At 44.7% G+C, this 72,089-nt stretch overlaps 1 pseudogene; it reads left to right on the top strand.

Moving 5' to 3' along the window:
- Nucleotides 1–16,509: 16,509 nt before the first annotated feature.
- Nucleotides 16,510–45,733, top strand: LOC146180171 (luciferin 4-monooxygenase-like; annotated as a pseudogene).
- The last annotated feature ends 26,356 nt before the right edge of the window (nucleotides 45,734–72,089 follow it).

The following is a 72,089-nucleotide window of genomic DNA, read 5'->3' as shown; positions in this document are numbered from 1 at the left end:
TTCACCCATTGTCGGCGATACTGCTGGTATAGACGGCGATTGTTGCAAAAATGCGAAATGTGGCCTATCATTCCACAAGCATAACACACCGGCGGCTCACATTCACGCGATGAATAAGGCCCATCGTCGCATGGGTTAGACTCTTCATTGTCTGGATATTGACGATGAGGACGAGCTTGCCCGCTGTTGTAGGCGTTGATGGCGGGAGGCTGGATGTTCTGGTCATGAGCAGCAGAGCAACGGATGTCCTGAGGAGATGTATCACAGGGAGCATAACAGGCAGAAGATGGACGATCGTCTGCCGAAGAGATTCCACTGTAGACAGGTCTGACGTGGCCCCCAACATCGTGATGCCTCTGAAGCTCATCGCGGACAATTTGTCGAATTGTATCTGTCATGCTAGTCACCTCAGGTTCATCTACACTGCGACAGTTGTTACATTCGGCAACCTGCCAAACTCCGAGATGATACGACGTCGCTTCAAACCTTCAAACGTGCGGCAGTGTCGTGTTCCATCAGCTTTGATATTGAAATCGTCCTTGCAGATGAGAAAGCTGTACACGTCTCCCGCTATTCCTTTCGGAAGGTGGCCTACTTTGTTTTCCTCAGTCATTTGAGCACCAACAATTCTGCACAGCTTGAGGACGTCTATGTAAGTTGTGCAGGTCTCCCCCGGTACTTGAGTTCTCTGAGCCACAGCCTGTTCTGCGCTCTTTTTTCGAGCATCGACATTGCCAAACCCCGCTCTCATTTCTTCCATGAGGCGATCCCAGGTGGTAATGGATGCTTCATGATTGTCAAACCAGGTTAGCGCCGTTTCTTCAAGAAAGAATAACAGATTCGCCAACTTGGTCTTCGCATCCCAGCTGTTGTATTTGCTCACTCGATTGTAATGGGTGAGCCAGTCATCCACATCTTTACCGCGCTTGCCACAAACGTGCCGGGGTTCCCGATAGCTGTGTGGTGGTCGGTTGAGCTGCCGGCATTGGCTGCGTTGGAACATCTGCTCGCGCTATCTCCGCCCGTAGAGGGGGTAGCCCGGCTATTCTTCGGCTTTGTCGGTGTAGGAGAGGTTCCTTGGTGATGAATACCCAGCACCTGCACCACTTTTGTTACGTGGTTTATTTGCACGGAGGGTGTTAGTGGCGCTTGACGTTAGCACACCCAGAGTGGAACAACCCAGCTTCCTCTTCCTCTTCAGCTTCTCCCGTCACACCTCATCTTCCTCCAATACAGGAGTGGGGGACGTGCGTGACAATATATTACAGTTAGAAAAGCCTACGTTGCCCAAATGACAGCCCACACCTGAGGCCAGTGAGAAATTAGGAATGCTTCAGCCCTGCCCGACAGCGTAAGGTGCAGCATTAAAATGAAATATTGTATTTTCCATTTCGGGCTTCTTGCGTAGTAAACACTAAATTCATTGGCATATCGTGTTGCTTACACTTGTCCACATTTTATGTAGGAAAGGTCACCTTGTACAGAAGGCTTCACATTGAGACCGGTATCACTGCCCTTGCATAAACAAGTTGAATAAAACATATAATTGTAACATATACTGCATATTTTGTTCATAAAATTTAATGAGGTGGAACATTAAGCTTACTTTCGATCCGATTTATACACATACGTTCACGAAGTTTCGATGATATGGAAGCTTGCTGATTTTATTTCACGCATGTGTATTAAAAAGAAAAACGGGAACACCCATTACAATTTTTCCTTCACAGCAACTAATGCTGTTGCATAACGGTGGTGACAATGAAAGTAGACTTAGTTCTCTAGTGAAAGTCGGGAGAAATCCTTAGACCCGGTTCCTGACGACTGGCGATTCTGCATTTTCGCTGGATCAGTGATTCTTGGTCGCTCGGAGTATAGAGGGATATGAATGTTCAGGTAATTGCTGGACGAAGGCCGAAGTCAAGAAAGCATTAGAAACTATGAAATTGGGGAAATCAGCTGAAGAGGATCAGATAACTACAGATTTGTTAAAGGACGGAGAGGATATCGTGCTACAAAAACTGGCCACCCTGTATTCGCCGTGCCTGGTGTCATCGACGGTACCGGAACCATGGAAGAATACAAACCTTGTCCTCATATATAAGAAAGGGACTCTAAGGACCTTAAAAATTACAGAGCAATCAGCTTACTGTCTGTTACGTATAAGGTATTTACTAAGGTAATCGCTAATAGGATCAGGACAACCTTAGACTGCAATAAAGCAAAGGATCAAGCAGGTTTTCGGAAACGGTACTCTAGTATCGATCATATCCATACCATCAATCAGGAGATAGAAAAATGCTCGGAATATAACCAGCCCTTATACACAGCATTCATTGATTACGAAAAAGCATTTGACTGAGTTGAAACCTCGGCGGTGATGCAGGCATTGCGAAATCAGGGGGTAGACGAGCCGTACACGAAAGTGTTGGAAGATATATATAGTCGCTGCACAGCAACCATAGTTCTGCATAAAGAAAGTAACAAAATTCCCTTAAAGAAAGGTGTTAGGCAAGGAGACATGATCTCCCCAGTACTATTCACAGCTTGCTTAGAGGCAGTATTCAGAAACTTGGAATGGGAGCAGTAAGGGTAAGGGTAGATGGAGAATACCTCAGTAATTTGCCATTTGCTGTTTACATTGGCTTGCTAAGTAACTCGGGGTATGAACTGCAAATAATGATTGATGACCTAGACAGGAAAAGTAGAAAATGTGGGCTTAAAAATAAATATGCAGAAGACTCAGGTAATGTTCAACAGCCTCGGGAAGGAACAGCAGTTTACGTTAGGTAGGGAAGCACTGGAAGTAGTAGGCGAATATGTTTACTTAGGACAGGTAGTAACCGCAGATCCGGACCATGAAAAGAAAAATATCAAGAAGAATAAGATTGGGATAGAGCGCATTTGGTAAGCACTCGCAGATATGACTAGCAGCTTACCGGTATCGCTCAAGATGAAAGTATACAACAGTTGCGTCTTACCTGTACTCACCTATGGGGCCGAAACGTGGAGGCTAACCAAGAGGGTTGTGCTTAAGTTGAGGACAACCCAGAGGGCTATGGAACGAAAAATGGTAGGGGTAACATTAAGAGATAGGAAGCGTGCAGATTGGGTCAGAGAAATAACTCAAGTTACCGGCATTCTAGTGGAAATTAAGAAGAAGAAATGGGCATGGGCAGGACATGTAGTGCGAGGAGAGGATAATCGACGGTCGCTTAGTGTAACAAACTGGATTCCAAGGGAAGGAAAGTGTAGCAGGGGGCGGCAGAAAGTTAGGTGGGCGGATGAGGTTAAGAAGTTCGCAGGGGTGAAGTGGATGCAGCTAGCACAGAACCAGGTTAATTGGAGAAATATGGGAGTTACCTTCGCCCTGCAGTGGGTATAGTCAGGCTGATGATGATTATGATTACAATTTTGTCCTGTTGAGGCATAAAAGCATTGGAGAACAAAGGCAGTCTGGCGACGATAAGAGTAAAAATAGATAAAACAAGGTGCTTTGTTTAAGACCTGATATTCATAGACATGCGCTCTCTTAGGGTTTATGGAGGTTGCCGTCGCAATGTAATGATGGCTATGAGGGACGTTGTAGTGGATACTTCTGGAAGTCTGAACCACCTGGGGTTGTTTACTACGCACTGTCATCGTACGGTTAACGGGCACCTTGTTTTTAGCCTTGATTTAAATGTACCCACCACTGTCTGGATTGCGTCAACAAGATTTGCATTGATGCCCGTCACCCTAACGGTCAAGCTGTTGCGCAAAGATGTGCTATACTAGCTCGTATCCGTGAGATTTTGTTTTTCACACAAAACAACTATTACCTGAATTTTTCAAGTAATGAAAGTACACGTATTTGTAAGCGGTATATTGTGTATTGTGTACGTTGTAAAAATGTAGAGGCGTACTGTTGTGTCACCTTAGCTTGCGTGTTTGATCTCATCTTTACAGGACATCATTCTTACTACCGGTGATACAGAACGGCTAAGCCTATCACAACTAAAGCAATCAACTTTGGATGACCTTGACTGTGCAGAAAGTGTGTGCCCGGACACGGTGCTGGTTATAATATACTCTAGTGGAACCACGGGATTGCCTAAGGGTGTCCAGCTCACGCATCGTAATGTCATCGCTCATGTTGTAATGCACGGGTAAGAGGAAGTACACACATGAATTATAGCGCGGTCACCCCTGATGTGTCTGATCATCCAGGTTTTCGTCAAGGTTGAATACAAATCTCATCACACGACTGCTAAGGAACTGGACTATTCTATACAAGCCAGTGCGAAAGAGGCAGTTTCCTATCTCATATACCTGCCGTTCTGTCGAAATAGCAGCATTACCTTGCCGTTTTCGGTTCGCGGTCACACTATTGAGGTGGGCCTCACCCACAATCCAGGCAGCTATAATTTTTAATGGCTTTCATAATGTACAGAGTAATAAAATGTTTACGTGCTTTACTTTAGAGCAGAAATTCACCATGAAGAGAAAGGGAAGAAAACGACACATTTTATTCGAAACGTTCGTTGAGGAGAGGCGCTATGCAGTTCCGTAGGCTTTGCAGGTTAGTTCGACGACGATTTCGCGCGGTGTTGGCTAGCCTTTTTTCTGAGCTACATGGCTCTGCCGACAAGAATGCTAGTCAATATCTGCTCATTAATGCTACTACTATAATGAAATATTAAATTCCACCTATGATATTATGCAGCAAAGCGTTTTGTTGACGACTTTACAAGCATTGAGAAGGCTTTGGATATCGCATCAGTTAATATGTAACTAAATTCGGCAAACACTAAACCGAACGTTTGACGCCTACGCCCTAAAAGGAAGTCATACGCACTTCTATAAAATGACAACGTGAGTACAGTTTTATTTTTATATCTTTAGCTCACATAGTGTAATACATTTTAGTGTCTCATGTTTATAACGTACATAGGACTGTTTTATGCGAATTTGGCACATATCGGGGATGCAGTAGTTGCTTATATTCGACTGTAAATTGTCCGTTTTATTTATTTTTTGATAATTTTGAATTTTGGCCCATTTCAAAATAATATGTAGAACGAAGACACACGTCTGGATCCTCCGAATTTTGTAGAAATAACTGGTCCTGGATAATATACAGAAAACCGTTCCACCTGCAACGCTTTTATAAGTCGTGCCATTATGTAGGGCTGAATACTGACAATTTTCAAAACCAGCCTTCAGTTTTTTACTTATATTTGTAATTTTGATCTATAATGCAACGTTTTTTCAGGCCGTAATATTTCTGAGGTAATGAGAATTATTGAGTGGGATTTTCATAAAAATTGATGAGGATGTATTTTTTAAATTAGAGTCAAAGTTGCGCTGTTTTTGCTCTTTTCGAAATCTATATCCTATTTGATGCGTTGTGAAGAACGCTCCTAGCAGTCTTGCCTGAAATTAGGAAAATTATGTGAATAATAAAAGGAAACAGACGCCGCTGAAACATAACGCATTATGTCCGTACATAAGGTTGAAAATTTACTTTTTGGCAAAGCGTTACTTCTGGACCAATGTTTGCGATTTTTACTAAATAAACAGCAACAACAAAACATGAAATATCTGTAATAACTCCCATAATAGTAAACGTAGCATAGGTATTTTGGGTAGAAAAAAATATATGACAAAAATTTAGTACTCTAGCAGCACATCTCCAAACTTCCACCTGCACCGATATACGATTTTTTTTAGAAACCTACGCGGTATTCTGCAAAAACTAAAGCCATTTCTTTCAGTCGAGGCGTTTGCCCACTGCATATAAATTTTTCTATAAAAACGAAAAATCGTCATGGGACCTCAATTACCGTTCTTATCTGAACACACCCATATATGACAAAAGAAAGTTTATATGTAGCATGACACTGAAATAAGCAAATATAAGCTTATGAGCATACCACATATACCATAAGAAAAGAAGTTGTAAATATAATTCGCCCTCGTTACTGATAACTAACTGTATTTTATGTATCAATTCATTGCGACTGGTTCTGGGTCCGCAAACTATGAGCCATTGCAAACAATTAGTATATAACGCCATGCGTTTAGACATGCAAGTGACGTGCCCAGTCAGAGTATGAAGCACTGCACTTTATTGGCATTTAGAATCTGCCAGAATTCTTGAAAGATGCTAAGAGCGCCCTAGATTCTCACACTGGATATTTGGACAACACTGATAGAAACTTGTTTTACGACAGCAATATTTTGAAAAGCCAAAATGCATGCCTTTGTTCTCGCTGAAATTTTCACTCTAAGCAAGATTAGACACTTATCAGCATTGATTGTCATTTACCTAAATTTTTTTTAAACGTAATACCAGTTAGAAAAATGAAAACATTTCCCCCTTCTGATGGGAGATGTAAAGTGCCTGAACCGGCACCGCTAGAAGGCAGCCATAACTGGTACTCATGTTTCACTACTTATTTATTTGAACATACTGCTGGCCTCACATATGAGGCCGTCGCAGGAGTGTGGCATCACATACACTAGAATAACACAGGTCAAGTAAGTGCCAACACAAAGGCGATCGTAGTCCAACAAGGCAATATGCATTATACAAAAGGTAAAACAAAGGTAAAACAAAAAGTAGCATATTGAGCAACATGGTTAAAAAATATAATAAGCGAGAGCCAGATAAGAAAGTCGGGATGTCATCGTCAGCAAGGAAAAAAGAGTGTAAGAGTTAGCGCACCAGCATCGTAGTCGTTATTGCAAAATAAAGCGTGGTATGTTGGCGATGAAATCTTTGAGTGATGCGCAGTTGACAGCATCGCAAGGCAGACTATTCCACTCACGGATTGCTTGTGGGAAGAAAGAGTACCTGAATATATCGTTGTGAAATCTGTACTCGGTTAAGTGCTGTTGGTGTTTTGTTCTGGTAGTGCGCGTGTTTGACTTTATTAAGTACTTACTCGTATCGATTTTCATGCCGCCATTAAGCAGAAGGAAAAGAAACTTGAGGCGCAGTAGTCTGGCTCGGTTATGTATAGTGGGAAGGTCGGCTTGTCTTAAGAGCTGTGTAGGGGAATCATGATGGCGATATTTGTTAAAAATAAATCTGACCGCTTTTCGTTGTACGCCCTCTAATCTTTCTATGTATTGTTTGCGGAAGGGGAGCCAACATATTACTCCATAGTCCATTATGGAGCGAACAAGTGAAGTGTATGCTAAGAGCTTAGTGTCGACTGATGCGGATTTAAGCGATCGTTTAATCGAGTAGAGAGCTGCCAGTGCTTTATTAGTAATATAGGCTACCTGCTTGTTCCATTTAAGATCCGAGGAAATTATTACTCCTAAATATTTATATTCTTCTACTTTCCTTAACATCTGTCCTTGTAGATAATAAGGGAGATTTATTGCCGCTCTCTTATTTGTTACTGTCATGCAAACCGTTTTTTCTACATTAATCGTCATCTGCCATGTTTCACACCATTGTGCTATGCTTTCAAGGGCACTATATAGAATTGCTTGGTCTGCATGGCAGGTTATTTCTTTGTAAATGATGCAGTCGTCTGCAAACATTCTTACTGTTATGTTAGTACTATTATGCAGGTCGTTGATAAAAAGAAGAAAGAGGACAGGGGCCAGAACGGAGACTTGTGGCACGCCAGACATCACATCGCCGCAATCTGAAGAGTGCCCTTTGAAGTGTACATATTGGCGCCGGCCTGCAAGGTAGCCTTTCAGCCATTTGGTAATATTATTGTCACCGAGATAATGGAAAAGTTTTTGGAGGAGCTTAGGGTGGGAGACCCGATCGAAGGCTTTCGAAAAGTCTAAGAATATCATGTCTGTTTGGCCACATCTGTCTATTGTAAACGCTAGGTCGTGAATTGTCTATTAATTGAGTAGTCGTAGACAACCCTTTTCTAAAGCCATGCTGGTTAGGCACAATTATGTTATTTTTTTCTAGAAATGATAGGATATGTTTAAGAATTAAATGTTCGAGGATTTTGCATGTTGTACAAGTAAGCGAGATTGGTCAATAATTGGATGCGTTGGTAATGTTGCCCGATTTATGTATAGGAATGACCTTGGCAATTTTCCATTTCTCCGGGATTTCGCCTGTTTGCAGTGATTTTTCAAAAATAATCAGCAAGAACTTTGACATCCATTCCGCGTAACGCTTAAGAAATGCATTTGGTATGTTGTCGGGACCACCGGATTTTTTAGGGTCTATTTCAAGTAAGAGGGAAAGAATGCCCGATTCATTTATGATCAGATCATCTATTTTTGCTGTGTTACTCGGAGGATATTTTAGGTCAGGTTTTTTTCCCATTGTCGTGCGTAAATACTGATATAAAGTAATCATTGAAGTCTGTAGCCTTCGCGATAGCCTCGGCGGGTGGTGGATTACTGTCCTGACGTGAATTCGAATTGAGGTACCGCCAAAACTTGAAAGGAGATACTTTGATAAAATTACTTAGGGTGACGTTCATGTACTCATCTTTAGCCTTTTTTATAGCTGCCTTTAGTGCATGAGACTTTTCGCGTAATTTATCAGTGTAGACGGGTAGCGGCAGTTTATTCCTCAGTTTCCTATGTCTTGCAGTCTGGCGCTTTAATTGTATAATTTTGCTTGTTATCCAAGGGTTTTTCTTGTGCACCGGCTTGACCTTTGTGGGAATATATGCTGATAAGCAGTGCTGAATACTTCTTTCAAACGCTGACCATAATGTGTCTACTGAAGCTGAACTATTCATGGCGAGAGAACTAAAGGTGGAATACGATTCATCTATATAATCCAGTACACTAACGTCGTCGGCGTTTGTCCAGTCGAAAATTCGTGCACTCATCTTTACCGTAGGTGATGGCACGCCCAGCAGCAAGAAGCATTTAGCTGCTCTATGGTCTGATACGCCATCCACCACTTCCCATGAAACTCTGTCATTTGCAATGCTATCACTCACAAAAATCAAGTCGAGTACATTTCTGCTTACTGCGGTAACACGTGTAGGTTCCTGGATAAGCTGTCTAAGGCCGAAGTTAAAGCTTACATCAAGCAGTGCATCTGTATGAGCTGTATCGGCATTTTTTTTATCAAGCGTGTCCCACGTTATGCCAGCCAGGTTAAAATCTCCCGTAAGGATTATCTTAGTATTGTGGGTGAAATGACTTTCCATATAATTTGCTAGCACGTGTAAGATATCTAGGGTAGCATTAGGGGGCCCATACATAGTGCCTAAAAAAAGACGGATGTGTCTACTATGATTCTGCACCAAAGTGCTTCAGCGCCTATGATTTCTGGCATGGGTGTGACGTAAATGTATTCCCTGATCAAGATTGCCACACCACCGCCGCGAGAACACCTATCTTTGCGCATGACAGTGTAACCAGGAGGGAAGACATCACTACTTGAAATATCAGGAGAAAGCCATGTTTCTGTGATTGCGACAATATCACGAGAGTGTTCGAGAATGAATGCTTCAAGTTCTGTAGTTTTGTTGACGACACTTCTGGCGTTTATGTTCACTATGATTAAGGTGGATGGTATTACGTGCTTGATCGGTTTTTTCCCCCTTTGAATGGCTGGTTTTTTGCCACGGGTACTCTGGCTTCTTTATCGTCGTCCCAGACATAAACCTGCTCATTGATTTTAATCTTGTCGTACATAAGTGATACTTTTTCACCCCTATCTCGGTTGTCTTTGCTGCTATCCCAAAGTTTTTTTCGAATGCCACGTACAAGTAAAGAAAAATCTTCGCCAACCGAAACACCGGAATCCTTTAGTTTGTAACAATTCTTCATTATGTTTGCATTGTCTCTGAAGCTTTGCAACTTCAGAATAACTGGTCGGGTTTTGTCTTTAGCTTTGGTGCCTAGGCGGTGCATTCTCTCGATTCCCGAGATTGTGACACCAAGGGTACCGTTAATTTTTTCTGTGATTTTTGAATTCAGGTCATCTGTTTTCTCGTCTTCTTCTTCCGTAATTCCGTAAAAAATTATGTTTGATCTTCTACTTCTATTCTCAAGGTCATCAACCTGAAGAGCTAGCCTACTAATGATGTTTTCAAATGTCTCCATTTTCTCCTCAACACCTGCGATTCTGCCTTCGAGATGAGCCAACGTGTCCAGTTTCGCATGAATGCCTTCCAGAGATTCGTTTATAGCCTTGTTGTCGTTTTTTATTTCAGCTATCTCACCAGCCAATTTGCGGATTTCAGTCAGGACCTCCTGCATGTTAGGTCCGGGGTTACTTTCCACATCCCCAGCAAGCAGCAGCAAGTACCTCAAAGAGACAATGCTATCACAAATAATTGTATACACTTCGCCTGGGCAAGGCAGCACCACAAGAAAAATGTCGCTACTTCTGTAACATTTGCCAAACCGTTTTCTCACCTGGAGCAAGAAGATGAATGGATTACTCGACGTGTTCACTGCGGTGCAGCCATGCCCAATGCCGCTGTCGGTCGCACCGCGCCCTTTATAGGCCCGTGATGACGACGGCGCTGTGGAAGCCGCCGTGCCTCCGAGGGGGGCGTAGACCAGTTGATCCAGCCGTCCAAGAAATGCGCCGGGACCCAGCTCGTTCAGCGGGGCTTTGCAGCACTCGGTACAATGCGGAGCAAGCGGTGCTGATGCGGTACGGTTGATTGTCCGGGTGCCGTCCACGAAACGATCGCAAGATATGAGCAGACCAAGCGCCTGGAGCAAGAAGATGAATGGATTATTCGACATGTTCACTGCGGTGCCACCATGCCCAATGCCGCTGTCGGTCGCACCGCGCCCTTTATAGGCCCGTGATGACGACGGCGCTGTGGAAGCCGCTGTGCCTCCGAGGGGGGCGTAGACCAGTTGATCCAGCCGTCCAAGAAATGCGCCGGGACCCAACTCGTTCAGCGGGGCTTTGCAGCACTCGGTACAATGCGGAGCAAGCGGTGCTGATGCGGTACGGTTGATTGTCCGGGTGCCGTCCACGAAACGATCGCAAGAAATGAGCAGACCAAGCGCCTGGAGCAAGAAGATGAATGGATTATTCGACATGTTCACTGCGGTGCCACCATGCCCAATGCCGCTGTCGGTCGCACCGCGCCCTTTGTAGGCCCGTGATGACGATGGCGCTGTGGAAGCCGCTGTGCCTCCGAGGGGGGCGTAGACCAGTTGATCCAGCCGTCCTAAAATGCGCCGGGACCCAGCTCGTTCAGCGGGGCTTTGCAGCACTCGGTACAATGCGGAGCAAGCGGTGCGGTACGGTTGATTGTCCGGGTGCCGTCCACGAAACGATCGCAAGAAATGAGCAGACCAAGCGCCTGGAGCAAGAAGATGAATGGATTACTCGACATGTTCACTGCGGTGCCACCATGCCCCATGAAAAATCTGCAAAAGCAATAAAAGTATTGAAAGGCTTTGGCAGTACTTATTTTAAACTATAGGTATGTCCAGTACTGTGCGTACTTTGCTACATTAAAAAAAAAGACAACTTTTATGCAAAGTACTTCTAAATCCAGAAAAACAGGGGAGCATATTTGTACATTGGAGGCCTGGTTTCAAGGCCCTGTGAAACACCAGCACATGATCTGCGATCTTTCGTAGAGAGCCTGGAGTTGGTACGCACCTACAGATCATGAATATCTCTAACACAGTCGGGTCCAATTCACACCAAAAAATACAGAAAATAATACATATTGCCGCGGATCTTTCTGAACTCACGCCTAAAAACGAATTGAGCCTTGTTTCAAACTCCACAAAGAATTCAAAAGAGGCGTTATACGACCTTTCCTTGTAATACCACTGCCATAGCAGCGCTATCAATTTGACGACTCTATGATTGATGGGTGTTGAATGGTATAAAAAAAAATAATATGCAAGGTGGCTTCCACGATTTAGCCTACAAAAACTGTTAGACATATGTCTGGCGATATGCTGAGATCATCTGTTACGTAATCTCTGCAATTGGTTTTAGGCATAAGCGTCAGTTCCGATGACTGAAATGACTCAAAACCACTCTAAATTATACATGTTTCTTGAACAGTTGCAATACAATGTTGAGTAGTTTCTTCTAAAAAAGATGACAGCTTAGTTGAAACAACTGAGTACAACTTTAAGGTAATTTATCATGTTTTATCTCTGTCCTACAAAATGCATACCCCCTTATTACTTTTTTTCTCTTTGATGGTTGATGAAAGCTTGCTGTGCACTTGGAAGCCTTGTTATCATTTATTACTTTATGGTTTTGGAATGAGGATCTGTTACTGCTATTCAGTTTCAGTAAATGCCTTCTAAATACATTGTAAAGCATAAATAGCTCTACCTTTCCTGTCATGTAGGCCGATAGAATTTGCTTTAAATTTGAAGCGTGAATAATGCGAGTCACGAAGTTGTGCATTATCTTAGCGAAAAATCAATATACTTCTACTGCGCAAACTTGGAAAGCTAGAAGCCAGGGGCAAAATGCTGATGTTACTTCTTTTTATGAAAAGTAATTCATGCTTATACGTTTCGAAGCAGCTGTAAGGACGAACGTAAAGTTAAATGCCAGCACAATGTTTTTGTATACATGATTTCATGGAGTTCTGAAAATAATTCTTATGGCATTTTTTTTTTTCAGATTAAGCGACCCGTCGGCATTCAACAAAGATGACGTATTCATGAACATAGCACCCGTCAAACACGTCGGTGGGTTCACGCTAATTTTCGGACATCTAGGCCAAGGTGCTTGTGTGATTTCGGTGCACTCACTCGACCTTGCTGTGATCTTGGCTGCCATTGGGGCTCACAAGGTAAATATTGGCTACTTCCTATTTAGCCTGAAAATAGCAGTTTTGTTTAACTAATGTCGACACACTTTGCTCACTTTTCCAGAAGTTTATAAGAGCAAAAGTTGCCTTTAAATTAAGGAAGGAAATCGAAAATAAATAAACACAAATTACAGGCATATACAGGAGCCAGAATTGTTTAAGGGGTCACTACTCTGCAGAGAAACACACCTATTACTGAGCTCAAAGAAAGTGCTCGATAATTTTAACATTACAGCGGGTGATATGTATGCACATCGTTATTTTATAGCCTTCGAAAAGTATGCTAAGCGCGGTTTGCTCGAGTTGATTGTAAAGGAAGGCAGACAGTATGCACGTGGTAGTGTTGAAATTGTTATGTAACTGAAAATTACCTCATGAAATGTTTACTTTTGATTAGGAGCTACCTTTCTAATTAAAATGAAGGCAGTGAGTGAAGCAGAGTCCACTTTTAAAATTTTCTCTATCGGGAATGACTTCGCTTTGTCTATTTTTTGCCGTAGAAGTAGCGAATCCGAGCTTCGCGTCAATACCACGCTAAGCGACGCTGTTTTCAAAATGTTCAGGGAGGGAAGCAAGCTTCACTAGTTAAAATGCCAATTTTCGAAGGTAAACATTTTGAAATGCATTGCCGTGGTTTCAAACAAATTTAAGAAGAGGATTTAGCCTTCTTGTTGACGCCCTTCGTTTTCCTAATATCATGTTGCCCCTAATTAAGATCTAAAGTAACAATTTTGATGACATATTTCTAGGTAACCGGTAGTTTTATCATTACAGTCTAGCACGTAAACCACCTCCGCCAACCGCAATGACATCACTCGCAGGCTTTGAACTAACTACCTGCAAACAGCTAACAAAAACGTCATAGGAATGTGGAGCCTAAACGATATAAACGAATATGCCTTCAATTTACATTATACTAAAGCAGCTTCTGCCAGCATTTCCTGTCTTTTCTATTTTTACAGGTTATTTCTCACCAGTAAGGAGATATGCAGGTGATTACTGAAAATACGCATACACTTTAAACTTCTCCGGCGCCATAGAAGGCCCACTTCCACCAAATGAAAAACGGATATTTCTTGAGCGTAAAATAAAATAAAGACGTTGGGTTAAGCAATAGAACACTGCAACAGGCGCATTCACGTTTCACACAACTTCGTACAAGCAAATTTCTTGCAGAAAAATATTCGACGCACATTTAGCGTCCTCGCACAGAAAGATTAGGCTATCGCTTTCATTGTGAATGAAGTGGTCTTGAACAAAGGCGATAATTACTACTTGAAATAGTTAAAACTCGATATTCATTTTATGGTGATCACTACAACCGCAAGGCACAGGCAAACCTGTTGCGTCATATCAGTTTGAAGAGTGCAAATGAACGTCTTGTCTACAATATTTATTTTTGAGGGGACACTGAATAACGTTAGATAGTAGACTGTAAGGACAATTCAGGCAAACATGTTTGCAAAATAATGAATGATTGGTTCACACGAAGGGAAAGGCGCAGTATCTGTCACACTTGTTTCTGTGGACACCTGACCGCGCCGCAAAGGAAGGGAGGAAGGTGGGAGTGAAAGTGGATAGAGATAAAGAGGAGCGGTAGTGGAGGGCTACGGAGGAATTTCGAGCACCTGGGGATCTTTAACGTGCGCTGACATCGCAGGAACACGTCACCTTCAGTACAGTTCCTAACACGCGCATTTTAGAGCGTAACTGTTTCGTGCCCTTTCTTGCGTTTCGCGTCGTTGTCGGCATGGGCCTCGTAACCAGCTCCGCCCCCCTCACAGCCCCCTCTTCCTCTGTGGCGGCGATCGCGCGTGTTTTTTCCGTTCCTTTATATAAATCAGCTTCTGATTTCTGAACGCGCTCCCCAACTCCACACCCTCCTTTTCCTGTGTGGCGGTGACGGTATTATCCGGTTGCAGAAGACAATTTATCAGTGAATCACGGTTTGTGCATCCTAAGCCGAAACGCAGAGCCACGTTTCCTTGACCCGCTAGCGGTGTAAGCGGCATAGTCAGTCGCTGCTTTCCCATCTCAGCGCAACGTTGGGCCCACGCTCCGCCTCCCGCAAACTCTCGATAACTTAATTGCTCTCTTCATTTCTCCGACCACACAGCTTCCTTCATTGCATTCAAGAACCGTTAGTGGAGTGTTTCTTGAAAGAATATGTGTGAAAATTTAAAAAAGTTGCCTGTAATTGTAGATACATGTCTTGCTCAAAATATTTGCCTCAGCCTATCGGAGAAGGTGAAACAACTGATGTGCTAACACAGAGATTTCAGCTAGTTGGTGCATCTTCGATATTTTACCGGCGCAGCGACAGGGGACGAGGAACAAGAAGAGACCGAGCGCTTGTCTTGTCGTCTCTTCTTGTTCCTCGTCCCCTTTCGCCGCGCCGGTAAAATATCGAAAACTGATGTGCTGTGCTGAAATGTTTCATTAGGAAGTAACGTAATCGTCGGCAAAGTTTTTTCTCAGTGATCCCCAGATGGAGAGGAAGGAATTTTTCTCGAAGGAGCAAGAAGCTGCAACTCACTGCAAGCTATATTCAGCGGTGCTGGGCGCATTATGCAGAAGGCTTTTCAGATTTCCACTGGCCACCTTCTAGTGGTAACTGGCTGCTTGAATGAGAAATTATAATCATGTATATGCAGTCTGGTTTGACCTGCTTAAGTAGTTCTCAAAATACGCATCACAGAAGCTTCAGTAAGCAGCTTATCTTGCGTTTCTCGTTAATACAACAGTTACTAGGATTGTAAATTTATTTATGGTGACAGCATATTTTGACGTTGAAGAATTCGTCTCGCATGAAGATGTCGCCTGAGGGAGTAGGTCTACTGCTTAGGTTGTACTCAATCCATGGTAAAGCGGCTATTTTGCCTGACTGTGGCCTCAGTAGACGCGAATCTCGAGTTTCACGGCACCCTCTTCAGCTGTAAGAGTTCCAGATGGAATAGCCCGCTGTTTTCTCCCAAAACGTGCGTGTTGCGAGTGACATAGTATAGACAATGAAAACTTTTCAGACGAAGCAAGAGACAGGGTTACCCGTGAACAGACACAAATCGCGCTAGAAACTAATCTTTTAAGACGAGATAAAAGCTCGGAAATAATGAGGAGGTCTTTATTTACTTGCTTTTGCCCGTTCATTTACTGAACGTGCCTATTAAATGCTCCAATCGAACTCTTTGAAGCAGACAGGGAGTTAAGGTGAACTTCCCATCGCTAGACAGGCTCAGAAGGTAGCAACCATGGGAGTAGACGTAGGGTAGAAGGTTAAAGAACCTTATGTAGCGTGCTTAGTCATGCGGTGCGATAACCATTTTTGTGGGATTAGCTACATTTTAACCGTCTCCTTTGAGTCCGCGCCCCCTGAAGCGATGTCTAGAACACTGCGAGGCCTCGTAACATCAGAATGAAATCGCATCACCTTAGATTTGAGTATTTTATTTAATTACGCCAGTAACTGCGGACGTTTCGTTACAGAGAGAAAGCTTGAAGAGAGGAAGGCAGAAAGTGTACACGACCGCAGGCGCTGGCACGAAGTGTTAGGTCTGTAGTGTGTGCATGTGCCGCTAGGTGGCATCAATGCTTCCCTGGTGATATATATTTGCGTTCAATAAAGCCTGGGGGTCATTTGCCCGCTTAGTGGCGTTGCGCGTCGTTCGTCGTTCATGGTCGGAGTAGCACATCTCGCTACATGGTGTCAGAAGTGAGATCACGACGCCACTGCTTCGGTGATCTTTGGCTATTTGCCATGAACGACGCCACCGCCTCACTCGGGGCAGCTCAGCGCCCACCGCCACCGTTCGATTTTGACAACCTAGGTACCTGGACGGCATGGCTGCTGCAGTTCGAGGACTTCTATTGTGCAACGAGACAGTCTACTTCAGCACAGAAAGTTCAGGTGCAGTCTATACTATACAGCATAGGGCCGCAAAAGAGAACCGGTCTTGCATCGACAACGCTTGCAGAGGCCGACGTCAAGGGCCTATCAACTGTCATGAAGGCGTTCAAAGACCATTTCGTCTACCCGGTCAACGAGTTCTGTGAGTCAGCCGCTTCCACCGCCGGACGCAGAAACCTAGTGAGACCGCTGATTGATTTTTCTCCGCGCTCCCTACTATGGTCAAGCGATGCAATTACTCGTGGTCTGCTACTGAAGACGCCTGTGCGCGACCGTTTTATTGTCAGTGTCCTGGACCGCAAGCTTTCATACCTACTGTGTGGGAGTATTAAGTTAACTTTGCAAGAGGCATTGACTGACAACGAAAGCAGAATTCGTCCCTCTGTAGAGTCGCCTTCACTTGCTGTCGACGGAACGCGCATGCGTAAAGAAAAGCTGTAGCCGGTTGATAAGCCTACCCATTCTTGCTTATTCTGTGGACGTGCGTCGCATCCGCGTGCGGAATGCCCAGCTCCCCGCGTTTACATTACCGTCCGCGACAAGAGTGGCCACTTTGAAGTCCTCTGCGTCAAGAAGAAAAAAGGCGGGAAGCAGACACGGAAACCTTCGGCCAGTTCGGTGGAGCTTCACGCCGTTGCGGAAGGTCGTCGCCTTAAGGCGTTGTCCAATGAGGCGCTCGTAGATTGACGCGCCCTGTTGTTATAGGTAGACTTCGGCGCCGAAGTGTCAGATGCTCCAAGGGCATTTCCTGGCATTCCTGCCACGCTTCAGGACCCAGAGGGTAAGCTGAAGGGGCATGGTAACATGTGCTTCCAGTTCTGGGAATTTATAGCGCTACTTTTATGTATCACCACAGGTCTGTCAAACCGCAGCTTTATATTTTGGCAGCGCACACAGTCCCTCTGCTAGGTTTTCTGGCGATACAAGATCTGGGCATCTGCAAGTTTCCCGACCACGTTTCAGAAGCCTCAGAACCCTTCGGGCAGCTTCGTCTCGAACCTGGTCTTTTTGAGTCTTGAATTGCTTCGAAATGCCTACACTGTCCGACCGAAATCGAATGCTAATCCATTGTCATTAATCGTACCCAGACCTCTGGCGCTATGACTTACGAACGCGGTAGAACAGGAGCTGGGCAAAGGGGAAAGGAATTGCGTGATCCGTCCCGTCGACCCATCTAGGGAGTGGAGCGCCAGACTAGTTGTAGTCCCGAAGGCTACCGGTACCGACCGGCTTTGCGTGGATCTGACGCACCTCAAGAAGGTCATTTTACGTTAACGCTATATGTTGTCCATGTTCAGCCAATGCATTCGTTTGCTGTAGAAAGCCGCTGTTTTCTACAAGTTGGATAACCCCTCAAGCTTCCACCAAGTCAAGGTGTCTCCCGAGTCCTGAGTCGCAAGAGTGCATAACGTTCATAACTCCATTCGGGCGTTACTGTTTTCTCCTGCTCTCGTTTAGGATTCCAACTGCTCATGAGTACTTCCAGTGACAGATGTCCCGTATCCTGGAAGGCCAGTCGGGTGTTGTCAACCTGATCAACGATATTAACGTCTTTGGAAAAACGCGTGCAGAGCGTGACTGTTGATGGCAAGAAGTTCTCAATCCGCTAAAAAAGCAGGGGTCACGGTAAACCGCAAGATGTGCACTTTCGAACACAGCATCGTCAAGTGTAAGAGTGCTATTGTCAGTGCTGACGGGCCAAGACGTGGTCGGCGGCAATAAAAGCCATGCCAGTACCGCAAAACGTCACAGGTGTCTGCAGACTTCTGGGCCTTGCACTTATTGAACTTCTGGGCAGATCGGACGCTTCTTGCCTCACGTATCTGAAACGACAGCACCGATACGAAATTTGCTGCTGTAGGAGTCTGAGTGGACATGGAGCCACACGCAACAGTCTGCCTTTACCTTACTCAAGGAACTGCTCTGTTCGGACCTTTGTGTTGCTCGATACAACACTATGTACAAGACAACAGTATCAGCTGATGCAACTCCTTCGGGCTTAGTACGGCTTTGCTACAAGAGCAGCATTCCGATGAGCGTCGTTCAGTTGCCTTTGCAGCGCATTCAATCACAGCAGAGGGAGGTCGGTACAGTTAGATTGAGAAGAACACTTTGGCACCAAACTGGAGGGTGCTTCGTTTCAAAGAATATGTTCGTCGACTAAATGTTTTTCTTGAAACTTATACGTCTCTGCTGATGCTCATAGGGACCATGGATATTGACTTGCTGCTTCGGTGGGCTTAGGGCTTTCAACAGACGCTGATGCGCTTCAACACGAAGTACTGTATGCACCCGGCAAGTTGTTGGCCACTGCTGACACGCTCTCAAGTGTACCATTGGGTGGTTCACTGCCAAGGCAAGTGGATCAATTTGACCTCTTTTTTTGAACGGATTCTTCTCGCACTCCTAGACTTTGTTTCCACACCTCTAGAAGAGCTTCGTCGGGCTCAAGCCAATAATGGTGAGTGCTACCTTCTGCTTAAATACTGCACCAAAGGCTGGCCCAGATAGGCAAGGCTGCCGCTTCACGCTAATTACTGACAGCATCAGGTGAACATGTGTTTGTGAAGGGCTACTTCTGAAGGGAATCTGCATTGTTTTGCCGATGGCTCTTCGGCGGTTCATTCTTGAACTCATTCAGGACGGGCACCAAGTTATTAACCGATGCAAAGCCACTCCTCAAAAGCCACAATGGTGGCCTCGAGTTAACAACCACATCAAAACGCTCGTCTCTAGCTGCGCCAAGTGCACTGAAACGCGCGTTCAACGCGCAGAACCTATGTTGACTTTGCAGTCTCCAAGTCATCCCTAGGAAGAGGTAGCAGTAGACCGTTTCAATCTGAATGGCCGAAATTATGCGTTGCTGGTCCACTACAGGTCAAGCTTCCCTGAAGTCAGTTTGAGTTCAATAACTGCACGACAGTCATCGCACGCCACGCCATCCCAATAATCATCCGCAGCGACAACGGTCCACAATGCTCATCCAATGACGTATCTACCTTTGCATAGGCTTATAACTTCAGGAATGTCACCAGCAGCCCACGTCTTCCGCAGTCAATGGTGAGGTGGAGAGGATGGTGCAAACTATCAAGGATCTTTTGCACAAGGCTGGGGGTCCTTTCTTGGCACTGCTGGCATACATGGACACTCCTGGTATCAACGGCTGAGCCCTGCACAACTTCTCATACACAGACGGCTACAAACCAGAGTTCCTAAGACAGCACAGGAGCTAGAGCCAAGCTGTCCCTTGCACGTATTTAACATGCGTGATCGAACTAATCGGAGGACGCAGGCACGGAACTTCAACCAGATACATAGAGCTCAAGTACAGCGCCCGCTTCCGATTGGTCAGCAAGTCTGGGTGCGTGATATAAGTACGTAATGGAGACCCCGGCGCGACGGTCGTACGTAGTGGAGACCCCGAAGAGTGTCCGCCATTGTAATCGGCTACACCTTATCCAAGCCACTAACTTCCGAGGACTCTATCGAACCTATCACCAGAGGGGAGCCCGAAATGAAGCCATCTGGTAGCGAGGCCTGGAGTTTGTTATTTCTACATAGACTTCATCAGCTTCACCAAAGCCACAACCTTCAAGTGCTCCTATTCATGTGTTAAGGTTTGAAAGACCAATCCGGAGGACGAAAATACTAAAATTGTGCAGTGCTGCGCATGCTGTTCATTCCCAATTAAGGGGGATGCAGTGTGTGCCTGTGCCACTAGAAAGCACCTCTCCCATCCTAGCTATATACTTGCATTCAATGAAACCTGGAGGTCATTTACATGTTGAGTGGCGCAGAGTGTCGTTCGTCATTCGTGCTCGAAGAATCATATTCCTAAACAATGACAGTTAAGAAACAATAGTGGTTTCGAGAACATAACCATGTGCATGAGTATTATTATTGCAGACAACATAACAATGAGGGCTGACAAGGTCCAGCTCAAATGTCTAGTTCCCAACTTGATGAGAATGGTTGGGATTGATTCATGTGGTTTAACGTCCCAAAGTGACCCAGGTTGTAAGAGGGACAGTAGTGGAGAGCTCCAGAAATTTCGGTCACCTGGGTTCTTCAACATGGACTAACATAGAACAGTACACGGGCGCATTACTTCGTGCCATCATCGAAATTCAGCCGCCGCGGCTGGGATTCGATCCCGCCTTCTTAGGTACAGCAGTAAAGTGCATAAACTACAACGCCACGGCGGCAGAGCAAATACAAGAAAAGGCCGAAATACAAACGTCCGAATGGATATGTGCAATACAGCTCCCAAACTAGTGGTACATACTAAACATGTCTTGCTTATTACATACCTATATAGGAACCACGCACAAACGCCAACAGGCGCGGCAGGTAAGCTGTCACTTTAGCGCTTTGGGCGCTGGGCCTATTCTATAGGCTAAATATAGACATTTGCACGAGCCTTGGCGAAGCCGTTTTGATCGGGCTATGTGGCAGGACTGGGAGAGAGAACCCTCAGCTTTCCTGTACTACGGGTATCAATCAGTATTCAATATGGCAGCCTTTATGGCCTCATTTGGTATTTACTTATCTCCCATTTGGTAATAGGCTTCTGAACCTTCTTGGAGAGGCGAACTTTGCAGCGCCATGCACGTAACACTAAATCCAGCATCAGTCAATGATGCTAGAACTCTGAATAACTTGAATGTGTTCTAACACGTTGAAATGTTCTTAGCATTATTGTTTTAGCGACACTGATTCATTTACGTATGAGGAAATTCTGGATAACTCGAAAGAAACATTGCTGTCGTCTTTACTTTGCAGCCGACATCAACGCTACTCTTTCCAACGTTTGTGGCTAAACTTGCCGAACATCCGCTTGTCGATAAGGTGGACATGAGCAGCATAAAAAAACTGATGATAGGGGGCACCACGGCAAGTTCACTTGTTCTGCGCGGCATCACTAAAAAGCTTGGCTTGAACGGAGTGATACACGGTACGTTACAACTTTGCCAATTGTATAAACCTGTTGTTATTTACAAAATACCTTCAGTCATACACGGTTCAAGCAACCTTGGCAATAACATTGAATGCGTGATCTTGGTAGACCTTCTCAATTATACAGCCGCGCTGTGTGTAAGGATCTTGACCACTTGACCCCTGCGAACTTCTTAATCTCATCCGCCCACCTAACTTTCTGCCGCCCCCTGCTACGCTTTCCTTTCCTTGCAATGCAGTTTGTTACCCTCAGCGACCATCGGTTATCATCTCTTCGCACTACATGTCCTGCCCATGTCCATTTCTCCTTAATTTCCACTAGAATGTCGGTAACTTGAGTTATTTCTCTGACCCACTGTGCAAGCTTCCTATCTCTTAATGTTACCCCTACCATTTTTCGTTCCATAGCCCTCTGGGTTGTCCTCAACTTAAGTAGAACTCTTTTAGTTAGCCTACACGTTTCAGCCCCATAGGTGAGTACAGGCAAGATGCAGCTGTTGTATACTTTCCTCTTGAGCGATACCGGTAAGCTCCTGTCATAATCTGCGATTGCTTGCCAAATGCGCTCCATCCCAATCTTATTCTTCTTGTTAGTTCCTTTTCATGGTCCGGATCTGTGGTTACTACCTGTCCTAAGTAGACATATTCGCCTACTACTTCCAGTGCTTCGCTACCTAAAGTAAACTGCTGTTCCTTCCCGAGGCTGTTGAACATTACCTTGGTCTTCTGCATATTGATTTTCAAGCCTACCTTTCTACTTTTCCTTTCTAGGTCATCAATCATTCACTTCAGTAACTTGAGCCATTTCTTACGCGAAAAGCGGAGAGTTCCATCGGGAGAGACTGTTATGCACGGCAATAACACGGCAAAGAACACTATAGGGGCTGAAAAACCAACACAAGAGTTTTTGTAGTGACCGCTCAACCGGATGGAGGTCCCTACCCAGCAGCAGTAGCCGCCCTAATAATAGGCGGTAATACGTCTTAGGGATAATATTCATTATGCATATTTCAGATAAGGTAATATTAAACGGCCGTCACAGAAATTCGCAATCAAAACTGGCTGCTAAATAAGCGGTTGGTCGTAGTATTTTTCTAGCCTACATTCGAGTGGCCGTGGGCAACATCAACGAAAATCTCTAATTATTGGTGAAAAAAACTGTCATTCCACAACTGTTGCACTAAGCTTATACCCACAATCTTTCTATTAGAGCGAACGGTCTATTTTTCAGGCTGCAACTCCCGCGTTTATCGGCTGTCGGAGAATGACTTTCAGTGCCTCGTAAGATCAAACTCTCTTCGCTCGTAGGAAGAATTGGCACGCGCTCTTTGACCGCCGCCAGCTTTTTTTGCACCGCACGCGTCTGTGCAAGTGCATCCTTATACTGCGCTTGCGTGGCGGATAGCTTGCAGCGTTTTCCTCTTTTTCCTTCCGTATTGCTCCCTCCTCTTGCGGTGCCACTTACCGCATTTCAATCCCGCTGTTCTCTAGTCGGACACCTGCTCAAGCCGGGCGGCACCTAGCTTTCACAAATTCCCGCGTCTTTAGGCTGTGTGCGTCGGCGATCCGTCATCAGCCTCTGCACACGGCGACCAGGTGGAGCTTAAGCGTCCCCAAATTGAAACCGTTAAACCGCGCATGAGATTGCTAAACCAAAAACAACCATTCAACCGAGCTTTCTCATGTATAACCAGGTTTAAGCCAAGCTTAAATGTCCACGAATTGTAAGCCATAATTTACAAACTATTAATAGTAATGACATAACGTCATTCCAAACCTAAGCTTGTTAGCAGTCGTTCATTCCCCGCACAAAAGTAGAACTGTCTTTCCGGATCGACAACGGGCATTCAAGACTAGCTGCGAGGTCGTACCAATTTAGCTTTCAGGCTGTAAACAATTGTATTCATTGCTGTTTCAATTATCAATGCTATTTTACCTTTCCCTTAGAAAATATTTTTACTATTGTAGGTAGAGATGTATAACCAGGAACAAAACGCTCATAGTTTTTCAATTTGGTCCCTTTAACTTTTTTCTATTTCGTACACCACTCCTCTCTGAAATGCTCCTGGCGTTGAGAGTATCATAAATAATTGTTGAGTTCATTTCTCTCGCAGTATTTTTCGAGTAAAAGCTCTCTGCATACAGCGAGCGGTGTCTATAGCCTGATTTTCAGTTCTCTTTTTGAGAACAACAGCGTGCTTTACAGCTAGAGTATTTTAGAGTATTCAGTGTTTCTGTGAGTTGTGTCCTCAACGTGCGACGATCTGGGGATCCCTGGCCACCGGCGGAAGCACGTCAAGCGACCTCCTAGGTGCTCTGCGTCGTATGCACTCCGACACGAAATACCACCTCCAGGCGCACTCCATGCTGCACTAATGGCAGCAGAGCCACCGGCTAGTCAAGCGGCCCCTGTAGTGGCGGCAACAGATCAGGGCCCTGCGAACAAGAGACCACGCGAAGAAAAAGCCAGCGATGCGGCTTTGGGTGACCACGCAGAGGACATGGACCACGCATCTTTCACGATTGTCTCCTACAAGAAAAAGAGAGCTGCTGGTGTTTCCGTTGTCTTCAGGCTCACCGAGGTAGGAGGCAATCTATGAAACGCCAACCCTAACATCGTGGCTTCGGCAGTTGTAGCGTCGGCACACAAGAAAAAGCTCTCAGCCATCGTTTTAATAAGGATGGGAGCTTAATGGTTACAGTATCAACATTGCCTGCTGCAAACCGTTTGCTCACAGTAGCTAAGCTGGCTGGAGTGGCTGTAGAGGCCCGGGTACGGTATTCTTACACAGTCAGCTACGGGAAACTTCAAGACGTACCTGTCACCTACTCAAATGAAGATCTGCAGGAGTATCTACGTGCCCAAGGTGTCCTCTCAGCTAGGAGGCAAATAACATACATTCCCGAGGACAGTGGCAAGTTCAAAGAAGTCCGCCGTCGTTCTGTTATATTACAATTCCCAAAGATGCACCACAGCCTAAAAGAGTCACGCTTGGGTTCTGTAGTTACCCTGTAACTGAGTACGTCGGAGCAGTGACACAATGCTACAAATGCCAAAGGCATGGTCACATGTCGAGACATTGTACCGGCCCCGTGCGATGCAAAGTGTGTGCTGGCCCCCATTTGCGCAAAGAGTGCACCTCGAGAGCGCAACCTAAATTTGCAAACTGCGATGGCCCACACCCTGCTTCATATGGAGGTTGTGTTAAAAAGAAAGCTGCTGCATTTGCACGCTCAGTGGAGCAAACACAAGGGAAACCGCCCAAGCGTCATGATCCACCACCTAGCCCTGACGTGTTTTTAAAAAACGTTAGATATAACCCAAAATCAGTCACCGCAACATGGAAAGTCACATGATGGAAAAACGTGTGATGACACGTGCGCGGCTGCAGCCACAAAAAAGCGTGGAAAGGCCGCTGGCTTTTCTCCTCCAACAAAGCAGCAGCGACACTCCGCACAAGACCCGACAAACAACCTTTCTAACTCTCAGCCTAAGGCAACGCAATGTAACAAGAAGATCAGTGAAAGGCAGCAAAGCGGAAGTACCTAACAAGAAATCACAAGCCTACTGATTCCGATGATGTTTGCCGCCATCAAGGCACTTATCCGCGCTAACCCTTCGTCACAAGGACTCCGAGAAGTAGAAGCTGTTCTAGCAATGCAGCCGTTGCTGTTAAGCCGGAACCGCATGGAGCGTTTTTCGCGAGCGAAAAACGTGACGCGCGGCATACAGCCGCGTTGCCGTCGACGCGCTAGCACCCGCACGAGAAAAATTGAGCGGCGGTGTCGCGCCGCGTTTTCCGGGTTGCCAGACCACATAACTCCCAACGAGATGAGTTATCTCTGTTACCGCATATATAATATACCCTTTAAATTACAGGACACTACAATAAAAACAATCATGTAATTATACAGCGACATTTCCTCCAAAGTGTATTTATCAAACTTAATTTCGAACAGCAACGTTGCGTGCTAAACACTACGCGCGAACGAACACGATACGTGAAGCACGTGGCTCCTTGGACGCGCGCACCAGCTTTACCGATGCACGGCCGGTCTCGAGGGAGAGAGTGCGCGAGAAGAGAAGCGCTCTCTCCCTCGAGACCGGCTGTGACCGAGGAGTTCCGCCGAAAAGGTTCCGCCGAGATGCGCGGAGAGCAGAGCCATCTGTTGGCGAACCAAAAAACCAAAATGACACGTGACTGCACGCTGATTGGTGGACGCCGGCCGTGACGTCAGTGGACGCGCCACGCGGGGCGTTTTTTTCTACGAAGCGTAGAACCACGCGGCGGCGCGATTTCATAGTGGGAAATAGTGGGAACGCGTCAGAATGACGCGCGCGTCCCACCATCCGCGCGGCAATCGCGCCCGAAATCGCGCCATGCGGGTCCGGCTTTAGTCTCTTACGCTCCGCAGAGGCGTATTATCACACATCTGTAATCATGGCAGGAAGACCTTCACCCCAGCTGACCATCCACAACATCTTTCGCACATGCACCATTTTCCAGTGGAACGCTCGTGGTTTACGCTCGAAACTCTGATTTTCGACAACTTGTGCGAGCGTACCACTTCCCTTTCATAGTCGTCTCTGAATCGCGCGTGGAGAAAACTTTCAGACTACACGGATACTATTTTCATCATTCACAACGACTAGATGACGTTAGCACATTGCTGATAGGCTTTCGCAAGTATATCCCGGCCTCCTTGGTTGAACTTCCGCATCACATTGATAACGAATATGTGTGCGCCATAATAGTAATTGGGAGACAAGAGTACACTTTTATTGAAGTATATCTTGAGCCAGGCAGGCCATTCGATGCTTCGAGGCTTGAAAAGTGGATAACAAGGACGCCTACTCCACATATTATTTGCGGAGATTTCAACGCTCACAACAAAATTTGGTGAAGCTCACACACATGAGCCCGTGGTGCCCAGCTTGCAGGACTTATGGAAAAACATTTAATTGAACCGCTAAATGACGGCAGCATAACCTATCTTCGAGGCCTGACGACTTCTAGCAGCATTGACGTGACCTTTGTGACAAGTTCAGCTGCCCACAACTTTGGCTGGCGCACCGATCTGGAAACACGTGGAAGAGACCATTACCCAATTCTCATATCGGCTGTCAGTGCGCAGATGGCGTCAAAAAAATTTCTTATAGAATTTACAGACTGGGATATGTACAAAAATGCTGCAAACAGAGGAATTACTGCCGCCACCCGGCATGAGGAACTAATATCGACAATTGCTTATTGCCTGCGAGGAAGCACGCGAATCACAGCTAAAAGCGATAGCTTACCCAAAAATGATGAGACATTTCAAAGGCTGTGCGCTATTCACAGACGAGCTGAAAGCAAAGATATGCGCACAAAAAACATTGAAGACCTTCGTGCCTGCCGACGCACACAACGTCACATTCGACGCTACCTGGATAAGCTTATTCGGCAAAGATGGCGTGACTTTTGTTCTACACTGGACTTGCGCCAATCGGTAGCCAAAATTTGGCGGATAGTTCGTGGTATGCGCACGTCCCTCCAATAGTTTTACCATTTAACAGCACTATCTCTGCATGAGCGAAAATCTATTAAACAAGTCTCAGAAGAATACTGCAGACGACTTTCGGCTGGGTCAGTGACTTCCACACACTCCACAGATGGTCTGTCAAACATCCCCCCGGCGGCAGTGTCAGCGATGGACCTACCTTTCACTATTGAGGAGTTAACCCCAGCTATCGCAGAATTAAGAACACGGACGTCTCCGGGCCATGATGAGGTGACCTATGACGCAATCGCAAAGCTACTTCACAATTCCTGCCTTCGACTCCTGGTATACTACAATTCTTACTGGATGTCTGGTGAAGTCCCAACGGAATAGAAGTTGGCGAAAATTGTGCACGTTTTGAAACCTTCTAAACAGCCAACAAGTTATGCATTCTTCCGACCCATCGCCCTACTGAGCTGCGTCGGCAAGCTTATGGAGCGAATGATCTCCAAACGCGTCACCTGCTTCCTCGATAGCAGAAATGAATATCCTCAAGAAATGAACGGGTTTCGCCAGAATAGGTCTACGACTGATAATGTTTTTACCCTTGTATCATCACTTGAAGAGTACCTTCACGCCGGATACATCCCGACAGCTGTTTTCCTTGACATCAAAGGCTGCTTTTGACTCTGTATTTCATCATGCAATTCTCGCAGCCTTGGCCAGCCTTGGCCTCGGAAGAAAGCTTTACAACTGGATTGGACACTATTTACAAGAGCGGCAAAATTTTATGAGCACTCCACATGGTCAAACTCCCTTTCATGCAGTGAAGAGGGGTGTACCTCAGAGAGCTGTGCTCAGCCCTATCCTGTTCAATATTGCCCTTATACATATAACAAGAAACCTTCCCCGTAGAGTACACATTACAATTTTTGCAGATGATATTTGCATCTGGAGTGCATCCCATTCGCGTTATACAACACAGTAACGAATTCATAGAGTGTTAATGCACACCTCAATGTACCTGGCTCCCCGGGGTCTTCGCCTCTCACTAGAAATAGTTTTGCTATGGCTTTTACAAGGAAAAGGATGACTCGATACCCGCTCCTTCTGGGTGGACGGTCACTGTCCTATGTACGATCACACCGGCTCCAAGGGGTTATAATTGACATTAACCTCTCTTGGGCCCCTCAGATTAAAAACCTCCATGAGATAATCGCTGCAGCATCAAAGGTTTTCAGATTCATGGCGGAAACACGATGAGGCAGCAACTTCCGATCGATGGTTCTGCTTGAAAAGGCCTACTTTGAAGGAGCGCTACGCTACTATTTACCGGTACTTCAAATATTGTCTCCAACAAGCAAGAAGATTCTTGAAGCTGCAAGGAACAACTGCTTACGGATATGCCTTGGACTCCCGAAGGGATCCTCTGCATCAGGAACACTTGCAGAAGGAAGATGCCTCCCGCTAGATGTGATTGCCGCCCAAGAAGCTATGCGCACTCATCTCCGACATGTTATCCAATGGAAGAAGTATTTCTTGCATCGTATCCACCAAACTCACAGCAACTCTGGCTTTGGTCAAGCAGTACAGTTTCTACCCCACCCTACTATTATTCAGCCACGTAGTTTGCTACCAGTTACCTTTCCTCCATGAGCGCTATCGTCTTTAAAGGGGAATATGTCTGTTCCTGGCGTGGATGCGCAAAGCCGCATGCCATAGACAGCACTTTTGCAAGCTGCTCTCGCCTACATAGCCAAGGAATATACGCAGCACACCCACATATTCACCGACGGTTCAACTGCTCAAGACACTTTTTCCTGTGGCCTTTATGTGCCCTCAAGAAACCATGTCCTGTCTTACCGGCTGCAGCGGAAGACATCATCTACGACAGCTGAGCTCCATGGCATAAAAGAAGCTCTCTCCTATATCCTGCGCCAAACTCCCGGAAGATGGGTTGTCTTCATTGATTCCAAAGCATCTCTGCAAATCCTGAATAACCTGCTTAAGAAAAACAATCATCATCCTATTTCCCTTGGCATCGAGTATCTTCATCATTTGGCTATTTCCGCAGGCCACTGCATAACATTTCAATGAATACCAGCTCACTGAAGCATTAATGCCAATGAAAAAGCAGATGAAGCGGCTCGCAAAGGCCACCAACATCAAAGATACATTACGACCTTCTTCACGAAATCTGATGCATCCTAACTGGCTAAAAGATTTGCTTCCGAAACAAAGTATCGACTTTGGAGCTTGCCGACGCATCACTACCAATTTCTTTATTCAGTTGACCCACATCTAAAATCAAGACTTCCTCCGAAATATCCTCAACAACTAGAAACTCTTTACCACCGACTTCTAAACTGTGCATACACAAATGGATTGCGCCACTGTTTCTGTGAACTGCACAGTCCATATTGTGACAACTGTGGCTCGATTGAAACTGTGGAACATATCCTACTTGAGTGCACTGCGTACGCTGACGAGCGTGCAAACTATGAACACAGCATGGAGAAGCTCTCCCCAGTGCATTTAACAATGAACAGTGTTTTAGGTCCCTTAGCCTGCCCTAGACAACAGAGACTTGCGATGAACGTTTTATTTACTTATTAAACATTGGACTCCTTGACAAACTCTAAGTTCACCTCGCATGTTTCCCTCAGGCATTTTGCAAGCTGTGAACTCTACAAGCATATTTGTCGGATCATGCATTTCATTATTTGATTTTATATCATTACTCCACGAAGCACCTTAGCACTTATTTAATGGCCGTGTTTTATCTCCCCCTTCGATTCTATTATTTCCCTCACCATTCGTTTTTCAATCTTTCCCTCCTGATTTCCCCTACCCACACATGCCAGCGAAATCTAAACGCCGGCAAAATTCTCAGTTTTTTCATTAAAAAGTCTCTCTCTCTCTCTTTACAGCTAGACCAAACTGTGGTGTGGTGTACTTGTGAACTCATGAGGCAATATAGTTGCCGCTCTTAACATGGGGAACATGAGTCTGGCCATGTATGTCTGGCTTTGACCTTTGGTTCACCTTTGAGAATACCCTTTTACATTAACTGCTTTAGTGTGGCATGAGGTTTAAAGCACTGGTCGGAAAATAATCATATTGTGGCATACAATACGAATAATCAATATTGAACAGAGATATTATTCAGCAGTTCTTTTTAAACATGTTAGAGCCATACCATTTGTTGTACAGCTGATTTCAAAAGAGGACACAAAATCTCGCGTTGTCACTCTAGTAAGCATGTCGAGTTGCTAACGCCGGTTAGTAGTTGAATTGCCAGCTCATATGTTTAATTTAACCCTGGTTTTCAGGACACACTAATACGCCCGAGGAAAACTTTGCCAGAGGCAAATCCTGTAATCGATCCTGATGTCTCTTCAAAAAATAGAATAGAATGACTGAGGCGGAAATGTTTAATGCTTTTAGAACTTGTGGCTCGGCGCTTTTATATCGTGCTAATAGTGCACATTGCGACTTTCAAACTTGATAATTTATTAGCAGGTGAAGACATAGCCATGTTATAAAGTGCACCGGGAACATGTGCTAGGGAAGATAAATTGGGTCATTAAAGATAGCGAGAATTTACACTCACCTATGGTGGAATAAGAAATGACGCTTTCAAAAACATGGACGACTTGTAAGAGACAATACCAGTTGTTGGGCGAGTTGGTGTGCACGGTGATCCATAACAACAGCCCGACAGACGGGACATAAAAGAAAGGACAACACAGAGCGCTTTTTTCACGAACATGGATCACTGACTTGTAACAGTTTTGTAAAGGGCGAAGTTGCTATTTAGGTGGCATCTGAGTTAGCAAGAATGCAGCTAATTCAGCGTTTCGGGCACGTTACGAACGCGACTGTATTTTGTTAAGTTTTAATGATGAGTATCCACATGAACATTGGAAACATCGTACTTGTCATGGCCGGTCGAGTTTGCGCCCGCATGCGCAAATTTTACGGCTTCGAACTTTTTGACTAAATTCAACAACACAAGGATGAGAAGTTCTTAGGAGCTCATTCTGGAACTTTATTGCCACTTTTAAACTTTGGATATGCGTGAAGAATATTCGATTAGCCTTTGTTCTCAAGCTTCAACTTCACAGAGTAGGAGAAAAGATTCCTATGTGTACTATTTGCAATATGCATATCCCTATGTGCGCAAGCGCATGCTAGGTTCACTATATCATTACGAATGTTTACGTAAGGCTACGCAAGGTCTCCTGTGTATAAGGTCTTCGTTCATGACAATTTGTTGGACCCGGAAGGTAATGTTTCATTTTTCACAAAAGGTAATTTTGGAGCATCTATATCTTGCTTGCTGCGTATTCGAGTAGAACTGCTCCCACTTGACGTATAAGTAAACCGTGGGCTCTCTAGAGCTTTAATATTATTTTTGAGTGCCGGGAAGGAATGTTCTAGAACAAATTTTTTTCGTGGCTTGCAGTATATGGTATGACAGAACTCACCGGCTGCATTGCATATTCTACGCCACGAATGGATGACTTCAGGAGTGTCGGATATCCAGCACCCTTTGTTGAAATTAAAATAAGTTGCCTTTGTGAAAACTAAAATCATAACGAGCTTTACCGCGTTTCATTTTTATTACTACGTATGAAAGACCAATAAATAAACACAGTTGAATTATACAAGAATGAAGATATTTTCAGTTTACTCGAACGTTTCGCGATGTATCTATATTTTTATAGTACAGGCGAGTGAGAGAAACAATTTCTGAAGGACAATACGAAATAATTCTGTGCCTGCGCAACTGATGGAAGAAAAATTCATAGCACCTTTTTTATGGGCTCCTAACGTAAATTTTGTTAACAGTTCAGGAATCCCTAAAAGCGATGCAGCCTATCAATGCGGTCAAAAATATTTTCCATAGAGCAAGCACATCACAGTCCTACTAATTGTGTAATTGGGTGTTGGTTCGTAATATTCTCGCATAAAAACTCAATCAAGTTAGTGTCACTATCACAAGTGGGACTGTATTAGCCTGAAATGAGGATATACAAAAATCATTTGCTGGGTTGCCGTTGAAAAAATACGAAAACAAAATTATCTTCTGCATTTTTATAATAATAGGATTTCGTGCTTAAGAGATGTGAATACTGAGTTAAACACGTTTGTATAGAAAAAGCTTGAACAAGAATTGTGGGGCTGCCTCAGTTTGCAAGCCGAGACAACGTTTCGACAAGTGGACTTGTCTTCATCTGGTCAGCGCAACATCACTGGCAGGGGCTTGATAGCAGCCAGGGAGGGGGAGGAAGGAGGGTGGGGAGAAATAATGCGGCCAAAGAATGAAAAAATTGTTCCTTCAGTGTATATTTCTGAGCCTGGGACCTGTGATTCCGTGGCTTGAAAAAGAAAAGAAAAAGCTACCAGAAATTATTCAAAAATAAGACACTACATATATATTCATCATTGATAGATAGAGCCGTTTTTGAAAGCGTCTTTTTGCAACAAGAGAACGGCCAACACGGCGAATACAGAGGTTGTCTATAGTAACAGTAGATTAGTCCGCTTATTACAAATGGACTGTTTTCAACGGGCATACAAATATAAGTACCTACGGAAAGTCAACATGCACAATATTAGTGTATATCAGAGCAGAAATTTTTCAGAATCTCTAGCAGCTGCATCTTGAAAAGTTTAAAAGGAGATAACTATGGCGCTTATCCCTGTGTGAGGCAGTAATATCTTCAATACTTTGAGCAGTGAAGAGGTCGGCCGAAATAAGGTCACACCATTACAATGTTCTGCTATTGTAGTTTAAATGAAAGCCTCAATTGTGAACGTTTGTCATTATTACTCTTCAGAAAAAACACTCACATACTTTTCAAGATAAGAAATTCATGGTAGAGTTTTGCCGCCTCGGAGCCATCACTTACATCCTATACGTAATATCTCGACCAAGTGGTTTTTAATAGACGATGAGAATTTATTTTTCATTTGGCTATCATAGCCGGCCTCTCAAGGACGACGACTGTGTTGGAATTTAAAGTCTCACGTTTTTCCCCTAGATTGTCGACCAGACCACCCGAAAAATTGTGGGGCCGTATGAACTATGAGAAATATGTGTGAATAGCCCGGGGAGTTTCAAGGGCTACATAAATAACCCTACGGCAACGGCTGAGGCTTATGAGGATGGCTTCGTTCGTACCGGTGGGTCATCCCTCTGTGCATTCTTTGCTTAACTGCGCGCACTACTAGCTAGGCAATATTTGAACAAATTTGCCGAGATCATTAAATCTCAAAACACGCCCTTGTAAAAGAGAAGCCACGCACCAGTACGGCGTAGCACTGTCTGCCATAATACGATTTAGTTGTGCCGCGTATAACTAAAGCTCCGCTTTTATGCTACGTTTCCGCTTTTGCTGCGTATTCAATAGAATATCCAGAAGCATAGCGAGTTTATGGGAGCTCTCAAAGGGCATAGCATCAAACGGCTCGATTCTTTTGCTGTCATCGCTTAATGTTTAAAGCATTGCATGACATGGTCAGCAAAATAGAGCTGGCAATAGTGACAAATAGAACTATACATGTCTGACAAGGTTGCAAAAGCTGAAACCGACCATCTTCCGAACTATCCTTTCCTTCTTGCAGGAGACGTGGGCCAATACACCCCTGACGGGCGCATCTTTGTGTGCGGTCGGCTGAAGGAGCTGATTAAATGCATGGACCAACAGGTTGCCCCCGCTGAGTTGGAAGAGCTGCTGTCCGAGGACCCCGGAGTCCTCCACGTCGTCGTTGCCGGAGTGCCGCACCAACAGTTAGGAGAGGCCGCTAGGGCGTTCGTTTTGTCCCGAAAAAGCATGCTGCGGGAAGTGTGGAGGAAGACCTGGAAGCCAAGAGGCTGGAGCAACTGGTTGCAGGTATGGGATGCCATAATGTTGGGGTGTGCCCTTTGGCGCCGATTCCGTGTTGCTCAAGTATAGCGTCTATGTGATAAGTATACGCAAAAAAGGTTGACCATGAGGTCCATCCTCAGCATATCGCAGTCGTAAGACGACTAGAATATACATTCTTTAATGCTGCGCGTTCTGCTTCAGTAAAGGTTTTTTAACGTCCGGAGTACTGAAGAAGAACGCGCAGGTACACTTCCGGCTTTCGTGCCTAAACCTGCAAATCGCATATAGTCGCAAGGTTTATTTGGTTATTTTATCACTAAAAACAAACATAGCAAGTATAAGAAAGAGAAGGGTGTCCTAATTTTTCACAGACGTAACATCGTAACACATTTTCTATAGGAAAGAGGGGGATGCAATCTTGGAACACTATGTTATGATTGCTAGGAAACAATCAATTCATCTCTGCTTCATAATCAGGCTGCTGTTAATCCGTCTTCATAACTTCACATCTTTACACCATATCATTTTTAGGAATCAGTATACGGAACTATTTAGGCAAACCACCAAATTTCGCGCCACATAACGCCTCTTGCCTAATATAACAGGAAACGAAAATTATATTCATTGCAGGGAAACCAGAATAAGAAAAATACGGTCACTCTTAACCAAAACAGATTGCTGTGCTCATCGTTGGTCTGAATATGTATATGTGTAAAGCAGACTGCTCAGTGCTCTAACTGTATAAATTTGTTAATACCGAGCCTAGCAAATGCGAGTTTTTTTTTTTGTTGTTCAAATGGTGCCTTTTGAGAAGAGAGGTGTGCACAAAGACGATTGTGAGGCATCCTGATTGCCATACAAAGATTCTGTTCTGTATGCGCTATAACACTTATAGAGCGCTCGTACGCAAGCTTTAATGCGGGTACAGGAAATGCAAATACGTTTTCTGTGCACGCTCCCCGGCAGTGCAGATAGAAGCAGTCGAATCGTTCAGAAATATTTGAAGACCTACGTGACTCTGTCGGCACAAAAGTGACAATAATCGTCTTCGGCAAAGATCATACCTCGCACTCTTTAGTTGAATGCGCGCTGCTAGCTCTGTTATTGGCACAAGCAATGTTTCTCTCACCATTCAACAACACCTCAATTTACAGAACTTTTACGGCCCCTAGCTTGTCCTCGAAAAGTTGCTTGCGCAGACGTGACACTAGCCGCAGCGGTTGTATATCGTTCAATGAAAAACCAATGATTCAGTTGGGCTGTTTGATATCAGTGTGAGGTAAATATTTCTGATCGAAATACTTGAATTTATAGTTATAGTTAATACGTTTGTTGGGTGATAATAGGCGCACTTAATTTTTTGAAATTGTGTTCGAAAATTACCCTTAATGATTCACAATGTGAGCTGCTAGTTATAGCGGTGACTTTCTATTGCCAGCATTCTTTCGACAAAACAATTTCAGGACAATCATTTCAAAAACACTACGAGTACAAATACGACTGCCCGAAGATGGCTTAGCTGATCGTCTAATGTTTGAAATTAGGAACGCCCGGTCCCAACTACGAAGCTAGGCATCCTGTGACCAAATTTGAATATAAAAACCAACTCCGTCGTTCACCCTGCCGAATGGGGCTGCATGGAAAATGAAGCGAAAGGGACACCGCTAAACGCCGAGAAATGAGGGAATGCTGTTGCACTTCACCGTTCTTTCCTAAGCAAGAACGATAATTCTGAGGTTGTATGCTTCGTTGAAAACTGCATTGATAAAATGGCTTCGCGGGATAGTCACCTATCTTCTTTGGCAAAGAGGAGATAAGTCACGTGTTGGTTAGCCGAAGCACGCCTGACAGCATCAACGAAACCTCATATGTCGCTGATATCGTGCGTATCAGCAGACTAACGAGAATAACAAAGGATGGTTACGTTTCGAAACATATGTTTACAATTGGCCGCCGTACATGACATGAGCATCTCTATTTGTTTCAAGCTCGACAAGTGAATGCCAGAAATCATCCGTGCTTGTCATTCGGATTGGAATTTCAGCGTTTTAAAGCGCATAAACTTTGCGCGAGCTAACCATTGCTTACGTGATCAACTGGCAAATTTCGATTGTTTATTTTAACTTTATAGCTCACAACAGCATCATTCTTGTTTGAAATGCGGTAACCTTTCTGTGTAGAGTTCACTTGTTTGTCTGTACACGCCAGTTTCTGTGTTTCCTAACAATAATTTTTAAAACACTATGAGGCCGACATTTATTCAGAGCTCCCGAGTCTCGCGCGTTCTTCTCTCTTCTTTCTTCAATTCGTCACATGACGTATTTGCGTAGAATTGAGACAGTGATTCCCCCACTTTTTCTATTGAAAATATTTCCACATATGCTTTTCATAAAAATGCTCATTCAATGTGCACCAGTTCTCACACGTTTTCTTTGTCAAGGGGGCAGTCATGATATTCGGGCCAAGGAGCAGACTCGTTTTCATTGCTCATTTCTGGTTTAGTTTGATTTATAAGACTTAACATCCCAAAGTGACTCAGGCTATCAGAGACGTTGGAGGGCACCGAAATATTCGACTGCCAAGGTTCTCAACGCGCACTGACATCGCACACTAAAACCTACAGGCGCGTTTCTTTTCTCCTCAGTCTATAAGCGGTCCATGAAGCAGAATACTCGTTTCTTACGCACAATAGTTAAACGAGCGTTTATGAGACTGCCACATTTACTCCCGCCCTCACTGGCCACTATCGGCAGAGGACGCTGTCACATATCGTAGGCTACAGGCAAACGCTTTCACCTATTGTAAAAACCGACATGACCCTATTGATATCAGGCCTTGAACCGGCACGCTTCGTACAGGGCTCTCTAGAATATACCAAGCATTGAAGGAAACCGAGGCATGCCGCAATCGACTATCGTTACCTGCTCAAATGCATTTTCGGAACACTGGCTGCCCCTTTTTTTACCTGGTCTGATGTCATCGTGCTTGCCCTCTATGAGGTGGAAAATGCATATGAAGTTAGCTTTGAACCAAGGCGGCCACGCACGACTGCGCGACATTTTTCATCGTATTCCTTATATTTTCTCACTCTCTATCTCACCTGCAAACGATCATCCCAATCAGTCAAGTGGAGATCCGGTTTAGTGTTCCCAATTTGTGTCGTTTTCATAAATGTTGTCTCCCTGACGTAAATAAAGAGCTTGTCATCCTCATCATCATCTCTGACCTCGAAATATTTGATTGGTGGAAACACTGGAACAGGATTCCACTATCACTACACTCTCGCATACGGCGGAAACTAGCAATACGTTCCCTGAAAAGCACCCTTTTAGGTTTCTTCGATGAAGCACTGCCATCTTTCAAAGGAATGAAAATAGTTCGAGTTTATCGCATTACTTTATAGCGCTTGACTATAGCTGAGCGGGCTACGGCGCTCTTCCTACTACACGACGTCGCTTCGTGTGTCCTCTCTTATGGCATCATCATATTTAGAGAATGGCTTGATACGATCAGCTACGGAGCACTGATAATTAAAGCTGCCCCAGTGGTGTTCGACTAAAGACTTGTTAAATATTTGCCTCTTAAATGGACGCTCAAAATCTGACTAAAGTATGCATAAATGTTTAGTTCCCGGTTTACGTCAGTGCAAGAGATCAAAAAATTATATTACTTTATTTTATAGATCCTGAGGGCAATAATATTCTGCCGAAATGAATTTGTAAGAAAAATGCAAATCAAAAGCAACGAATCTGTCACTTCCCGGTTTACGTCAGTGCAAGAGATCACAAATTAAGTTCCTATCGCTCACACCCGAGTAGAATAAGTGTTGCCTAAAAGCTCAAGAAACGGTCGTTTAGAACGTCACGAAATATAACTTCAATAGTTTTTTTCAAAACAGCCTCAATCCAACTTATCTTTTCGTTATATATACAGGGTGTCCAAGCTATGTTTAGCCAAGGATTAAAAAAATACAACATTTCACGTGGACCACAGAAACCACTTGTATGCAGCTGCCAGTAATCTGTCATACCATAGAGAATTTTTTATTGCGAAATGAATACTACTCTAGGTTTCGACCTTCAGCGTAGCGCGGCGGTAGTCACGTACTTCTTCCCCACGTGATGCTGTGACGTCACACCCCACGTGGCACAAAAGCGAGAGATGGGCTCCCAACTGAAGCGGTCGGCGTGGCGCGGTCGGAGCCGCGGCTCAGTTGGCAGGAGCTGCTACCTTGTGTCTCTAGAAGGGTAGATACTTGGGCTTGTTGCTACATGATCGAAGGGAACAAAATGTAGCGCACCAAGACAAGGACAGAGAAAGAAGACACAAACAGCGCTAACTTCCAACTAATGTTTATTCAAGGAAGAAAGCATGGTTTTATACCCCCGCGTATCACATGCGCCAAAAGAACATGCGCTAGCAAGTCATATCAGCCAGATACGCAATCTCCTTTGGTAACAACGCGACAGAAGGGTTACTTATACAATCATCTTTTCAAAGAGTGATCCATTCAGCTTCAACTATTTCACGCGTTAACCGGTTTTTGTGCACTTTTAAAAGCATACTTTTTTGAGGAGAGGAATACAATTGCAAACACGACAATGAGCAGACAAACCTTTACCACACCTGTTACTGACATCCCGGCCATGCTCACGAAGCCTATCACTGAGGCATCTGCCCGTTTGACCAATATATTGCTTGCCACAGGATAGGGGTATTTGATAGACTACCTTTTGGATGCAATTAACAAATTTTTCTTTATGTTTCTTTGTGCAGTCTATCACCTTCTTGGCTTCTGACGAAGTTTTAGTGCATGGCTGACTCAACTTATTCGGAGCCGAAAAAGCCACTCTAACTCCCGATCGCTGCGCAACTTTTTTGAGATTATGGGACAGCCAATGAATGTAAGGGATGACGGCAATTTTTTCTTTCTTACACGGGGCCTGTTGACTGGCATCCGCTTTTTTCTGGCATACTTTCTTCAAAACGCCTTCGGCCACGGACATAAGAATATGGGAAGGGTACCCGGCACATTCTAGACGTTTACACTGTTGGGAAAAACTGTCATACATGAGGTGCGGGCAAGATTTCTTCAGAGAATTAACAAATGAAAGGCGAGCAATGGAACGTTTCACAAGTTTAGAGTGCGATGAATTGAAAGGTAACAATGGTTTTTCGCCACGAGGTTTAAACATCTAGCACGTCCGATCATGATGAAGTATGAAGTTAATATCTAGGAATTAAATACCACCTGTTTCAGGTAATTCAAATATTAATTCTAGAGATTTGAAATGGTTACGAGACAGCGTCAGGACATTAAAAGCGTCATCCATGAAGGAACCGTCATTTCTGTTAAGTACAATGAGGTAGTCATCAACGTATCTAAATATCCTAATAACATTGGTATCAGTTACTGTATCAGCAAACGACCTGTCCAGCCGGGCTAAAAATAAATCGCTCAGGATAAACCATCGCCAACATATCAGCTTGCCGCTGAGACTGGGTTGTCGAGTCACGGCGGCAGCTATATTCGTTCCCTTAAAGCACGGTTGAGAGCACCACAACCATGGCACGCAAATGCGTTACTCACGTGATATTGTTTTGTATTTCGCGGACTTTAGAGCTGGTGAAAACGGAACACGTGAGGCTTTCTCTAAAGGAAATAAATGAAATATAGGTTTCCGAAGGTGCTGTCCAACTTTGGATGTCACCTTTATAGTCTAAAGACAATACTTTGTAAATTAGACACAAATATATTACTTGTAAAGAAGAAGTTCAGATTAGGTGGGCATATCGCAGAAAAAGAGGAAGAGGAAGTGATTTTGCGTACCAGCTGACTGCAAGCTAGGCCACCCCCGCTCCGGTCCTGCTCGCTACCAGTGCCTGGATCCCCGCTTAACACTTGGTAGAGGTCGCGGGATTTCTCTTCTATTTCCTCGCCCTGGAGCTCCGCAGCCGCCGAATTCCTACCTCAATGACAGACTCCAGCACTAACACCACCGGCCCCGCTACCTCGGCCCCTTCTATTGCATGCTTCGGAGTGCTTCGCCAGCGGGACCCGCCGGTCTTCAGCGGTACCGACGACCAGGGCGTCGAGGACTGGCTTTCGTCGTATGAACGCGTAAGCACCCACAATAAGTGGGATGACATCTTGAAGCTTAACAACGTGATATTCTACCTCACGCAAGTCGCAACGTTGTGGTTCACAAATCACGAGGCTGACATTCCAACTTGGGCCTCGTTCAAATCTCGCTTTGTGGATGTCTTCGGTCGCCCTGCGGTCCGCAAGCTTCGTGCTGAACACCGTTTGCGCGAGCGGGGGCAGCAGACAGGCGAAACCTTCACAAGCTACATCGAAGACGTTTTAGATTTGTGCCATCGTGTAAATGCATCGATGACTGAAGCTCAGAAGATTCGCCACATCATGATGGGCATCCATGAAGGCGTATTCAACATCCTCATGGCCAAAGAGCCCCGCACTGTAAGTGATGTTGTCATGATGTGTCAAAGCTACGACGAACTTCGTCGCCAACGCATCGTCCCTTGACAACCGGAAGGCACGATCGCGGCTATGTCTGATGGCACTGTCAGCTCTGCACTTATCCAGGAAATCAAAGACTTCGTACGGGAAGAAGTTGCCCGGCAATTATCATTAATTTCAAACGTTCCGCAGTCCAGCTCACACCTCGCTTCGAACATACGCCAGGTTATTCAGGAACAAGTTGCCGAAGCACTTCCGCCCCCTCTACAACCACCTCTTCATGCCGCTCCACTCACAGCTCCGCTCATTCATGCCGACGCTGTCCCGACGCCCGGACCCTGTCCACTGTCTTATGCTGAGGTTGCCGCAAGACCACCCCCTCCTGCACCTTTTCCATCGTACGGTTCGCCTCAGCGGGCATTTTTCACTCAGCGTCGTGCGCCACCTATTCTACGCCTTTGGCGCACAGCTGACAATCGGCCGATTTGCTTTTCATGTGGCCTCCCTGGCCATGTTGCACGCCTGTGCCGCCGTCGCCCGGCACCGTACGCTTTCGATCAGAGCCCGGTCAACTACGCGCATCCGCCGTCCCCTCTGCGTGCGCCCCCTCAGCCCTCGTCTCACTTTGACCACTTCTCGCATGACAACCGCTCAACCTCTCCGCGCCGTCGCTCTCCGTCGCCGATGCGCCGCCGTTCTACCTCGCCAATGCCGGAAAACCACTAGACGCAGTTCCGCAGGCAAGAATTGCGCTTTCGTCGAACAGTGAAAGTCCTGCTTCGCCACCGAACAATTTAATAGATGTTACCATTGAAAATGTTTGTACGCTTGCGCTTGTAGATACTGGCGCTGCTGTGTCGGTTATTGACGTTAGACTCTGCCGCTTGTTACGAAAAGTTGTTCTGCCGTATTCTGGGGTTTCTTTGCAAACCGCCACTGCTGAGCACATCAAACCGCTCGGTACCTGCACGGATAAAGTCACCATTCAGGACGTTCTCTACGTCATCAGTTTTATCGTTCTTCGTGACTGCTCTCATGACATTATTTTTGGGTGGGACTTCTTGTGTCGCAATCGCGCCGTAATTTATTGCGCTCGTGCCGAAGTAGAGCTTTCTGCACTGTGCACCGCGCCGACCACCGTTAACGTTCTTGGGGAAGCCAAATGCCACGTTGCGGATGCTACTGATATCCCGCCTTTATCTGCCGCTATTGTCCCTTCTAACTGTGCCTCTCTTCATGACTGTACAGTGCTCTTCACCCCATTTCCCTTTTCGTCTCACGACGCTGTCTTCCCCTCCCCTTCGCCTTTATTAGTGTACGAAGCGGCCGCACCGAACTAGCCATTACTAATGATTCGTTCTACCCACTCACGTTGCAATGTGGCGAGTGCATTGGGCATGCCAACCCTGTTCGATCAAAAAATTTTGTTACCGTCCCGCCGCTTCTCTCCGCCTGCGCCGACACAATCTCCGACAGCATAAGTGCCCTTAGCCCACCTGGTTCCTCGTCTCCTCCATCGCCTCTTGCTGCCTTTGACAAAGCCATCGACAGTGCTCTCGCTCCAGATCAACGCGCCAAGCTCTTCGACTTGCTGAACCGATTCCGAACTTCCTTCGTCATCCAGCAGCCATCCTTGGGTCGGACATCAACTGTTGCCCACCACATCTATACTGGTACGCACGCCCCGTTACGCCAACGTCCTTATCGTGTATCGACGCATTATTGATGAACAAGTCCATGAGATGCTCCGTAGAGGTGTTATTAAGCCTTCCAGTAGCCCTTGGGCGTCCCCGGTGGTTTTAGTCAAGAAGAAAGACGGGTCTATTCGATTCTGTGTGGACTACCGCCGACTTAATGCGATCACACGAAAGGACGTCTATCCGCTGCCACGCATAGACGACGCGCTGGACACTTTGCATGGAGCGAAATGTTTCTCTTCAATCGATTTACGATCTGGCTACTGGCAAGTTCCAATGGCTGAAGACGATCGCCCCAAGACGGCTTTTGTCACTTCCGACGGGCTCTATGAGTTCAACGTCATGCCGTTTAGCCTGTGTAACGCGCCCGCCACCTTTGAACGCATGATGGACAATATTCTCCGCGGTTTGAAGTGGCACACATGTCTCTGCTACTTGGATGACATCGTCGTATTTTCACCCGACTTCGCGACCCACCTAACTCGCCTTGAAACTGTCTTGCAATGTTTTAGCGACGCTGGTCTGCAGCTCAATCTGAAAAAGTGCCATTTCGCCGCTTGCCAACTTACTATGTTAGGGCATTCAGTGTCCAAGGATGGCATCCTTCCTGATCCATCTAAACTCGCGCTGTCGCTGAGTTCCCGAAGCCAACATCTATCAAGCAACTGCGCAGCTTCATAGGCTTATGCTCCTATTTTAGGTGCTTCGTTCGGAACTTTGCGACCATCATTGCTCCTCTGACGCGACTTCTCAGCGCCCACAAAGATCTTTCTGCCTGGTCGCCGGCTTGCGATACTGCTTTTACGAAATTGCGCACGATACCTACCCCACCCCCCCGTATTGCGCCATTTTGATCCGGCTGCTCCTACCGAAGTGCACACCGATGCCAGCGACGCCGGCCTCGGCGCTGTTCTTGCCCAACGAAAACCAGGTGTTGATGAATACGTTGTGGCGTACGCAAGTCGAACGCTGATCAATGCCGAGACCAACTACTCGGTGACAGAAAATGAATGCTTGGTAATTGTTTGGGCGCTGCAGAAATTTCGGCCATACTTGTATGGGCACGCATTTGATGTTGTTACGGACCACCACGCTTTATGTTGGTTGTCTTCACTAAAAGACCCCACCGTCCGTCTCGCCCGCTGGTCGCTTAGACTACAAGAGTATGATATCCGAGTCATCTATCGTACAGGGCGTAAGCACTCCGACGCAGCCGCTTTATCTCGCTCGCCAGTGTCGCCTGACGCTCCGTTGTCCCCTGCCTCCAGCTCCGCCTTGTCTTCCTTGTCCATCGACGACATGCCATCAGAACAGCGCAAGGATCCGTGGCTTACATCACTAATCGATGTTCTAACGAACTCGTCACTTTCACCGGCTCCTCGCGCCCTTCGTCGTCAAGCGCAGCATTTCGCCCTTCGTGACCGTATTCGCTATCGACGCAACTATATGCCAGATGGCCGTAAGTGGCTGCTCGTCGTACCTCGCCACCTCCGAAGTGATATCTGCGCATCTTACCATAACAATCCGCAGTGTGGCCATGTGTGTGTATTCAAGACTTACGAACGGTTGCGACAGCGCTTTTACTGGCGCGGTATGTATACCTTCGTCAGTAAGTATGTGCGTTCGTGCATCGATTGCCAACGTCGCAAGCCGCCTCCTCTCCATCAGCCGGCTCCACTACAGCACCTTCCGTGCCCATACCGACCATTTGATCGTCTTGGCATCGATTTGTATGGACCTCTGCCGTACACACCTGCAGGAAATCGTTGGATAATCGGGGCCGTCGATCACCTCACTCGATATGCGGAGACAGCAGCATTTCAGGATGCCACTGGACCCACTATCGCGTCCTTCTTCATAATTTCATTCTGCGGCACGGGGCCCCCCGTGAACTTCTAAGTGACCGAGGCAAATCTTTCCTATCCGAGGTTGTCGAAGCGCTCCTACGCGAATGTCAAACCATCCATCCGACAGCCAGCGCGTACCACCCTCAAACCAACGGACTGACAGAGCGCTTCAATCGCACACTAGGTGACATGATGTCCAAGTACATCGCCTCCGATCACTCCGATTGGGACAAGATTCTCCCATTTATAACCTACGCCTACAACACCGCCGTTCAAGTAACTACCGGATTCTGGCCATTTTTTCTGCTTTACGGGCGTGAACCTTCGTCTCCACTCAACACCATCCTTCCCTACCGTCCTGATATCTCAGACTATACATCGCTTTCAGCAGCTGTAAGGCATGCTGAAGAATGTCGCAAACTGGCTCGCTCACTCATTTCGGACGAGCAAGCCCAGAAACAAGCGCACAGCGACAGCAGCCACTCTGTCCACCAATTTTCTCCCGGTGCTCACGTGTGGCTCTGTGTCCCATCGACACCACCCGGTCTGACCAGCAAGTTTATTTCCAAATACCACGGACCCTATCTAGTGCTCCAACAGACTTCTCCCGTGAATTACCTAGTTGAAACGCTAGCCGCATCCACCGACCTTCGCCGCCGTGGGCGTGAGATTGTTCACGTCGACCGTTTGAAGCCTTACTACGATCCCGCATTCCTTTCGTCTCCTTGAGTCGCCAGGATGGCTCCTCTTTTCTGCGGGGGCCAGATTGTAAAGAAGAAGTTCAGATTAGGTGGGCATATCGCCGAGAAAGAGGAAGAGTAAGTGATTCTGCGTACCAGCTGACTGCAAGCTAGGCCACCCCCGCTCCGGTCCTGCTCGCTACCAGTGCCCGCTACCAGTGCCTGGATCCCCGCTTAACATACTAATTAGGTAATTGCAAAATATGGCAACCGTATACAAGTGGTCTCTGTGGCCTATCTCAAATAATTTATTTTTATCCCTTGTTTAAAGTTAACTTGGAGACCCGGTATGTTTTTAATCTCATCATTGCATCCATGTGGCGTGCTTGAGCTACGTACTTCAATAAATCAGATGTGGGGAAGAGTCACACGACTCGTTAGCGGGAATGCCTTGAAATGCGGGTGTCCACATGCCTGCTCCGCCCCGCCCTCTTGGTTTGCTTTTGAGATATTCCATGACCATCCTACAGACGGAAAGGTCAACCCCCTGATGCCGGAGACCTGGCTCAGAAACTAGGCTTTAAAAAACAAAAATGCTTGGCTATTTGTAGTATAGACAATAGAAAATTAAGTCTTGTATACCTACTACCTAAAATTACAATGTGTTCTCCATAGGCAGTTAAACAAAAATTTACCCGTTTATTTTCTGGCTGTAGTTACTTTGAACGTTAATGCAGAGCAACGATTTTCATCAAGACACGTAGCTCGCCTTGCCTAGTCAACTGGCAGATTGGGAAAGTGCTGTCCCTTCTCTATGCGTCGGTGATTTGTTTCTCAGAAGCACTGTGTGTGAAACAATTTATGTCTTTTCATGCATTAACTATAGGCTTGCTTTATTCCAGGCAAACTAGCGGCCCACAAGCATCTGCATGGTGGCGTGGAGTTTCTGGAGAGCATCCCTCAAAACGCAATAGGAAAAGACCTTCGCAGCACTCTCAGAGAGATGTTTATTAACAAGCACTGCAGTAACACAAAAGCAGATAATATGATTTGAAGGCAAAAATGCGCCACGACCAGACTCGCGTTTCTATGAAAATGGTTAATTTGGTTTCACTCTCTTCTGAACACAGTCCATTACACTGTTGTGCTGCTTCATGATTAATTTTTTGCTACACTCAGATGTATCCGGAGTTCCAACAACTCCTCATGTTGTTTCTGTCACGCCCTCGTCTAGATAAATTCTCTTTGCTTCTTCTTGCATTTTTTTAATTGTATTCGTCTTTTGTGCTTTTATCTTTTTCTTTTTTTTTCTTCCATGTTTTTTGTAGAGGTTTCTGCACTGCTTCCAATATTGTGTCTTGCTATGCTGTTTTTCACTCTTTTGTTTTTAGCTTGTACTAGCTACTTTTATCTCCGTCACCGTTCTTTGCCATACCGTTGTTGGCTGGTCATCGCTTTGTTTTATGTAGGTTTTTCAGATATTGTATTGTTAAACTTTAATAACTATTCTCTTGCCCCGTTCCAACCTGATCTTTATGTAGTTAAGAAGTTCTGTATGTTTTGCTCTTCTCTCCCCACCTTTGGCTTGTCGCATTCACCGCAACTATACAACGTGTTCGGAGGCTTTTCTAAAGGGCGTTAATGTTCCGCAGTCGCGCCCCCTTTTCGACCCTGCGATCAATTGCGCTGCTTGTCCTAAAATGTCCTGGAAACTAGGCCATCAACAACACCATTTGCTAAGGTATAAACGGTAGTTTGTCTTCAAAATGCGCTAAATGTACATTTTTGTCCATGATGACACTCATGAACTAAAACAACATGCATGTATAAATATGAATAAAAGCGTTACTGTTTATAGGGTATTGTACTCAAAAGTTTCGTTTTTATGAATACTGCTAGGGGAAACAAGTTAATATGAGTTTTAGAGCTTGCTTTCCTATTTCTTCTTTTTTGTGTATATCTAAGATACTTCGCTGTATTCTTGTTATAAATGTCGCTAAAAATTAAAAACGGTGCATAATTGTGCAACTTTTGTATACAGTGCAAGTGATTACTCAGCAGTGTAAAGCTGTTTTCTTCAATTTACTTCTGTACTGTGTACAAAATAAGGAAATAAACATAATTCCGGTGCATCTGGTATTGCGAAGAAATATTTCAAATATATATCGTAAACCTATCATTCATCACGTTTAAAGGGGCCCACAAACACCTCCCGAGCACTTCTCACAAACTATCTCAGTCGCTAGATTATGCTGCGATACACATTTGAACGCAATAATACACGTCTACGCGCAGTGCAGGTCCCACCATCCCATTCGAAAGCTGGCGCGTTCTTTCCTTCGACTTTTGCCAGTCCTCCTTCTCCTCTGTGCAACGCTGCTACGTGCATGCGTTTTCGATTTACTATTGGTCTGCTTCTTTGCGACGTCACACAGCCATTAAACTATCGCTTATGCCAGAAAAATCGAAATACGCTTAACTTTTAATTATCAGGAAAGAAAATTAGGATGTTTTGTAGACAGAAACATTTTTTCAAAGCTTTTTTTTCCTGCACTTCCAGTCTCGCGCGCGCACGCGCGCATCTTTGCCCTTCGCGCAGACACCACGGCAATCGCGGCGCGGCCGCGAGCGGCGAGCTCGTTTCAGTTCCTTGCAGTGTACTTGCGGGGCACTTTCCGCCTGTGAATGTTCTCGTTTCTTGTGTCGCCCATGCGAAATGAACTTCGAAGTCGGCTTACAGGTTTACAACATTAAGTCGGTGCTTTAAATGTCGGGCCCCAATCCACTGCGCCTTACGTAGTGCAGCAAAATTTCGGAGGCAACCGCTGCTCCGTTCCTGTGTCCACCAAACCAAAATACGCACCTCGGATCAAGTCAAGGCGACAACATACGCTGGTACCTAATGTGTTTACTAGCTTGAACATAGCGCACAGGTAAGCGACGGTTTCACAGGTGCAATGAGTTAGTCATTGTTGAGATGCATCATTACTGTGGCGGCTATTAAAATCCTACCGTCTTAACCGTTGACTTGATTGCGTGAAACTACTCACGGATGTTGCATTTTGTCTCGTAGTAAGTTTGTAGGTTATAAACTTTTACCTTATAGTAAATTACCTAAGACAACTGCACCTACCTGGCTCGGCCGTGCGCGAACCCGCGGAATCGTGCGCCAGCGTTCGCGGCTTTCGGCCCTGATCCCGGTACAGACTGCGGGTTTGCATTGTACGCAGCAGCAACGAATTAAGCACCCTTACCTAACTTTCTACGAGCAAATGAAGTTTACCGTAATATCAAAGCTCCGTGCGCAGTTTCACCACAAACGACTGAGCGGTAGAGCCGGAGAGATACAAGCCGCCGCGGTAAACATGTAGTATTAGGATACGCATGCTGTATCTGGCCCTTGCAAGGTTTCACATGACGTGCAGTGATGAGGACGCACCGAAGAAACAAAGAAAACGACTTTATTTCGAGATAATTCCTAGAGAACTGCTCTCCTCGGCAAAAAACTGTGCTTTCTTAGTTTTATAATTGACCACCTTGTTGTTTCTCATGCTTGAGCCGGTGTACATTCGAATGTATGTGACACTTTAATATTTTTTTTTGTCACCATCTCTTTCTTTTATGTTCTTCGCGTTAAATATACTCAAAGTGTGTACAAGAGTCAGTAGCAAGTGAATTTAAATACATGCACATTTCTCACACTTTGTTTCCGACACAGCACCTGTCCGTATTGCACATTTCTTTTACTTGCTGATCTTTTTTTTTTTTTCGCTAGCAGATCACTGTAAAAATATGACTGTCTGTCGTCCATGTCAAACAGGGGTAAAAGCCTCGTCAAGCTACTGTGTTAGTAGCCTTTTGTTCCTACCTTAGCATTTGTTTTTCTGTCGACAGGAGGAAAAAAATCTGAATGAAGTTGATTGAGTCGCTCAGCAGCAAGAACACTGTATTATTTCGCGCACATAATAATAATCAGCACAATTACACTGTTGTCTTGTAAACTGTGTAGCTTAACGGATGGGGAACAGCAAGCCCATGAAAAGAGAGATGTTACATGGTCCCTTGGGAAGCCGGCTCACTTGAAATTTCCATTTACTTCTAGTTTGGCCTCAAGAAGCTGAAAAACTCTGACTGGCATAATTATTCGCAATCTAGCCTTACACACCTTGAACCCACAGTTGCTCTGCCTTTTTTACTTTTGTTTCAAGCGGCAGCTTTGATATAATACTTGAAAGGCCTGCGAATGGTCGCACACCATGTGTAGTTGCCGCGATAAGTAAACAGCAACATGTTTTGTGTGCACTTTTGCTTAGCCGCAGCCACAAAGAAAACGCATAGATATGGGTACAAGACTGCACTCACTCAGACAACAAAAGTCATATGAAACTGCGCTCCAGCTATTGTCAGCCGCAGCAAACATATTGAAACAATTTTCTTGGCTCCAGTGGCCAATGCTTTGCGGCGCTGATGCCAGTCTCAAAAGAACTGTGAGTTGAGCTAGTTGGGGCATCATTTTTTAAAGATACACAGCGCAACAAACATAGGACAAGCGAGTAGACGGGAACAGCACTGACTATCAACTGCATGATTTATTGAAAGAACACGAATATGTACAAAAATGCTCTGACAACCAAGTGCGCATGTTCGCAGATAAAACAACATTTCAAGTGAAATATTGTTTTATCTGCGAACATGCGCACTTGGTTGTCAGAGAATTTTTGTATATATTCGTGTTCTTTCAATAAATCATGCAGTTGATTATCAGCGCTGTTCCCGTCTACTCGCTCGTCCTATGTTTGTTGCGCTGTGTATCTTTAAAAAATGATGCCAGTCTGCTTAGCTTTTAGGTTAAGCACACTGACAGTTGTATTGTGTAATTGACTAGTCATTGTGAAGAGCAAATCTGTGTCTGTGAGCAGCAATCAGTTGTTCTTTTGACGGTCTTTCATAGGCATCCGTCATAAAGTGACGCTCTGAAGCTGTGCTTGCAGCTGTCTCTCTGTGCGAAGAGCCCTCAGACCGTTTCTCCACATCTTGGAGGAGCTTGTGGAAGTACGCTGCATGAAATAGTCATCGAGATTACAACAGTGCACTTAGTTTTTCGTGTAATGTTATAAGTAGAACAAACTTTGAACTTACAAAACGTAGGCTGCGTTTTCACTGGAGCGACACTGAAATGTCCTTTCCTTGCTTTTGCCATCTTTACTTTCCAGCGGTCATCTCCTTTTTTTGTCTGTGCCTGGAGCCTTGAGGAATTTTCATTAAAGTGAATTACAGCCAGATGTGACCTAAAAAGAAGGTAAATATTAATTAATTTTTCATACTTTGGAAAAAATATGTTTCTTGTTGCCTATCAGCAAAATTATACAGAAGAGGCTACCATAAGGAACCATTATGCATTATATTCACAACACTGCAGCAGAAATTGCTTCTGATTTAGCTACTATGTTCAGCGCCTTTAGAATTAAGAATGTGATGCAATGACCTCCAAGCAGCAAAATGAATGCATGACATGGGCTATACAACATCATATCGGGAATCACCTGTGTTCTCTCTGCTGTTGTATTCTAGCGATCATCATTAGTTCAAGTGGTCAAGTGAACCTTGAGCATTCTTGCAGCTTCAATACAGTAGCCTCGGGATATTCTAGATGGTTCTAGAGGGGTTGGAAACTTGCGCTGATAACTTCCAGTTCTTTAAAAACTGCCTTTGTCTTGGGACTGCACTAAGATGAGGAGCACGAAAGAGAGACGAGGTGTTTTTTTAGCCTGCTCTTCATGCTTGTCCTCGACTTCGTTCTTTATGTCATCCCATCTGCCTCTTCTAACATAAGAGCAGTGACTTCCAATGAGGACCCTTAGATGGCCTGTGCAGTCTGCAGCCTCCTGTGTCACTTTTTCTATGGAAGGGGATTATAGAATGGCTAGTGCTACCATCCTAGCAAATATGTTTTTACGATATTGTATGAAGCATTCATAGAATGTGAGAAGTGTGCACCGCAGTCTCCTAAAAATGTATGAAAACTACCTTTGACATGGCAGCAGTCTGAGATTCGAAGAGAAAGACACAAGATAGGTTCAGCTAATTTTACAGCAGAGTATTTAATGTCAGGATGGAAGGATTGTGGAAAATTTCTCATTGGGTGCATACTTTGAGCAGGAGTTGGGATTCACTTGACATAGTGAGTGCACTTTTTTGGCAGATGTCAGAATTGACTCCTGTGAGTCGCAATTGTAAGGTCGCATATTACCTGGCCTGATAACATGACAGCTCCAGATCAAGCACTGTACTAAGGGGAGTGCTGGTCGTAGTGGCTATTGTAGCATTAACTAAAAGCGATCTGCTTAGTTGGGCTACTTAGCAAGTTGAAGAATCGAAAGGAGGAAAGGGAAATGGTGTGAATGAAGCACAGGCTTTCATAGATGAACTTCTGATTTTTTTTTACTGAGTTCTATTTCCTCTGGCCTCTGTTCCTTTTACAATGACAATATTATGAACATACAATAAATGCTTCATGCAAGGGTTGATTGTTTGCATATGCAATGCAGAAAAGTTGGAATGCGTACTGGCACTGGAGTCAAAAATAATGTCGTATCCTTCTCTTTCATTCAACTTACCTTGCTTGCATCCCATCATCCGAGTATGCAATTGATTTGGGAGCAAATCTGATGACCAAATTATGAAATGATTCAAGGGAGGATGTTTGGGCTTTAGGGGAGAGTTGTCGAATGTCCCTCAGGAACAGGGAGTTCATGAGAATGCAGTTTAGCTTCCTGAAAGCACATGAATCTGTAAAAAATGTACATATATACATATATGTATGTATATATATACATATATGTATGTATATATACATATATGTATGTATATATATATATATATATATATATATATATATATATATATATATATATATATATATATATATATATATATATATATATATATATATATCATTTAAAGGAGCGAACAGTCTGCGAGTGCAAGGCAAACAATTTTTTTTATGTTTATACTGTTGACATTTACAGGAATTCCTCTTATGATTATTATAGGAATAAAGGAATAAAGAGCATTAAATGCAAAGCGGAAGGAAAAACGACCCGCCGATGGTATATATATATATATATATATATATATATATATATATATATATACATATATTTGACTGATGAGTTGGTAGTGTTGGTGTGCATTCTAGTCAATCATAGATGCTGAACCTGCTTACGGCTGCTGCATTGCAGTTGAAAACAATTTTAGCAACATATTCGTTAAAAGACACGGTCTTGTACTGCTATTTGACTGTGACAAGAAGTCAAGAGGTGTTGTTGACCAAATAATTGTCAGTATAAGAAAGTATAGAACATCCCATTGTTTTTGTGTTTCTTACTGTCATTGTAACCAAGCTGCCTCAGTATTAAATTAATCTCGAAGTCTCAGCACTCACATTTACATTATGTTGTTTCTTCACTTCATTATGGGTTTCTTTCTTGGCTATGTCTTGCTGTAATGTGCGGATGTGTAAAAAGTTTTTTGCATGAAGTTCTATTTGCATTACCTATCCCTTAAATTTATCATCGGTTTACAAATGCCACATGTGTGGGCCATGCACCTGCCTAACAGCATCAAAGTGAAAACTTCGCAAAAGAACCTAAATAAAAAATATTACCTCTGCTCATCCATTGCCTGTTTGCAAGAGGCTCGTGCAGGCATTTGCTGTATGGTCCATGATGGCCATAGTGCTTATTGCATATGTGGTTCAATAGGCTGCACCACATACTGATGATCAAGTCGCCATCACCCTGGCTAAGGGCAGCAACATAGTAGACATGGTTTGTTATTGTCTGGATCCATCGTTCTATCGCTTCACAGCCCTTTGACCTGGTAGCAGCTTTCAGCTTCTTCTTAAGTCCTGTGCAGAATGGTGTTATGACAATGTGTTTGCACTAATTATTAAATAGAGAAACTGCACACACTTTTACTAATATGCCAGGCATCAAAGTAGTGCCGTATAGGCGGTTTGCTGTTTCTGCAATATTTCCGGATAGCTGGGTGGCGATCTGTAGATAGAATAAATTAAAATCTCATTGCATAATAATATATGGCAGCAAATGTACCTCATGCTCAATGGTTTGCGAAGATGAAAATTTTTAATTTAATTGTTTTTATTGTATAATGACAATACACAGGCAAGCAGCACTTGCCAAAGGCACTCTTGGTGAGGTTGAAAATAATTTCTCTTAATAATATGTGCACATTGTTACCTGTAGTTAAAGACTGCACTGAGACTCCTTGAGTTTCAAGTTTCTGCAAGCACCTGGCCAGGCCTTCCTTCTCCATGCTCGCGCTATTGGGCACTACAGCTGACTGCACAAAATTCATACGAATTACAGTTTGCCAGTTTCCGTATCACAGCATTGACTTACCTCTCCTATTCTTATCTGTTCGCAAAGGATGCGGCCAGTCTGAATGGCAACAACGCTGTACGTGCAGTACAATTGGCGCTGTAGCTGGGGGAGTCGCAGCGCCCGTCTCCTGCGAGATCCACTTCCATTCCATCCAGCTGGCTGATGGTCTGCGCCTGCTGTTCCTGGAAAAGCTGGGACAAAAATAAGTGTGCATTTGTGAGCCACTTGTAACGTTGCACCGAACTGTGTCACTGGTTGCACTACTGTATCCGCGCGCGCTGGTTTTTCGGCTTATCTCCCCTCCTCCCCCTCCCCTTTCTCCGCAGGACAAATCTTATATCTCCTGTTTCCCAGCGCTTACATTTCCGATCGTTTAGGGATTGAGAGGCGTAAGTTGGAGCGACTAAGCGAGTTCACGCGAGTGATAACTTTTCTCTCCCACCCCCCTCCCCGTTTCCTTTCTTGATACAGGGTACCCCTTGGCACTTTTTTTCATTTTTCCATCTGTTCCTGAGAGTGTCCCTCCTTTCTCCCCTTCTACCTTCTTTTATCAACCGACTATATCTGTTCTCACGTGGTTCTTTCCTGTCATGCTGTGCTTTCCGGCCATGGTGTGATCATAATCGCGCACCGAACAGAGTCTGTTTACTCCCTGTCGGCGCGCGCGTTCTGCGCTTTCCTTCTGTCAGCAGACGCAGAACCGTAGCCTGACAAACACCACTGTGCACAACTATACGCGGTCCCCTTCTCCTCATCCCTTCTTTTTTTTTTCGCCTTACTACGGGTCGTTATCTTGAGCACTGTCATTCAGTGACCATGACAAATCACGCTTATGCACGCCACAACGCCGAGAAAGACCGCCTGAGTTGAAAAAAAAATTACACTGTACTCTCCCAGGTAGCAGCAATATTACCTGTTTGTTTCAGTCGAACGTTATTTAGATGTTGCAACTTCCTTTTTTTTTTAATTGCTTTAGCAATGTTACACATAAAGGTTGGTATAATGTTTTGAAAGCATTTAAACAATATGAATCTAACATGTATGCATTATATGTATAGCATTTCTTGAAAATGTAGAGCAACCAATCGCACGAGCACGTAGGGCCACCGCTCGTGATGGTACGCAGCTTCACACTTTGCAAAGCCCACAATGCATTACAACTCCATAATACAACTCCAACACTTACCTCTGAACAAATATCATAGAGTCAAGGTTTTATATCCATTGCCGATGGGTGTTCCATAAGTGATAGTGGCGAATGGATAATAAGAAAAAATTTCTAACAAAATATTAGGGCTGTGCTTTCATTCTACGGTGGGAATCATCTCAATGCTCTAGGGGAGAAGTGTTATTTAAGAAACATGGTTACTGGAAAAAAAAAATGCCAAAAGTGCTCGGACTTAGTGTTAAATATATATGTTATGTTGCTTATATCTAATGATTGAAATATTACTTTAACGTTCAGAACATAATATTGAAAAATTTGTGTGCAACATACATCAACATTAAAATAATGTTTATAATGCAACACAAAACATAACACAACATTATAATAACATTTAAAAGTCTACAGTAATATAATGTCTCTCTTTGTAATGTTCTACTAATGTTGTTTTTATTTGACAAAACTTCAAGCAACATTCAGGCAACTTGGATAACAATTTTATAACAATATTCTAATATTCGGTGCTACCTGGGTGACACTGCGTCTAAACCTATATTATCACAATCTTTTCATTCTGCACTTACCGGCAGTGTTGGAAGAAACAGCGTTGGTACCACTCCTTCACGCAGATACAGTCTTGCTTGGATCCCGAAATTGCGAACCACGTCCGGGTTAAAATTATAGGCATCGGCAGAGAAATGCCGTCCACCAACGTAGATGGACAATTTTTTCACTGACGCTGGCTGTCCAATTAGCTGTAGCCACTCTTTGCGGAGATTGACGTCGTGAGGCAATTTGTGGAGGATGCTTTTGCTACCGTCATTTGCAATACCTTCGCAGCCAGGGACTGCACAATGTCGCAACCTCCCGCTCATGTCACGTCAAACCGACAATTCCACGCTTCTACAACTGCCTTCGCGAACTCAGACAGTGAACAGTCGAGTCCAGAGCCGTGCTGAACACCTCGCGCACACGATGTCCCAAAATTGCGGGTGAGGTGAACACCAGGGATGTTTAGCGTGCAAACAAAACTTCCGAGTTGCACCGAAGAGCGATGTGCGCCATAGCAGACGATGAAGCAGACGACGAGTGCCCCACGCGGCGCATCGGCAAGCAAGCGCGCCAAAACGGAAGTTGCGGCGTGCGGTGCTAGGTAAAAAAGTAAAAGTGCAAACACGCCAGTGGTGACGTGTCAGTGGGCGAGGCCCGTGGAGGAGGGCCAGCCTTTGCGCGTGATAAAAAGTTGAAACGAGGAGGAAACCCGCGAAGGCGCAGATATTCAAATTTTGATTGCAAATAACTCTGCTTCCAAATGCCGCATTTCAAAAATTCTTGCGGGAAGATAATCTTACATCGACATTCTATCACATACTAGGCATAGAGAAACTGTGTCGCTAAGGCTGTTTGGGCCCCTTTAAGGGGCGAGATGGACATGTGCGGTCGTGCACAGTTAAGATGCCATCCGGGGCCATCATAAGGCGACCGGTGCAGTTCCTCTATCCCTTGGAAACGCGCGTAAAATGAGTTGCACTCATTTTGGGGTGGAGAATATAAAGAATATATAAAGAAAAAGAAAAAGAACCGACAATCCCGTAGCTCGACTTCAGAAACGAAAAAGGGCCATAAATCTGAGCACAAATCAGAAAAGAACTGCCGAGCTCTTGCTCCCGAAACAGCAGCCAGCAAAAGTCAGCGCGTTCCTAGGTTTCAAGTTACAAACTGAAGACAGCATGGTTCACTTTCCCCGAACGACCGGGGAATGCGCGATTGGACACAAGGGTCGGCGTGGCACCCCGCTGAGGAGAAGGAGGGGCCTGGGCCGGCGATGAGGAAGCTGTGTGCACGTGCGGGGTGCGAGTGCTGCTCTGAAGGACTGGCCGAGAGAGAGAGAGAGTGAGAGAAGAGCGGACGGGACATTGCGGAACGCACCCTTCGTCGGAGAAAGACGCGTGTAAACTTTGCTGAATATATCCAGTGTTTTTGTTATCGTTAAACTGTTTTTGTCCGCGAGTGATTTCTTCAGTTTTATTCGAATCCCCTAAAGTTCAAAGTTGTAGTAACAAAGTTCAGTCTAATATCAAATCAACAACTGCTACTTGGGGAGCGGGTAGCAGGAACCAAAACGAGGGAGCGAGGCGCCGGCGCGCCTCGTTTTATTTGGTCCGAGCAGGGACCGGTTTCCCCTCGGCAGTTGAGGGATGAAGGTGCCGAAAAGCGGCGCGCCCTTCAAATATGATATGGCGTTCCGTTGCCGTAAAGCAGGGTCCCACAGGGTGTGGTATAAATAGGCGGTAGGATAATTACTACACAGGTAAACTATCTAAGCAGGTGAATATTTTCGACAAGGCAAGTAAATAGAAAAGGAGTTCTGTATATTGACATATACAATAGCCGATGTAAACCGGAAAATGAGATTAGCGGTAGTAAAGAGCGGCCTTATCTGCTGCCAGTATATACGATGATAAGAAAGGGTTAGAAGCTATGAAAATGGGGAAAGTAGAATGGAAGGATCCGATATAGCTACAGATATGAATTTTGATGGAGATGTGATGCTAGAAACCTTGCCGCCCTATATAGGCATGCCTCGTGTCATGGACGCAGCCGGGAACTTGGAAGTACGCGAGCAATCTTATCCCGCAAGAAAGGGGACGCTAAGGAATTAAGAAGTTAGCATCAACCTAACGATCCGTTACGTACAAAGTACTCACCAATATAATAGTTAACAGAATCGGGTCAAACTTAGACTTCAGTCAATAGAAGGATCAAGCAGGTTTTTGGAAAGGGTACTATCCACTCTGTGCATACTACAACGGGCGTGAAAGACAAAAACTCGTAATATATCAAGCTCGTATACACAGCATTCATTGATTATTAGAAAAGATTTGACTCAGCCGAAACCTCAGCAATCATAGTGGCATTGCGAAAAAAGGGTGCAGAGTTGCCTTACGTGAAAGTACTGGAAGAGGTTCATAGTTGTTGCACAGTAACTATTGGTCTGTATAAAAAGTATTAAAATTCCCATAAAGAACAATTTTGGGCAAGAAAACACGATTTCTCCTGTACTATTCATAGCTTTCTTAGAGGAGCATTCACTATTGAAATGGGATCTGTTAGGAATAAGGAGTTGATGGAGACGACTTCAGTAATCTGAATCGCTAATAGCGCTGTCTTGTTGACTAACTCTGTAGACGGAATATAAAAATGAACAATGACAGTAAAGGCACGAAGACGGTTCTGATAATTATCATGCAGGCGGGTAAAATAATGTTCAAGAGCCTACCATTATCGCTCAAGAGAAAGGTATAAAACAGTTGTTTACCAGAAATCCATCAATGGGACTGATACGTGGAGGCTAACGAAAAGGTTCTGCATTAGTGAAGGAAGACACAGAGCCATGGAACGAAAAATGTTAGAAGAGGCTATAAAGGGATAAGAGTAGTGCCGAGTGGGTCATAGAAATAACTCTGTTATTATTCTAGGCGATATCAAAAAGACATGTTGATGGGTACGGTAATACATTTGATGTGAAGAGGGGATATCCGATGATCGATAAGCGTAACAACCTGGATTATAAGTGAAGGAAATCATTGCAAGGGGTGACAGAACTTTAGGTGGGCGGAGGATGTTACGTTTGCCTATGTCAAGTGGATGGAGCTATCACAGAACCGTTTAAAGGGAGGAGTATATGAGAGGCCATCGCCCTGCATGAAGATAGGCTGGCTGCTGATGTCCGAGTAAGTAATTTAGCGTGAAAGGAGAAAGATCCTTGGTGGCCATCAAGGATAAGGAATTGGAATCTTAATGTGCAGGTGGTTGGCGGAGCTGGTGGCCCTTAAAGAAATGTAGCTAGGCAAGGATGATGGACAAAAAGGATAAAAAATTGAGGAATCTGAGTGGTAGTCAAGGATCTTTTCAGTTTTTTTTTATGCATTTAGCAGAATGACATCGTACAGTACACTCCCCCCGTTCTGTTTCTTTTGAAAATTGTGACATTCGAAGTAGGTAACAACTTTTTGTCTGAAGACAGGTTGAAAAATAGGTTGCGCTTGGCTGGCACGAGATGCCACACCTATATTATAGAAAATCTCCAGACAGCTTCCTAGGTTCGATCCCGACCACTGGCGGCTGCGTTCTGATGGAAGTAAAACTGAGAGGTGTCCGTTTGCTGTGCGATTTCAGTGCACGGTAAAGATCTCCAGGAAGAGGTCGAAATTACTTCGTGCCCCCCCTCACCACTACGGTAGTCGTCGACTTAGTAGTCTTCCTCTATAACCTTACGGAGCGGTTAATGTGTCCACAGAGCAAGTGTGACAGGTACTACGTCTTTCTTTTTCTGTGAACTAATTTATTATTAGGTTGGACAAAAGTTATGCGGCAAGTAGCTCATATATCGCGCTTAAAATGAGCTACGTTGAGCGTTACCCGCATTCCAGCATATTAGTCAAGCAGGAGGCATCAAGTAGTGTTAAGGTTAGAGGGGCGCTGTAATGTAGAGTTGAGGAATAATTTAAGCTATACCGGGGCCATCATTATGAATAAAAAACTCTTCGCGACCCTTTGTTGATGCCTTTTTCGTCTTCAGTGAATACGCAATGAACTGATTTGCGCTTAAACTCTTCCATGCTCCTCCGCGAGAAAATTTACGGACTTACTAAACGTTGCGAAGGTGCCCTGAAGGTCATTTTTTATTATTTTGTCTGGGTGTACTTACGCTTGGTATAAACCAATAAACGCTCTACAACGTTTATGTGTACAATGCTAATAAATAAATATAATTGTTATTTGTGATAGGAATGCCGTTAACTAATTTTTTGATGCCCCTAAACATTTCTGCGTGAAATGACAGGTTACCATGCATTTTAACAGTGTAGAATGTAGGCAACATTCTTTCCTTCGGTTCCGAGCAGCGTCAAGCATATTGCGGCCCCGTGAACGCCTACATGTCTTTAAATGGAAAACGTGTAGACTGAGATACCGCAACGGCTGGAGGCTGATGCCAGCTGAGAATTTAAAGCGTTAATGCTTCAGTTTAGTACAGCCCCTGATTGTGCTGGAGCCCCCCAATAGCGTTTCGAGACAAGCACAGACATGTTCACGATCATTTTTTGTTTTTAGATAGAAAACCTTGCCCCCATCCGAAAGGTTTTAATTGGGTAATTTTATGTTGTCTACGAATAGGACATACACTCATTACAAATAATTAACTGCTAACAAAAAAACACATGTGTGTGAGATGTGCGCTGATCAGCATCAGGAAAAAAATATTTTACTCTATTTTACAATGAAAACATCACATTTCTTCCAGCATATCTTTTAGGCGAACGAGCACTCGTCGATTCTGTTCTTGTTTTTACGTTTCTCGGAAAAGCAGAAGTCTTGAATAAAATATGAGTATCATAACTATAGGTACCTCATATAGCAAATCATCTAACCTTGTGTTTGGTGCATCATAGCCATATTTGCTTATGCGCCATAAAACGCCATGCAACTAACTGCCCAGGGGCTTATTTTAAAACTTGAGTGACATGCACTAAACATAAGACAGTTAAATGGGTTGGAAACTCTTGCTCTTGGATACTCAGTCACACAACCTAATTACGCATGGCGGTGCGTGTGTATAGCTTGTTCGAAGCGCGATATTTAAGTCCTGTGGTTTTTCACATGGGGTTCATGATAAATTGTATATGTGAAATAACGAGGGACAAAGTGGCTGACTGAAGACTGAAACTAAATGTGTGTTCGTGAGGAATGAGTGTGTGGAACTAGGATCCGTAGGAGATGCTGGGAGGAGCAAAGAGTGCACTCGCTCTGGTGCGATGGTGCGGCTGCTTTTCGAATAGGCAGGGCGCCCGTGTGCTGTGCGATGTCAGTGCACGGTAAAGAATCCCAGGTGCGCAAAAGGTCGGAAGTCCTTAACTACAGCATCTCATAACCTTGATCGTCTTCCAGTAATAGCTTCGCGCTCAGTTCCGTAAGGTGGAGCATGAGTCTTTTAAAACTTCTACCTTTCAATCTCCAAATATTGCGTCCGTGCAGTCAGTGCAGAGGGATAATGCAGAAATGCGAACAAAATCATAAAAACATTATTTGGGGTATAGCCCTGGATAACCCTAGTTGAATTGCGAAAGCAACGGCGGAAGCTTTTTTTGCCTGCTACATTATTCCCCTATCACGCCCTTATGTTCATCGTTTAAGGGTAAGACGCTAGAGCGTAAGCTACCAGCCCACATATAAAGTCACTCTTCAACCAAGCCGTATGGTCACGCCTGCGTATAGTAGGGGTAACGAGAATGCAAATGGTTCTGGTAGGTTGATTTTGATATCGCCCTCCAATATGAAAGGAGCGACCCAAGTTGGCAGCTCCTGCCCACAGCGTAGGGGTAACGGGAATTCAAATATTATGGCAGGCTGATATTATTATGAGACCATAGCCATGCCGCTTCGGGGCCAAGCTACGCCTCTACATGGCGTAGCTGCAGCCTCCCGAGTTCTAGCTTTGGCTGCCGTAGTATTGCTTTCGCAATAATAATGCAAGAATAGACCAACTACAGTCCATGTGTCTTGCCGGTTAGGGCGCCCTGGTGCCGGTCCTATAAAGGCTAGATTTGACTTCTCGCGGCGATAATTTTCTGATGGAGGCGAAATATTAGTCGTTCCAATACGGCTTGATGTCAGTGCATCTAATGAAATCTTTTCCATTTTCAGTCCTCCACATGGTTTCTCAGATGGGCCAGGTTTCTGGAAATTCTATAAACTAAATGACTAACAAAAATAACTCATCAACATTATTATTTAGAGATTATGGGGCACTAATGTTTCGCGTTGACAGGAGAGCCCAGTTTTGAAATCTTCCCAGTAGTTTTGAAACGCAAGTTTACAAATTCATAAAATGATGTCGCTGTCAATGGTAAAGGGAACCAAATGGATGAGATATTCTGTAGCATCAGACACACAAATATCGCATACATTAGGTAAATAAATTTGAGCGAATTCATTTATGAAATACTGGATAATGAGCTTTCAACTATGTTCTCTCGGCTTTGCTTTTGGAAACTTATTTCCGACAATCAAACGTTTCATGCTTGTGGTGTATCATTACGCATATAGTATTTCTCATAAAATTAATTTTAAAAGCAGGGTTAAATATTATAGAGCCAGTTTGACAAGCATTACTTTCTATCGAGTATGCGACATCCTCCTCTTGAGACCGCCAGCGCACAGGAGTTGCAATATATCAATACATTTTTCTCCGGTTCAAAAAATGGAAAACATGCTTACTCTCTTTATAAGCAGTTATGTGACCGCCCTATTGTACTTCCTAAAGGAAATGTAACTCGCATTAGGCATGTCGCCCAACCTTCGATATGATCAAAATTATATCATGGCGCCTGCCTCTGTAGAAAGCATGAATTTATCGCCCTAAATTTACCCGAATGTTTCACAGAGAAAGCACACAATGTTTGGGAGTTATTAGACCAAAACAATTTGCATTCGACGTCCACATGTACAGCTCGTGCGTCCAAACTCGGCCGCCACCTTTAACAGCGGTTGGAAAAACTGTGACCGGCCATAATGCTTTTCATAAGAATAGTCCGAGCATGATCGGAAATTTCGAACATACTACATTTAAACAAAGCTAGCAAAAAGCGGCCTGGAACAAATGCAGCCATAATTGGCGAGGACTTGTCTCTAGTGTGGTGTTTTCTAAAATTGGATTTGTGGGTATTCGGGTTCAAACCCATGCCATTTGCACGCCATGCAGGAACACAACGCATAGGCCACGAAGGGTTGTTGGTACCAGTGATGGTAGAGGGGTACCTAGTGAACACGTTGCGATTCGTATGATTTTCCAAAGAGCGTTTGGGATGTTTACGTTTGTTACGACAGTAATATTTTAAAACATAGGTAGCGTTTCATGAAAGCCTAATATTCTCTGAATGAAAAGGTTGAGTTTAAGGAGCTGTGGCGTAATTTTAGGACAATGCTTAAGCGCCCAACCAGATTCTCGCATCACGTTTTTGTCCCATGCAACGTTACATAACCGTCTGAGTTCTTTGTGTATGTTTATTTACGCATCTTTTGTGACAATAACCTAATGTTTCCCTAAAAAGCACTATTGAGTTGAAACCATACCAGCAAAAGAGCGGTATTGGTGCTAGCCTCCAGTGAGTTGCTTCTCATTTCAAATATGAAAACACGAAATACGACATACTGCATATTAAAATGTATAATGTTGTTTCCGCGATTTTCTTGTGAATCGGCGCTGAGCGTTAGAACAGGTGAAGAATCAAATCACTCAGCACAGATCACTAGAGCGGCACACAGCCGAGCACGTGCGTCAGCTTCTTTGTATCTACTCGTTCGATGGTTGGCGCTAAGTTATAGCTAACGACCGTGCCAAAAGAAAAGGCCTCATGCACTTATTGTGCGAGTCATGTGACTTTTTACGACCTATGGTGGTGGTAATGTAAGCAGATTGTGACACTGTCATCTAAGGTAAACACAGCGTGTCTCACTTATTGTTCTTTATTCTCCCTCAGCGTAGGCTCCGGCTATCACAACTTACCGGATTGACGAATTCTCCCTCATTTGACCTCGGCATATCTATCAGGATGGACTCCGGTAAGTTGAAGTAGCCATGCTCTTACGTTTTTCCGGATGAGGTTCGCGTAATAACGACGGCAGTTAATAATGCAGGTGTTCTTGTGTTTTACGTACAGAATAATATAGACGACAATAAGATGTGCTTATTTGTAAAAGCAAACAAAATGCATTGACTCAAAACTAGTGATACGTGCGAAAGCTGTGAAAAATTCCGCTGCATGTAAGACGCAGGAAATGTTTGGCGATCTAAGAATGGTACCTAATATTCAATTCGTGAATGCTCATTGCGCTTGCGACAATGTAAGTTAACAACTTAACTGTACACCACCTCGGTCGCTCAATGGTTAAAACGCTAGTTTACTGCCCGGGCGCCCAGCGTACGATCGAGGGTGCGGCGGCAACGTTTAAATACTTTTTAAATGCCAGGCGCCCTTTCACTCTGCCTGTTCAATTAAGTTTATTGAGCCCCTGGTGCAAATCACCCCTCATGGCATGGTTTGCTTTGGAACAATAAGTTCAGTAAATGCCCAAATATTATTCTACAAACATTCATTTTCGGCATCAAACGCTGAATTATTTCTAGGGTTCAGTAGAGTTAGTTCTTGGGTTAGTTGGTATTTTAGATTTAGGGACATATTTCTCAGCGCAAAGGCACGCGGTCAAAGAAAAGAAAGAAGACTAGGGACGAACACAACACTGACTTACAAATGTTTGTTTAGCGACGCAGGCAAGATTTATATACATCCAGGCTAGCGCAGGCGCTCAACGTTCCAGGAAAAGATAAATAAAAGAAACGCGTCGCACCTTTTACCTCAAGTACTTTGAAAGGCAGCACCCAAAGAATAGGGAAGGTGCTAACCTTGTCGCGCACTGCACAACTTGCAACGATTGTACACCGCTGTTTTCGAGAGAGGAGAATTTTGAGCAGAAGCAAATTAAAGACCACCCGTGAAATGATAGCATATTATATTCAGAGGGCTGGGTAACATTGTGTTAGCGATACATTAGTTGTTTTGTGTAAAGCAGAAAGACTTTCCTTTCCAAGTACTTGAGATAAAAGGTGGGATGCGTTTCTTTTGTTCATCTTTTTCCTGGCACTGTATGCGCCTGCGCTAGACTAGACGTATATTCGTTGTGTACGTCGCTAAATAAACTGTGGTGATTCTTCGCTGTGTTCGTCCCTAGTGTTCCTCCTTTTATTTGGCCGCGTGCCTTTCAGCTGATAACTATGTCCTTAAATTCCTAAGGTTATCCGAATCACTTAAGGGCTTGTCTTATTAGTTGGACTCATGGATCATTCCGCACTGTGACTCACCACCAAGGTGTTGTCAAAAACTAGCTGTCGTACTGTATTTTATGAGAGATATTTCCTCGCTTTCGTGCATGTTGACCAGTAAATTACAAATATTATGAAAGGAAATAACCTGGCGGATAAGGTGTGCTGAGAGCTAGGTTACAATGACCAATGGTAAAATTAGTTCGGCAATCCAAGGCTCATCAACGCTCACGCCTTCACATTCCTCCAGCGCAGATTTGGCATTGCACTCTGAATTTTGCTTGATGTGACTTCCCAAAAGCTTTAATTAGCGATCGTCTAACCTGAATGGTTTATTCCTATTTTGTTACACATCACTGATGCTATTGAAAGAGGGTAGAAGAATATTTGAATTGAGCGAAGTATATTTTGCTGGTAGCCCATATTTCGCAGGCGAACTTTTACCTTTAACTAACCGAGAGGGTAATGTGATAGTGATCTATTTGGATCCAATGCGCGGGTCTGAAGGCGACATGAATTGCACAGTGATAGTACGGTAGAAGCTGTATACATTTTGTAATGGTTTGCCACATGTAGTCTAATCCAATCCTTTACGTTGGGTACTTTCCCCCAGAACTTCATAGAGGGGTTACGGAACATTGGTGTCTGGGTTTCGCTGTGTTAGGTTGTGCGTTCGCACGGAGTGAAGCACCTATTATAAAATTCGTCAGGCACAACTCTCTACTGCCACCTCACATACATTGAACATGAACGGCGTGAGTGTGGCAGGGCTGGAGGCATAATAATAATGAAACAATGGACATGGGCAGGGCATGTAATGCGAAGTGAGGATACTCGATGGCCGCAGAGGCCAACAAATGCAGAAGGATATGCCAGAAAACTGAGTGAGCGGATGAGAGTAAATATTTCAGGGGTCAAAAGGATGCAGCGAACGCAGGACCGGTTAATATGAGCAATATGGGAGCGGTCCAGCCATGCACTGTATATAGTTCGGCTGATGATCTCGGTGCGTATGCTTTCACAAATGCTGGTATGTGATTCAGTATTTATTATCTGCCTTTGTGCGTCAGGTCTGCGAACAGCAAGTGGGCGTTCGAGCAGTGGTAAGTATTAGTTGCATTTCTTCATGATTAGCGCAAATGCAAGATAATAGAACTGGTCTCCAGTTCTCTTTATAATCTGGTAGTCCGCACGCTCTACTAGTTGTACTAGATAGAAGTTATATTACTTTAGATGCTGGTTAGATGCTAGCTTTTTGCACTCCGCTCGGTGACCTTTTGGCGTGACCAAACATGATCCACCCTATAAAAATAATCAAACATAAATGCAGTCACTGTATAAAAATACCCAATTACTACGGAACGCAGGATTCTTGTGTCCTAGCCTGCTAGAACATTGCCTTGAAATACGCTTGCCAAATAACCGACAGCGCTTCACTCTCTTTCGTACGATGTCTTCGGAAGTCCGCCTAAAAAGTAGGAAAAGCCAAGAAGAGTGTCCCACCTGCCCTTCGGAATAATGAACTTTACTTCAACTAAATTATGCGCTAAAAATTACAATAAAGTTTCATGGATGGTTTTTAAATTTACACTGACTGCGGTTTTTCTTCAGCAACTTCACTGCCTCGCCGTTTGATCCTCCCAGCCAGCCGTGAGTACTAGTCGCAGCACGTACAATTAACGGATTTTTAGTAATAGTTTTAAAAGAAATGTTGGTGCAATGAAGTTGAGCGCCGGTAAATGAGTCGGAAGAGCTGGGAGTTGACACAAGGTGTTGATGCTAGGCTGCACATGGAAGCGTTGACACTATCTGTATTATCATGGGGGTCACTAAGACCACATGTTGGGAAAGGAATCTAGCTCAAAAGAGTGGGGATTTATTCACGGTGGAAACTGGGATGAAAATAGACGAAACAAAATCGCGTGTGTGCGATTTTGTTTCAATGCGAAGGCGCGCTACAAAGGAGTGTGTGCGACAGAAAGGAATAATTTGAAAGATCCATGCATTTGACTTTCAAGCTATTCACATACGACAAGTTTGTGGCCTTTAGATCCGGAAGCTAGCGCTTGTCCACATCGGTAGTTTTAGCCACGCATGTATAGCAGGAACATCACCGGAAAGTGACGTTCCCCTTCGTGTGATACGTAAGTGGTGCAGCGAAATGAGTACAATTGGAACAAAAGCGCCCATAGGCAACCAGCAAGAGTTTTTGCTGAGACATGTGGCGCCACCTGGCGGCCGACGGGGCTAATACTGAGGCGGCGCAGAAGCTGACGCCGTGTATGTTCGGCCGCTGTGTTCCTTCTGCGTTCGCGTTTTGTTATCCCAGTGAGTGTGATTTACTCTTTTAGTGACTTCAGTGGTCTCGTGCGACGCTTCGACTACTAAGAATCTGAACAAGGATAAAAATAAGCTCAGGGACGACGAGAAAGACTGCTACAATCGCGAAGGAAACCTAAGCGCACCGCTTGCTGGGAGAACCTGAGGAGAATGATGAGAGACGTGGATAGTGGCTGTGAGAGAGTAATGTAACTGAAATTCGTTTTGTTATAGATCCAATGGCGTGCAGACGCCAAGGAGCTAAAATAAGACGATTTCCCGTTCAACGGAGGAAACGGTATAAACTTCTGACTCGGGGAGTCGCACGTTGGGGCACTTTCCTCAGTACGCGCTCCGCGCTGTAAAATCTGGCGTGTACTGGGATATGCTGTGCAAGATCGAGTGGCATTGTCCATTTAAAGGACGTAACGTCCAGAAAAGCAACACAGGCGCGCAGCCGAAGCATCGAATTCCAGCCGCGTTTCATCGGAGGCGAAATAAAGAATGCTCGTGGATCTGTGAACCGGATTTCTAATGCGGTGTCTATTCGGAGCCACAATGCCAAAATATGTTAAAAACTTCCAATTAAAGATTTGAATAAGCATATTTATCTCTAAATTAGTTCTGAAGGTGGAGTGGTGGAGTGTGGCGGCCCGTGATACTGTGTACGCGCAGCATGGAACTTTGTTCTATCGTTCCGCGCCAAACATTTCGTGCACCGATTGCTCAAGCTGTTCAAGAGTTCCTTGTCCCAGACGATAGACGGAAGCTTTGCCGTTGAGTGCCAGCATTTCCCGCCGGCTTTCCCCAAGCTTGAGGTACGGAGGTACAAAATGCATGCCAGTTGTTGTTAAGAGCTTTAGTTTTCCAACGATGTAGGAAGCCCCCTACTCTCCGCCCCCGGCACGCAGGCCTATGGGACGGAGGCCTGGGCCTCCGCTACTAAATGCCAGGTTTCGTTGATGACGCACGCTACAACCGCACAGTGCTTGCACGCCACGCCATCCGTAGCGGTTACCAAACCACGCCCCCTGTAACCTCCGTAACACTGTCGAAAGGTGCACCACGAAGAAAAGTAGTCCTCATGGTATTAAACTGTAAAGCGAAACTGCCAGGAAATTATTATGCTGCTGTAATCAAACAGCAAAGAAAAAATGTAACGGTGATCGATCTCTTCTCAGGTTCTCTCAGCACTTTCAGTGTTTGGGTATGAGGTGCGAACGCAATAGGTAAATGAAAAGCTACGTTTACAACATTTTTCGTTCATTTAATGATTTCCTAATTCACAATAGATTTCGTTACAAAAAAAAATCCGTCTACCAATGCGAAATTCAAAGTTGCGCGCGCTGGTGTTCCGTCGCGAGCGGCGCGCACTTCGCGGTGACGTCGACACCGTTCACGTTCTAAACATGACCATTCTCAAACAGGCAGCGTCCTTTCGCCAGTATTGGTTTTCGGAAGTAGCTCTGAAGACATTCGATGTCCTTAAAACTGCAGAAAATGAGAGCCGAGATGCTCCCCGCCGTACAACACGAACGCGATCCGACCGCGACGGCCGCCTCAGATTTCTCGGCGCCGCCGTTGGATACCTAGTTTTCTTTAGGAGCTAGTAACCTGTACGGTCAACCGGTATTGGTTATATTATATGCTGTCATTGTAAAAAATAATCAATTGCTATGGAACGATGACATATTCTGTCGTCGCCTGCGTGCCAAGGCACTGGCTTGAAATGCATTTGCACATGAACCGACTGCGCTTCACTCTGTCGTGCGGTGCCTTCCACGGCTGCGGAATTAGACCAGACTTGTAGGCATAGTCAGGAGGGCTATAATAGCTGTCATTCCGAATAATGTACTTTACTTCAACTAAATTATACGTTAAATTTTATATCGATGTTACATTGACGGTATATCAATTTTTACTGATTGCGGTTTTGCTTCAGAATCTTCACGATCGACCGCCCGTTCGACCGTACCATCAAGCGGTAAGTACTAGTTTCAGCACGTCACAATTAATGGAGCTCTAATATTAGATTTAAAATGAAAATTTTGACGCAATGAAGAAGTTGCGCAATAATAAAATCAGTTGGATGAGTTGTGCTGCTCAGGGAACCATTGACACTCAGTAGTATCATGGACGTCACTATGGCCACATCTTGAAAGGATTCCAGCTAAAAAAAAAATGGGGAGTCGGATCCCAGTGGAGACTCGCTGAAAGCGGACGAAACAAAAACTCAACACATGCACTTGAGATCAGCTCTTTATGCGCGCGAGTGACAGAAAACAGTACTTTGAAAAGAAAAGCAATGCACTTGAATTTCAAACTGCTATCCACATACAAATAGTTTATGACCTTCAGTTCCGGAAGCTGCCACTGGTCCACATTGGCGGTTGGAGCCACGCATGCATATCGGAGGAGGACATTCTGCGCACAGCCGTTGGGCGTGCTCTCAAAAATTTCCATGACTAGCCACGTGCAGCCACCTGTGCTGCACGTGGCTAGTCATGGAAATTTTTGAGAGCACGCCCAACGACAGTGCGCAGAACGTCCTCCCCCGATATGCATGCGTGGCTCCAACCGCCAATGTGGACCAGTGGCAGCTTCCGGAACTGAAGGTCATAAACTATTTGTATGTGGATAGCAGTTTGAAATTCAAGTGCATTGCTTTTCTTTTCAAAGTACTGTTTTCTGTCACTCGCGCGCATAAAGAGCTGATCTCAAGTGCATGTGTTGAGTTTTTGTTTCGTCCGCTTTCAGCGAGTCTCCACTGGGATCCGACTCCCCATTTTTTTTTTAGCTGGAATCCTTTCCAGCTAAATTTCCATGAATTTCCATGACTAGCCACGTGCAGCACAGGTGGCTGCATCCATACGCATCTAAATTTCACCGCCAGAGCATGACTTGGAAAGTTTTTGCTTGTATCAGTGAATAAACAATTCTTGTGGCACTTAAGACATCTTAAGTGCGATGATGCGAAAATATTTGGGGCTTATTCTACGGCCGCGGTTATTTGCCAACCCCGCCGACTGCATAATGCTTCTTCCGGGCTGAATGGCCACATCTTGAAAGGATTCCAGCTAAAAAAAAAAAATGGGGAATCGGATCCCAGTGGAGACTCGCCCTTACAAAAATGCATGTAGGGTTTCTATAGAAATTCGAAAGCGTTGTGTCAATACACGCTGTTGAAAGTCTGTCGATAATCGGCAACATCTTGGATGATGCAGTGTTGACCTCTTGTTGAGCGCTTATGAAATAGTGGCCCATGTGTTTCTTAAGAGCGCTTTTGGAATTCGCGCAACTGAAATTCTGTTGATTTCAGGCTCAAATGCTTCAAAAACTCTGCAAGTGACGCTTTTTGATTTTCTGCTACCTTTCCACTCCTGAACAACAGAAAATAGTACACGACCATCGGTTTGCCAGAAGCAGACACGGGGTGATTTTCATTAATGCAAAAGTAGTACAGTACATCTCCTAGCGGCGATAAGTCACCACATTCTATGTTCTGCCCGACCAATCAACAATCCTGTCTGATCAGTGCTGGTTAATGATAAGCATAGTGAGGCATAAAAGAACAAAACAGATCTTGATCTTTTAAGCCCCATTATACTTACTCACTCATTAACCTACACTAAACTGACTAAATTGTTGATTGGTCGAGCAGAACATAGAATGTGTTGACTGACCGCAGCAAGGATATGTGCTGTGCTACTTTTGCATTAATGTAAACCACCTCGTGCCTGCTCCTGGCTAACCGTTAATCACGCAGCATTTTCTGTTAATCCGCAGCGGAAAGGGAACACAAAATAAAAAATGCGCGTTAATGAGAAAGAAAAAATATGCATCTTTGGTGAACCCATAACATGAGCTGGGTTGTTTATTTGCTTTATTTCAATTCATGTGCAAGGTATGACGCCAGGCTGTTCTTTGCGTAAAACGCTGATACATCCGGGAACTCCTCGCATGTGATGCTGAAATAAACATATAAATCATAATATAAAATCATACTAACCTAAAAATAGAGCAAAGGCATTTAATTGTGCGCTGCTCCACGTCATAGCTCAAGAAATTTCTTGTCTAAAATGAGTTGTCACTGTCTTTCACTGCTTAGACTGCATCGACCGCCGCCTCCACAGCTCGGCAGCACTACCACATCGTTCATTTCTCCCTGATAAACAATATATGCTGCCGTCAAAGATCCCATTGTGAATATAAATAGCAAAGCGCAGGTCACAAGCATTACTACCCATAAAACTGGAAGCAAAATTACCAACTATAGGCACTAAAATGAGTGGAAACAAAAACAAACACTGCAAAAATGGCGGAGCTGCACAGATTCAATAATCCACAATGTGTGACAGAGGCATATTATGATCTCGATAATGTGTCCGTCTCAGCGCGAGTAGCGTATCGAAAGAGTACAGCACTGTGCCGAACAATCCGTCAAAAACGGTCACCGGTTAATAAAAAGAAAGAAAATGTCGCCATTCCAGCTGGCGTTCCATCGGCCCCAGCGTCCGCGTAGAGACAAGCCTCCTTCTCTCTCTCTCCCCCTCCTTTTTTTTTCCGACGAGGCTGGTTTGTCGGTTTGTCTGCTAGAAATATTTACATGCGGGCTTCACCTTGTAACACACACTGTACAAGACTGGCACAAACACGAATAGGAAAAAGTAAAACACTCACCAAAGTGCAGACGCTCCCTCCGCCCGCGCCGGCTTTTCGCTTAGAATCCAAAACGCCTGTGACTGTTGAACTTCTTAAACACGTCCTCCTTGCGCAGAAGCTGCCGCCCAAGAGCGGAGTCCTCCGAAGACTTAAATTCGTACGTTCGCGCTTCAATTTGAACAAAACGATCTTCGTGATAATCAGCAGCGAAAAACCTACATACGGTGCTTTGTTCACAGTGCAAGATGAGACCACGGTGGCGGGAAAACGCCAACTGAACTTGCACATCGCCGCACTCAGCGTACCCGCGTCTGCGTGCAAAGAAAACGGGGCGCAGAAGAACAGCTTCGGTGAAAAGCCGCCACCCCCGCTGCGCGACTGCTGAAGCCAAGGTCATCTCCGTGAAAACAAACCACGGAGAAGGCAGAGAGCGGAGACCAAGCGGGAGCAACCCCTCCTCCCTCCCCCTTTTTTCCCCCCAGCCGACAGGAAGCGACCCTCGACCTCTCCGGACATGCTGGCGCCGTTCGCGGGGCACGGGCGAAGTGTGATGCGGACAGAAGCAAGGCGGCGGCCGAATGCTTCTTTGAAAAGAAGAGTCGCCGTTAGAAGACGCATGCAATCTTGTTTTTTTCTTCTTTTTTTTTCATACGCGAATGTTTTTGCTATGCGTGTTAACTCTATAGTATCCGTGGGATCAATCGGTGATTATTAGAACCCCTCAATGTTTAAAGTGACTTCATTTTAGCATGGTGTCCACTTTAAGAAAGGAAAGAAAAGAAAAAATTACAGTAAAACTCTCCAAAGACATAGAGCGGTGGAGGATTCCAATACAGACTGCACCTCATTTTGCGGCAATAAGCTACGGGCAAAAATACCTATGCTTGGGCAGAATTTCAGACCCTGAAGCATATATATAGTGAACTTTGGAACTGGTTTAAAAAAGCTCTGTCCTACCCTACATGGTAGGTTCAATCTA

This window comes from Amblyomma maculatum, chromosome 9, assembly GCF_055883805.1.
Source record: "Amblyomma maculatum isolate TAMU_Amacu chromosome 9, ASM5588380v1, whole genome shotgun sequence".
NCBI lineage: Eukaryota > Metazoa > Arthropoda > Arachnida > Ixodida > Ixodidae > Amblyomma > Amblyomma maculatum.
This window is presented reverse-complemented; position numbering and strand designations above follow the sequence as displayed.